The sequence below is a fragment of the Petaurus breviceps genome, unplaced genomic scaffold, assembly GCF_028583685.1.
Source record: "Petaurus breviceps papuanus isolate PSGF00001 unplaced genomic scaffold, PetGlider_PUasm1.0 90925, whole genome shotgun sequence".
NCBI classification, from domain to species: Eukaryota; Metazoa; Chordata; class Mammalia; order Diprotodontia; family Petauridae; genus Petaurus; species Petaurus breviceps.
Window position 1 is genome coordinate 11,182,834 of NW_027187380.1, and position 53,566 is coordinate 11,236,399.

At 40.0% G+C, this 53,566-nt stretch overlaps 1 protein-coding gene and 1 long non-coding RNA gene across 2 annotated transcripts; one reads left to right on the forward strand and one right to left on the reverse strand.

The window, feature by feature from the left end:
* Window positions 1-433: 433 nt before the first annotated feature.
* Window positions 434-24,008, reverse strand: LOC138152481 (uncharacterized). The gene is made up of 3 exons (XR_011166113.1): window positions 23,888-24,008; window positions 2,388-2,480; window positions 434-1,148 (listed from the first exon to the last, which is right to left on the reverse strand). It is a non-coding gene; the product is annotated as an uncharacterized lncRNA (long non-coding RNA).
* LOC138152480 (large ribosomal subunit protein eL39-like) lies at window positions 2,865-3,682 on the forward strand. The gene has a single exon (XM_069076309.1). It carries the CDS (start codon window positions 2,915-2,917, stop codon window positions 3,068-3,070), a length of 156 nt encoding a protein of 51 aa, XP_068932410.1. The 5' UTR covers window positions 2,865-2,914; the 3' UTR covers window positions 3,071-3,682.
* Window positions 24,009-53,566: the final 29,558 nt, after the last annotated feature.

Below are 53,566 nucleotides of genomic sequence, written 5' to 3' on the forward strand. Positions count from 1 at the left end.
CAAGTCCCTCCCTCTCTGGGATTCACAGGTTCTGTTTATTAAAAAAAGACTTGATATAATCAGGGCAAGGCTAAAAGTCACTTGAACTGAAACAACATGGTAAATAAATAACTGAAACAAGGTGCTAAATACTTCTTTGCTTGCCATTACATAATTCTCCTTTTTCATTTTTTCATATTAGTATTTTAGTTTTCCTCTTTTCAAAAAAAATCAAATTAATATTTTTAAAAAACAGTTAAATTTTTATTTAACAAATTAATGACTTTTTATACTGGATTTTGTTTACCTCTTCTTTGGCTTTTCAGAATTTCTCTTTCTGTGTTTATTTGCGGCTTTTAAATTTGGGGTGTCTGTGTGTGTGTGTGTGAGTGTGTGTGTGTGTGCTCATGTGCACATGTATTTGTGTAATGCCAATCAAAGGCAACTTCCAAAGTTCAGAATACCAGCATAGTAACTCTTCATTTATTCAGTGACAAATTAAGGCAAAACATACAGAGAAAATAAAAATACAGTGTAACTCAGTCATTTAGCGAGCTTTCAATTCAATCACAAAGTATCTCAATTCAATCACAAAGTATAGAGTCAAAGCACTACTCCACCCCAGGAAAGTACATTCATTTAGTCAATCACAAAGTCTTCTCTCCATTCAACTGGATATTAGTTTCCAATCATAAACAAAGTACATTCATTTGGTCAAGGCAGGGAGCACAAAAAGTCAAAAGTTTCCCATCCCTGGATCACAACTGAATTAGAATTACCATCAGTTAACTGCCAAGCACCTTCTCTAAAGGGGAAGTGGAGACCATAAAGGCCATCTACCCCTAAGCTAAAACAAGGTTAAGATATCATCATAGCATTTAATACCCAAAGAGAGGTCTTTTCTTCATCTTGACCTGAGGCAAGTTCTCAGCAATCTCTGTTCCTGGGGAGGCAAAGTTTAGCAAAGCCACAAGATACATTGCCAGTGTCCTCATTAGTTCATTCTCTGCCTACAGAACAATCCTAGGAACCCTGAAAACATTAGCAAGACCCTCTTCCAGGATTTCTGTAAACATACAACAAGAAAATCCTTCTTCAGGGCTTCTGAACCAACAGCAAGTTTCCAGAACCTCTGCAACAACAGCACTGTTCTTCACCAGCAGATGAATCTGGCAAAACAACATCAAAACAAACAGAAAAAATACCAGCACCACAGTCATGCCTCCTCAGTTCTCAGCAGCTCCAGGTGGCAGCTCTCAAAAGTCCTGTGGAGCTCCAGCTGGCCCTCAGCAGTCTCTCTCAGCAACTCTGGCCCCCCAGCAATTCTCCTTTCTCTCTGTCTACAAAATACTGCTCCCCAAAAATTCTTCTGGCCTCCTCTGCTTGGGCTTGTCTTTAAATCCAGCTCCTCCCAGTTCAGCCCTCTCTCTTCAAATCAACAAGTCCATCCCAGAAGTGAAATTCACAAACTCTGGGTTTCAACACTCAACCCCAAAACCAAGCCAATACAAGGGGATCTTTAAATTCCATTACCATTATAGTTTGCATGCCCAATTAATTGAGCTATTTTCTTTCTCTCTTTTGTTGATGAAAGTGTAAGAGATGCAAAATTTCTCCCAAGAAATGCTTTGGCTGCATTCCAAAAATTTCAATATACTATCTCATTGCTGTTTTTTTTTGGGGGGGGGGGAAGGGCAATTGGAGTTAAGTGACTTGCACAAAGTCACACAGCTAGTAAGTGTGTCAAGTGTCTGAGGCCGGATTTAAACTCAGATCCTCCTGACTCCAGGGCTGGTGCTCTATTCACTGTGCCCTCTAGCCACCCCAACATTGCTGTTTTTTTAATAGAATTATTTGTTGTTTCTTTGATTTGTTCTTTTGAACCATCAATTCTTTAAAATTAAATAATTTCATTTCCATTTAAATTCAGTTCCTTTCTTCAAATGCTCTTTATTGATTATAATTGTTTTTCTGATGTGGTCTTTAAAGGTGATATTTAACATTTACACTTTTCTGCATTTGTTTGCAAAATTTTTAATGTCTTAGTACACAGTCAAGTTTTGAAAATGTGCCACACATCTTTGAGAAATATGTACATTCCTTTTCATTCCCATTCTGTAATTGTCAGAGATCTATCACACCAAACTTATTCATGTATTTAAGTTACTTCTTTTTTGTCTTTTTGTTAGATTTCTCTTGTTCTGAAAGGGATATGTTGATGTCCCCAGTCATCATAGTTTTTTCAGTCTATTTCTCCCTGTAATTTTGCTAAGTTTTTCTTATGTTATGTCATTTGGTGCTCATATGTTAAGTATTGATATTGATTCATGTACATGATGCTTTTAAGTATGATATAATTTCCTTATTTATCTCTTTTAACCATTTCTATTTTTTTACTGTTGCCTTACCTGAGATTATACCTTTTATGTGGTAATCAGATTTGACTCTGGCCAAATGGTAACTTAGGTTCAAGATAGGAAGGGATGAGACACCATAATCATCTAAAAGTGAACAAAATGAGGTTTACTTAGCCATAACATGGAAAGGATACTCGAGAAGAATAAAAGTTTAGGTCAACGCAGCACCCCATTTTCTCCATACTGGAAAAACATGCAATCAGTAAGGTAGGATATACTGGCTTGCATGTCAGCCAGACATCTGGCAAGACTGCAGAGCATTTGAGTCCTCATGAACTAACCATTTTTAAGTTGTTAGGCAACCAGAAAATCATGTCAATTGTTTGAGCCTTAGTCCTATAAACCTATAAACTCTACCACATCTATTTGCCTTTTAAAGGAAAAAAAATAACCAAGCTTACATGGCAGGGGCCCCATGGTATTGTTCCTACCATATCCTGCTTTTAAAATTTTTCCTAAAGAGCCCTTTTTCACCCATCCAGCCATCATGGTGGAAGCTCTGCTGTCATCCCATCATCATGTCCTCTCATAAAATATTTAGAATCAAGAGGTTCCTGGCCAAGAAACAGAAGCAGAATTGTCCCATCCTTCAATGGATTCGAATGAAAACTGGTAACAAGATCAGGTACAATTCAAAAAGAAGACACTGGAGAAGGACCAAGCTCAGATTATAAAGAACGGCGAATGAACGGCCAGCGCAATGAAAGACATTCAGCACCAAGACCACCTCCCCCCCTTACCATGGCATCCTTCCATTCATCAATCCATCCACCCATCATTCATCCATCAATCACTCAGTCACCTCATTGTCCCCAATAAGAAGAAAATGCCACTGTTGCCCTCCATTTGGGAAACCCTCTGCCAAGATGCAGACATCAAAAAAAGGCCCCAACGAACCGTTAAAATTGTCTTGCCCTTAAATGTTTTCATAAATTTCATCCATGAGTTTGGGTATCGTGTGTTGTGATATAGTTTAAATTACTGTTATCTGCATCTCTGTAGCATTTGTATGTTTGAGGTTATGCTTAAAAGGCAGAGATCATAATGAAACAAGTTACCCCTGTCAAAAAGAACCAAGCTCTAGCCCTGCCTTGAACAAGCTGTCACAATAACCTCTCTGTGTTTTGTTTTGTGTTTTAAGGAGTTATAAGAGAGCACCTACCTCACAGGGTTGTTGTGGGGGATCTTAAGATTTTCAAGCCTTCAGTATAAGCCACCAGTGCTGCTAATCCGGAGCTGTCTCAGCCAGATTATGCGCAGCTGACTGTGTTAGATTATCAAACTCACAGTCAGAGGAGTAACCTGTTGACCCCCTGCTTATTTCATACAATAAGCCGTCTTTGTTCCTTGTTGGGAGGTGGTAAATTTAAGTGTTGGCAACTTCTCAGTTGTCAGTTATTTGTGTGTTTGGGAAAGCCCAACCTTTTGTTAGGAACTAGACCTAGTCCAGGTGAATGGCTTCACAGTTTTCTGAAGACGCAATTCTGCTAATAAAGGGCTTCTACAAAAAAAAAATTTCCTGAAGAGTAAAAATATTCTACTCTAGACTTTCTTTTCAATTCTATGTGAATATTTATGTATCTCTCTTATAAACACCATTGTAGGCATTTCCTTTCTAATCCCTTCTGCTTCCCTCTTTCATTTTATGGATATGAGTTCATCCCTTTCACCTTCTAGTTTAGGAATGTTAATGGTGTGTTTCTTTCCTTCATATGCTTATAGTGTTTTTTTTTCTCATTTTTCTCCCTGCCTTACTGTTTTCAAAGAAGAAAATGAAGAAAGAATTTGATTCGTGTTAGTAATCTGCAATTGAACCAATCTATTTATATTCCTCTTCTCTTCTTTTGATCGAGTTTAGACTCTGATATATGTTCTTAAATTTTTTGCCTTTTCAATTGTGCAAAGGTATTTATTTACCTTTTCAGATTTCTCTTGACTCCTGGGTTTGCATTTCAATATTTCTACTCAGTTCTGGTCTTTTCATCAGTAATTCTTGAAATAGACTAGAAAGAATTTTAAAAATTCATCTCCTTCCATGGGATTATACTCAATTTTGTAGGGTAAATTTTTTTGGTTGTAAGTCTTTATTTTTTGTCCTTTGAAATACCATGTTCTAAGTTTTGTTTTGCTTTTTACTTTATTACAATTGCAGAATAATTTTGCATGTTCATGCTGTTAATTGAACTCTTTTTTTTTCCTGGATGCTTTCAGAATTTTTAAAATTTGATTTGATTTGGGAGTTCTGGATTTTGACTAACATCTATGTATTTTTAGTTTGGGGTTTCTTTCAGAAAGTGACTAGTGGATTCTTTCCATTTCTACTTTATCTTTTGGTTCTAGTAATCTGGGCAATTTTCTTGAATCATTTCTTGAAATATGATGTGTAAGTTTTTTGTTTATTCATGGTTGTCCAGGAAAACAGTAATTCTAAGAATTATTTGACCTTAACTCATTTTGTGTCAATTGTTTTTGATAGTAGATACCTTCTTTTAATTTTGTTTTTTTTAAACTCTTTTTACTTTGTTGTGATATTTCTTATTATCTCAGTCTTTAAATTCTTTTTGGTTTATTTTATTTTTCAGAGTGTCTACTACTTAGATAAGATATCCCACCTTCTAATCTTAGTTATTTATTATCCTTCTAATTTTTTTTCCTCCAGAGTTCTTATCTGAATTCTAATTTCAAATTTTTACTTTTTGCTTTTTTCTTCATTTAGCTATTCTTATGGATCTTGTGACCAAGGCATTTTTTTTCCTTTGCAGCTCTGATTATACTTGTGTACTTAATCTTCTAATGTAGAACAATTTTTTAGATTTCACTTAATCCATTTATTTCTTGATTGTGTTTGGTGGGTTTTTTTTTCCTGTTTATATATATTTTCCCTTGCATGGCATTTTTATTTTTTAAAGTTCTGAGACTTGTGCAAGTTTCCATCCTCAGCTATGTTCTGGACATCTTATTGTACAATTCTTCACTGGGTTGAAGAGCTTACTTCTGTTTCTCTGTGGTTTTCTTGTGCTGTGGTATATGTGGGAGAGCTTAGTTCCCCTTTAATATTCACATCTCCATCTGGACCAGTGAGATTAGAGCATAGAAAAGTGAGTCAGACAAATGGGAGCAGCCTGTGAGTCAGGCAGCCCCTGGCTACTTCCCAGAGTGTTTGCTAGAGGGAGTAGGGCAGGAGTCAGAAATGGAAAGCCCTGCTTCACCTCCCCTTTCCTGTCTTTTATAACTTCCCTATAACTTAAAGAGTTAAGTTCCTTACCCCTTCCTGCTCCTCCCCACAAACTCACTGACTTCTTTTATTCATGCTGAAGATACCCAATTGCTTCAAGTAATCCTCATAAAATATGTCAAAGGCTCCCTACCATACTTTTCACCATTTTTTTCCAGCTCATCAATGTCCTTTTTACCTGAATAATGGGGAAATGGGGAAAAAAGACAAACTCATTAGAAGATTTCAGGATTGGTGAAAATGAATACTTCTGTTTTATAGGAAAAGGTTTGTAACATAATCTTGGTTCCCCAGGCACTAAAAGGGAATTTGTGGTTCCTCCAAATCTTGAATTTTTTGTCTTTAAATTTGTATATATGGGGGGGAAGCAGCTAGGTGGCGAAGTGAATAGAGCACTGGCCCTAGAGTCAGTTTCTGAGTTCAAATTTAACCTCAGACACTTGACACTTAACTAGCTGTGTGACCTTGGGCAAGTGACTTAACTGCAATTGCCTTGTTTTCTCCCCTCAAAAAAAAATTGTACATATCCTACAAACATACTAAACAGTACTGTAAAGAGGGAGATTTTTGTTGTCATTTCATTGCTTTTCAGTTGTGTCTAGCTTTTCATTACCCTGTTTGGGGTATGCATTCTTTCACATATAGTCAGACTTTCTTTAAAGCTCTTTGGATGTTTTCCTGCATTCTGAACATTCATAGGTCTTCTGTCCACATCATTCTTTAAAACAGACATCAAAGCTTGTTTGGGCCTGCTAAACTGGAGACTGCTAAAATACATGTGTACCTGGGAGTATCAGCATCTGCTATGGGCTAGAGGCAGCTAGGTGATCCAGTGGCTAGAGTGTTGGGCTATAGTCAGGAACACTTGAGTTCAAATGTGGCTCAGGCAATGTCTGTGTGACCTTTGGCAACCTTTGGTTCAGTTTCCTCAATTGTAAAATAGGAATAATAATAATAATAGCACCAACTCCCAGAGTTGTTGTGATGATAAAAATGAGGTAATACAGTAGGTGCTTAAATGCTAGCTATTGTTATTATGATGTGCTGTGAGGTATCAGTAGCCATCCCCTTGGATGTGGTAGTATCCAACTGTCCACCCAGCAATGGGTTTTTACCTACTTTGTCTCTGTTTGTGTGGAAGATAATTGACTAGAAACTTCTTTGAATAGAGAAGGGTCATTTCAGCTCTTTGCTAGTTAGTCTCACCACTTAGGACTGGGGGGAAGGGAACAGAAAGAGTGATTCTTGGAAGTCCTTCACAAAAAAATTTTTAAGAGTCCTTGATTAAAAATGCTATGATCTTAGATTTTTTAAAAAATGCTTCTTACTGAAGTACTACTTACATGCCTTCCAGTACTGAGTGTCCTTCTGACTTGTTCAACTCTTTCCATGTAAAACATAGCTTTTAACCAAAGCACAATCGTTTTGTATTTTTTTTGTGGCAGAGGATATCAGCTGAGCTAAAGTTTCTCACAGCTTAGTCACCAACAAAAATAGGTTAGGTAGGACTGTGGATGACTATGAAAAATGTACATTCACCAGAGGTCTGACAGAGAGTCAGATTGAGTCCATAACTTTGAAATGCATAGTCAAGATAGCAGAAGCTTTTTTCTCCTTGCCAAGGTCATAGCCAAATTCTTCCTCCAAGTTCAGTCCTTCAGATGTAGAATACATTCAATTCATCAAAAATACATTAAGAGTTTATAGTGCATGCTGCCCTGTTATTAAATGATTGTGTAAAGCACTTACTTAAGAACTCCTTATGTGCAAAGCACTATGCTAAGAATTGAGAATAAAAGATGGCTAGGTGGCACAGTGCTCTATTGAGCACCAGCCTGGAGTCAAGGGAACCTGAGTTCAAATCCAGCCTCAGACACTTAACACAAAACTATCACTTAACCCCATTTGCCCTACTTTTCCAAACCCTCCAAAAAGAAAAAAGCAAAAAAAGAATTGAGAATGAAAATAGTTTAGTAATGATAGTCCCTGCTCTCAAGGAACACACATTCTGAAACTGCTCTCTCTAATGTTATTAATTATCTCTTAATTGCCAAACCCAGTGACCTTTTTTCAGTCCCCATCCTTTCTGACCTCTCTGTAACTATTGACACTACCATTCACCCTCTCCTTCTGATATTTTCCACTCTCTAGTTTTTGGGACACCACTCTCTCATAGTTCTCCTCCTGCCTAACTGACCTTTCCTTCTCTGTCTACTCTAGGGGATCTTTAACACCTTGTGCCCACTTACAGCTGGGGTCACCCAAGGCACTATCCTGGGTTCTTTCTCTTCTTGCTCTTTACTATTTCACTTAGTGATTTCATCAGCTCCCAGGATTCTAATTATTTCTACACAGATGACTCTCAGATCTACTTGTTCAATCCTAACATCTCTTCTAATTTCCAGCCTCTCACATCACTAGGCTTTTAAACATCTTGGATTGGATGTCCCATAGACATCTCAAACTCAATATGTCCAATGGTCAAAGAAGCACCATCATCCTCCCATTCACCCAGGCCCGCAACTTTGGTGTCTTCCTTCTTCACTCTTCCTCACTCCAATTAGTGGTCAAGCCCTGTCATTTCCCCTTTGTAACATTTCTCCCTCCTCTTTTCTCTTCTGACACTGCCACCACCCTGATAAAGACCCTAATACCTTCACATCTGGTCCATTGCAATAGCCTGCTGATTGGTCTTCCAGCCTCAATCTCTCCTCACTTTAATCCATCTTCCACTCAGCTGCCAGATTGATCTTCTTAAAATACACATTTGACCATATCACCTCCCTCCATTCAATAAAATGTAGTGACTACTTATTACTTCCAGGATTAAATATGAAATCCTGTTTGATTTTTCAACATATCCTGGTCCCTTTCTACTGTTCTAGCCTTCTAATACCTTCTGACCCTCTACCTACTCTGCGATCCAGTGACACTAGCTAGCCTCCTTACTATTGTTCTTTGGATGAAACATTCCTTCTTCAGTCTTGAGGCACTTTTGCTGCCATGTCCCCAGACCTGAAGTTCTCTTCCTTCTCTTTTCTGCCTCCGGGCTTTCCTTGCTTCCTATAAGTCTCAGTTAATTTCATTGATTGATGATCTAATAAGGATAATAATTAATTAAGCACCTAATATGTGTCAGGCACTGTGCTAAGCACTTTACAGTTACATATCAATCAGTCCTCACAACAACTATTATTATCCCTGTTTTACAGGTGAGGAAAATAAGACAAACCTAGGTTAAAGGACTTGCCCAGAGTTACACTGCTAGTTCGTGTCTGAGTCAGTATTTGAATTTAGGACTTCTTGATTCCAGGCCTAGGGCTCTCTATTCATTGCAACACCTAGCATCCCACCTATACTTCTTCCACATATCTTTAAATTTTACAAATGACTGAACTGATCCATGTCACTAACTGGTAAATAAAAAGGATACGCTGGGTATTTCCATTAGGATTTGGATATTCATATGGAGTGGATTTCATAAATAGTTTAGGGTTTGTTTTTTATTATTATTCTAACCAAGTGCCTGATAGAATCTCATTTTCAACTTTTCTTTTCTTTTATTCCTTCCAATATAGTTAGAAAGTGATATTTAGACTGAGTCATAACTGTTTATAGAATGGCCATTTAAAGTGGAATCTTTTTACTAAATGGACCATATAAACCTTCCTTTTAATTCATTTAATAGACCCACAATCTCCTTAGTATGAGTAATCTCTCCATTTTTGTGGACTATAGCATATATACAACTTTTCATCCAGTCTGCTTCTTGTCTTATGTCCTTCCATAAACTCTTCATAGAAAATAAACCTAATTATTTTAAGACCCTTTTGGGGTATTAGTACATCACACGCTATCAGTCTATTGTCCTATGAACTTGATAAATGATGAGGCCACTTTGTTTTTTTGGTCATATTTTCATATATCATTAATGGTATTTTTATGACATTATTGGTAATATACTATGACCTATTTACACATACCATTTTTCTCTCTAGAGTTCCTTCATTAAGATAATTTAAAATAAAAGGACATTTTTACGTGATGTAAAAAAATTTGCTTTATATGATTAAAATAAATATTAAATGCATTTCAACCAGAAAAAGTCTCAGTTAAAGCCCTACTTTCTACAAGAAGACGGTCCCAGTCCCTCTGAGATTACTCCCAATTTATCCTGTATACATCTCATTTGTATGTCTCCCTCATTAGCTTGAGAGCTCCACAAAAGCAAGGATTTTTTTGGCCTTTCTTTGTATCCCCAGCACTTCCTATAATGCCTGGCACATGGCTGTCATTAATAAATAGTGGTTGACAGACTGACTGACATTCTGATGAGGTAGATAAGACATATGGGAAGTTCAGCTACAAGTCAGAAAGGTTCCATGGTCCTTAGGGCAGATCAGTAAAGCAGATGGTAATGCCTCTGATGTCATTTCCACTGATAAAACATCAGATTCTGATATTGAATTATATCAAGGACTTTGATAGAAAGAACTTTCTCTTTTGGGTCTTCAGTCACTGTGGCTATAGCACATGCAGGAGCAGTTTCCAGGCTGTGTCTTCCATCCAGGATCATGGATGAGGGCACCAGGAATACAAAGGCAAAAATTCAAAAGTCCCCAGTCTCAAGGATCTTACATTCTCTCTGTATGTATGTGTTTCTTTGATTTCTTCAATGTATCTACAATCTCATCAATGTGGGTATACTCTCTAGCAGTATGGATAAAAACCCATTATTATCTTATGTAACTCTTTTCCAAAACCCCTCCTAGACATTATTCAAAGGCAGGGACTTGCTTAAGCTCTCTCAATTTCCCCTCCAAACAATATAAATAATGCCTCAACATGAATTCTGCAGTGGCAGAACTAACAAAAGGACAGAGTGAAACAATGTTCCAACCCAAACCTCTTAGAAGATTGGCAGGAATGATCTGTTTCACTGAGGTGAGAGGGGAGTGAAATCCAGTGTAAGCTGACCCCAGGCAAACCAGCAGCAGGCCTTGGGGGAGGCAGCAGAGGCTTCCAGAGTTCTCAGTTTATAGACAGTCAGGGGGATGGACAATCGGTATGAAGGAGATTACCTTTACTGGTACTGGGAGCAGGACTCTGTTGCATTGCTCATCTGTGGTTCTTGGTCTCAATCCCAGAGTGGGGAGGAGCACTGGCAGGAATTGGGACCCTGGTCATAGTTCCAGGGCAGAAAAGAGTGCTTTTGGTTGCTCACAGACCAGAGTAAGGCCAGGAGAGCAGTGACCACACCTCACCTTAGATCATACCACCTTGGAAGAACTGAAAACTTACAGACTGACAGAACTAGCTTTGAAAATAGCAGCATGAAAAAACCTAAAGCTTGCTTGGGACAGTGCCTCCTGAACCATGGGAGCAAAGTCCAACTTTAACATAAAGCTAAAAATCAAGAAATAGGCTGAAAAAATGATAAAACAACGAAAAAAAAAACCACCTGACCACAGAAAGTTACTAAGGTGACAGGGAAGATCAAAACATAAACTCAGAAGAAAACAACGATGTCAAAACAGCATCAAAGCCTCAGAAGAAAATGTAAATTGGCTTCAGGCCCCAAAAAAAGAGTTCCTGGAAGAACTTAAAAAGGATCCTTAAAAATAAAATAAGAAATGTAGAAGAAAATTTGGGAAAAGGAATGAGATTAATTCCAGAAAATCATAAAAAGAATCAATAGCTTGGTAAAGGAGGCACAAAAAAATACTTAAGAAAATAACACATTAAAAAACAGAATAAGCCAAATGGTAAAAGAGGTACAAAAATCCCCTGAAGAGAAAAACTCCTTACAAAGCAAGATTGCCCAAAGAGAAGATGTACAAAAATTCAATGTAAAGAAGATCTCCTTAAAAAGTAGAAGTAGTCAAATGGAGAGGGGTACAAAAGCTCACTGAAGAAAATAATTCCTTAATTATTAGAAAAGAATTCCTTAAAAATGAGAAGTGGAAGCTAATGACTCCATGAGACATCAAGAAACAATAAAACAAAACCAAAATCCTCTGTAAATCCTCCACAGAGTGCAGGGGACAGAGGCAAACAATATTTTGGGTGCCATCCTCTTGATCTCTCAATAATACATGGGTATCAATTGAGCCTATAGGTAGTCTACTGCTCTCCCTAACTCTTACAGCATGACTGACCCACCTCCTTTTTCAGTCTTATAGCTCTGTGGTGCCACCATTTATGTCTTCTTGTATGCAATTCTTCACTGTTATATGCGGCAGCCCATTTACACAAAGGGAGTTTTGTCCAGAATATATTAGTGTGCACTATACACATACAGGGATCTATTGGAGAGATTCTCCATGTGAAACTTTTCTTGTTATAACCCTGAAGAAACATATTAGTAGCCTTATGTGCTAAAAGGATCCAAAAGAAATTTCACCTTGCTCAGGATTAACTCAGTCTTCCTACTTGGAACCCAGAGTATAAAGACCCTTTAGTGGGATAGGGGAAGGGAAAACACTCCTCCCCTCTCTGGACTCAACAACACAGGACTGTATTGTTATGCAAATATCAAGACAAAACTATTTTTGTCACTACATAAAGGGTGATAGATAGGGCAAATTCCAGTTGACCCCAGGTCCCTAATACCTATGAGCCCATGTATTCTAGGAGTTCTGTAGGGACCAGAGCGTAAGCTTGATTCCCTTTTCCCTTTTCCTTTCTTTGTTGTCTTTGGTTTGGAGAAGACCTTTGCAACACCAAAACAGGTAGTACTTGTGAGAATTTTGTAAAATAATGTCTCCTTATTAAAATTGCATAACCATGAATTTGGAAATGAGGGTAATCTCCAAAACTGTGAACTATATGATGTAGAACTACATATAGAACCTATATGGAGGCCTGAATTCTTGTGGAAGAATGTTATTTTCTGGATTTCTTTTTGTGTAAACATGAATTTCTCTGAAATTCTTTGGTATATGACAGCAGGGAAAATACTCACAAAGACAGTGTTTGAGCCTCCTCAAGTCACTAGAGAGTTGTCCAGATTTTGAAACTATGGACGTCTGACAAAAGCACTCCAGCTGATTTTCTAAGGACAACAAATGTTTAACTAGGAGGAGATTACAAAGGAAGTAGGACATTCTCCCCCACCCTCCTATTCAGTGGACATAGTTACAGAATTTAGTCATATAAGATGAGGTTTTAATTTGACAATAATATATGAAACTAATTGTAAAACTGAAGCCATGCCTTTATGAGATAAAAAACAATTCCCTTGACTGACTCAGAAAGGGCAAAATGACTGGGTGAAAATAAGAATGGAATAACTCTGAGAGCCATTAAGAGGCTGAGTTGTTAGCTCTATAGCCAGTTCTAAGGGGAGCCAGAAGTAGAGGATGAAACAGCCCTCAAGAAGGAATCACTTTTAATGAAGGAGGAGAGAGAAATAGTCTCCTCCCCACCATGTTGCTTTAAAGCAAAACTATTCAACTCATAGTTTCGTTCACCAGGGAGCAAAGACACATTCTCTAGATAGACAATGGATACAGTCAGCAACTCTAGTAAAGAAGCAGTTTTGAGTACTTCAATACAGTATCTCGGACAGCAGAGATACTATATCCAGGCGGGCTGCTTGTGGACTCAACAAATAAATAAAGGACTTATAGGGCTTGTAATACCAGTTATGAGTTGCCTATGAATCCTACATGTGTGCCTGACCACCACTGTATTTTCAGTTTGAACTCAGACTTTTCATGGATAATGTACACATATTTCTGAGAAAGTATGTCCTATTTTATGGGAATATTTTGTAACTATTTTGTTTACGATGCCATCTTGTTAAATGTCTTTGCTACAAGCTGCTTGTGCCTATTTGCTGACTATTGATATGAAACACATAGGTTGGGACTCAGCTATAATGTTAGTCATGCAGACCTATGAGTTTTTCCTAGTATCCAAAACAGCAGCCATTCTCTGGGGAACTAACCCTCAAATGTGAGTGTAAGTTGTAGGAGTATCCTAACGGATCATATTAGCTGTGTGACCTTAGATAAGCCACTCAAACTCTAGGTGCCCCAGGCAATCCTCTAAGACTATAATTTGCAGAAGAGTTGCCAATCTACCTTGGTGGTGGGAGTTCCCTTATTAGGAGCTCCATATACCTTGGACATCACAAGTCTAATCAACACTTATACAGACCTGAGATCCTGAGCTATTTCTGAAATGCCTCCTTAGTTCATAGATGTTCTTAGCCAGAGGGGAAAAAAGGAAGAGAGGACCGATAGACATGTGCCAAATAGCCTAATGAAGTTCCCAGAAGTCTTCCTTCTGGGAATCAGGAAGGGGAATTTGGTACCTCTGGAGTCCAGGGGCAAGAAAACTGAACTGCTTTTATCCTTTAAATAGCCAAAATAAATAGGCTATAGGGTTGGGTGTGTACGCAATTTTCCTAAGGCTTTTTTTTTTGTTTTTGCAATGTTTTCCACTTTCACATCACTCAAAAGCTAAAATGTGTCCTTGGGCTCTACCCAAAACAAACAGCTGGAATGGAAATAACCAGAAGTGCAGAAATGTGGCAGCAGCTCTCATCCTCTAGCAATTGGAGAATTATATAATGGTCTATGGATATGCTACAGTCACCTGACACTGGATTTCAGCCTGTTTTCTAGAATGTAATTAACTCTGTTTTCATCACAGACCTCAGAAACTCCCCCAAGCAGTTTCTGGGAATGCCTGTCAAAGGTGCCTTGCTGCCCTCTTATAGAAATTGTCTGGGATCTGCCTGTCCTATGCTCAGGGCTCTGACTTCAATAGATTTGATGTGATTATAGCTAAAAGGCTCCAGAAGTCCACTAACAAGGTGTTCGTGGGAAGTGGGGTGGGTTTCCACGTGTAGGGTCCTGGGAAGAGGGTGAGGGTAAGAACCAGTGAAAACAAGATGCAGCCACTGACAAGCATTTATTAGAGCTCTATGTCAAGCACTAGTACTAGGATATCTCTACATATATACCCTTCTCTCTTCTTATACAACCACAGCTTCACCCTTTCTTCCTCCCTCCCCATTTCAATTCATCCATCACTTGGCTAAAAAACTGATTTTTCAAAATGGTATATCTGGCTATGTCACCTCCCCCCTCCCCAAAACGCAGCTCAATAAGCTTCAACGACTCCCTATTATCTCCAGGATCAACTGTCTAAATCCTGTGTTTGGCATTTAAAGTCTTTCATAACCTGTGCCCTTCTTTCCAATCTCATTATACCTTACTCTTTTCCATGTGCTGTAGGATTCAGCTATATGTCCCTTGAACATATCATTCCATCTTTCAGCTCCCTCTTTACCCTTGGTATTGACTGTCCCCCATGCCTGGAATGATCTGTGACCTCACTTCTAATTAGTTTCCTGATTCCTTCAAGCATTAGCTCAAATCCTATCTTCTTCAGGAGACCTTTTCTGGCCTCCCCATCTGCCAATGCCTTCCTCTTTCAGATTACCTTTAAATACTGTACAGGTTCTCCCCAACTCACTGATGGGTTTGAGGTCTATCAGTTACCTTCAACCTGATTTTACCAGGGTGTAGTCGCTGCACATGCTAAACCTTCTTGGAGCCACAGGTAAGAGTTGAGTGCCAGGTAGACATCAAAGGTAGATGAGCAGCCCTGAAAAGGCCTTGGCAAGCCCTCACATGGAGGTGCTAGTCTTTCTTGAACACCTCACATACCAAGTATGTGAAGACTTCCCCTACTGGACCGGGCAGACAAGTACAATTTCTTCCAACAGCCACGAAGGCACCATGGAAGGTTTAGAGCGTGGTCAAACATAGAAGATGCCAAGGGTAGAGACTGTTTTTTGCTGCTACTGCTGCTATTGTTGTTTGCCTTTCTTTGTAGGCCCAAGACTTAGAATAGTGACTGGCACAATGTAAGCACTTAATAAATTACTTGTTGACTGACTGACTGACTTGGCATATAAAGACAGAAGGAAATAGTCCCTACCCTCAAGGAGCTTACAGTCTAGCTGGAGGAGACAACATGTACATATTTAGGCATATACAAAATAGATGCAAATAGATACAAGATAATGGGGGGGAAAGGATGTGCTAGCATCTGGTATCAGAAAAGACTTAATATTGAAGGTGATACTAGAGTTGAATTTTGAAGGAAACTAGGGAATCTAAGAGGCAAAAATTGGGAGCAAGCACAGTCTAGGCAAAGAGAGCACAATGCAAAGACACAGAGACAGAAGACAGAGTGGAATATGATGAAAAGGCGACTAGGTGTTGCAGTAGATAGAGTGCCAGACCTGGAGCAGGATGACCTGAGTTCAAATCCCATCTCAGATTCTTACCAGCTGTGTGACCTTGAACAAGTCACTTAACTCTGTTTGCCTCAGTTTCTTCATCTGTAAAACGAGCTGAAGCAGGAAATGGCAAACCACTTCAGTATCTTTGCCAAGAGAACTCCAAATGGGGCCATAAAGAGTCAGACAAGACTGAAAAATGATTCAACAACAACAACGAGGACATTTTGGATGGATTGTAGCTTATGTGAAAAGGAGTAATGTGAATCAAGGTTGGGAGGGTCAGTTGGGGCCAGGTCATAAAGGGTTTTGCATGACAAAGAGTTTATTTTCGATACTGGAGGCAAAAGGGAGCCACTGGAATTTATTGGGTAGGGAAATGACAGGATTAAACCTGTGCTTTAGGAATATCACTTTGATAGCTTCATGGAGCAGGAGCATCACATTCAAATAGAAACAGAAGCCATTCATCCATAGATGTCAGCTACATGTTGACTTAGTTTTAAAATATGATATTATCCATATTTTCTTGTGTTTTTATTTTGTTAAATGTTTCCCAATGACATTTTAATCTGGTTTTAACCTGAGGACAGGTTACTCACTTAAAAGTGTTACACGGACATGTTTGAGAGAGCATAGATTGGAGAAAGGAGAGATTCTGAGGCAAGAAACTTTATTAGGAGTCTACTGCTGTAGGCCAAGCAAGTAGGTGGGTGGCCATGGGAGTGGAGAGAAAGTGCCAGATGTGAGAGAGGTGGTGGCAGCAGAACTGGAAAAACTTAACAACCGATTGGATGTGTGAGATGAGGGAATCAAGAAGGACTGCAAGGTATCCAACCTGGGTGACTTAGAAGGATGAGTGATACCCTTGACAGTAATTGCAAAGTTCAAAAGAGATGTAGGTTTGGCATGAAAAGATAAAAAATAAATAAATTAATTAAATTGAAAGAAAAAAAGAACTAAATAAAAAAAAAAGAACTGGAACTTAGGAGAGAGACTGGGACTAGATATATGGAAATGAGAATGATCCACTTCAAGATGGTAATTGAATATACAAAACTGATGAGGTCACAGAGAGAGATAGAGATAGCACAGAGAGACAGGGGAGAGAGAGAGAAGAGAGCTAAGAAGAGATCTTTGGCACATACCTGCAGTTAGGATGCAGGATATGGAGAGGATCCAGGCAGCAAGCATTTATCTAGTCCTTACTATGTACCAAGCACTGAGGATACAAATACAAGCAAAAAGAACTGTTCCTGTCCTCAAGGAACTTATATTCTAATGGCGGAAAGACAATATGTAAAAGGGCATTGAAAAGGGAGGAAGGATAGGAGAAGGTACAGCAGGCAGTATGGTGCTGAAGTACAAAAGAGTCAGAAGCATAAATAGGAGGGGAATGAAGCATGACCACTCTGGACCCATCCAGAAAAAAGAGATAGTTACCAATGGGAAAAGAGGGCCAACATAATGGAAATATATTCCCCAGGTGAGAAGGTCCCAGGCTCTGAGTAAAGTTCCAAGGTGAGAAGCTTTGTTGAGAGTTGTAGTGGTGAAGTTGAGAGCCAGAAATACATCCAAGAAGGGAAAAACAGAGACCAAGAAGTGGGCAGACAGGTTAGAAGGAGAACCAAAAGAGAACAGTGTCATAAAAACTAAAAAAAGAAGGAAGGATCCAGAAAGAGATGACGGTCAACAATATCAAAGGTGGCAAAGAAGTCAAGAAGGGTGAGAATTGAGAAAAGACCATTGAATTTGGCAATTAAGAGTTAATTGAGGGGGGGCGGAGCCAAGATGGCGGGGTAGAAGCACGACCTTCCTGCGGCTCCAGCTTTCATCCTCCCCAATCCATGTAAAAAGGGGGCTCTAAACAAACTTTGGAGATGCAGAACCCACAAAATGACACAGAGAAGCTAACCTCCCGCTGAGGACAGCCCGGCAGGCCAGCAGGAATCGGCCAGCAGAACGCTCTGGGAGCTGAGCCCAGCACTACGCCGAGGCTTTAGCCCTAGGGCGGGTCTGACCAGCCACCAGCCAGAGGGACTCCAGATCAGCAGCAGCTGTGGCCGTTTCCAGATTTATCAATACATAGATGCGAAGGACAAGGTGAGAGGCCAGTGCAGTCTGGACTTTGGGACCCAGGAAGTGGGAGTGCATGGCTTTAACCCCTAGAGCGAGAAACCACTGAGACGCCAGCACAGCCTACCAGCACCACGTGGCGGCTTCAGCTCCTGGCCTGCAGAGTGTAGGGGGACCAAGCACCAGTCTGAGGGGTCATCGCTCTTGCTTTAACCTGCTTGGATCTGGATTGCAGTCTAGGGTGGAGGTCCTGGGGTGTGGGTCCAGCTTGCCAGAGCATGTGGAGACCTCAGAGAGGGCACCCATCTAATACCTCCGGCAGCTGAGAAAACCCCAGCATTTGGGACGAAAACTCCCCTGTCTGGTGGCAGAGTCCTACTGTGGCAAAAAGCCCAAAAGTCAAATCATTGAGTGGCAAAATGAGCAGGCAAAGGAAACAAAGCAGACAGAAGATTCCAACATTACGCTCCTATTTTGGGGATAAGAAGGAGCAAATCATGGAACAGGAGGAAAACAGTGAAGTCAGAACTCCTGCACCAAAGGAAAATACAAGCTGGTTACAGGCCATAGAGGACCTTAAGAAGCAGATAAGAAAAGTGGAGGAAAAATTGGGAAGAGAAATGGGAACAATGCAAGAAAATTATGAAATGAGAGTCAACAGCCTGACTGAAGAAAATAATACCTTAAAAAACAGACTGACTCAAATGGCAAAGGAGGCTCAAAAAGGCAATGAGGAGAAGAATGCCTTAAAAAGTCAAATTTGTCAGATGGAAAAAGAATCTCAAAAGCTCACTGAGGAGAATCATTGCTTCGGAATTAGATTGGAGCAAATGGAAGCTAATGACTTTATGAGAAATCAAGATGCCGTTAAACAGATCCAAACAAATGAAAGAATAGAAGGCAATGTGAAATATCTCATGGGAAAAACCACTGACCTGGAAAATAGATCCAGGAGAGATAATTTAAAAATTATTGGACTGCCTGAAAGCCATGACCAAAGTAAGAGCCTGGAAAGCATCCTCCAGGAAGTCCTCAAAGAAAACTGCCCTGATGTTTTAGAACGAGAGGGCAAAATAGAGGTTGAAAGAATCAACTGATCACCTCCTGAAAAAGATCCCAAAAAGAAAACTCCTAGGAATATTATAGCCAGGTTCCAGAATTCCCAGATTAAGGAGAGAACATTACAAGCAGCCAGGAAGAAACAATTTGAATATTGTGGAAACACAATCAGGATAACCCAGGATCTAGCAGCCTCTACACTGAGGGATCGAAGGGCCTGGAATGTGATATTCAGGAGGTCAAGGGAGCTGGGATTAAAACCAAGAGTCACCTACCCAGCAAAACTGAGTATCATGTTTCAGGGGAAAATATGGTCATTCATTGGAATAGAGGACTTTCAAGCATTCTTGCTGAAAAAACCAGAGTTGAATAGAAAATTTGACATTCAGATACAAGAAGCAAGAGAAGCATGAGAAGGTAAACAGGGAAAAGAAATCATAAGGAACTTATCAAAGTTGAACTATTTTTTTGTTTGAAGCAATCGGGGTTGAGTGGCTTGTTCGGGGTTGCATGGCCAGTTGTTGTTTCTGGGTGTGGTGCTGAGTCTCTGGGCCCAGATTTGATCCGGGTCGTCCCGGCACTGGAGCCGGTGCTCTTGCTCGCTGAGCCACCTGGCCAAAGTTGAACTATTAACATTCCTACATGGAAAAACAATAATTGTAACCTATGAAACTTTTCTCAGTAGTTGAAGGGATTAGAAATATATATATGTCTTTATATGAGGGTATGCGGGCATATGAATAAATATGTGAATGTGTATATATATACGTTTACAGGTATACATAGATAGAGGGCACGGGACCAATTTAACAGGAAGGGATGATACTTAAAAGGTGAAATTAAGAGGTGAGAGGAATATAATGGGAGGAGATGGGGAGAGACAGAGTGGGGCAAACTATTTCATACAGAAGAGGCAAGGGGAAATGGTTACAATGGAGGGGAAGAATAGGAAGGCAAAAGGGAATAGGTCAACCTTATTCCTATTGAATCTGGCTTGAGAAGGGAGGGAAATACACACTAAATAGGGGATCTCACCCTCCAGGAGAATAGGGGGGGAAGGGGATGTGAGGGGGGATGATAGAAGGGAGGGCAGGCTTGGGGGGAGGGAAGTTGGAAGCACCCACTTTTGAAAAGGGACAGGATCAAAGTAGAGAATAGAACAAGTGGGAGGTGGGATAGGAGGGAGGGAAAAATAGTCAGTCTTTTACAATACATCTACTATGTTATTGTTTTGCATTAACCACACATGTACAACCTATACTGAACTGCTTGTCCCCCCAGTGGGGGTGGGTGGCAGGGGGGGGAAGGGAATGAATCTGGAATTGAAAGTTTTAAAATCAAATATTCAAATATATATATATATATATATATGTGTGTGTGTGTGTGTGTGTGTGTGTGTGTGTGTGTGTGTGTATACTATTATTAATACCATCTTACATGTAATTAAGAAAAAAGATATACAGGCACTGAGGCATAGAGATCCACTGGAAAAGTTGAAACGGGTATGGGAGAAAATATGGGAGAGAGCAGATTGGAGGTGGGGATATCCTGTGGGACTGCTGTTTTGGGGGGATGGGTGGGGGAAAAACGGGGAGAAAATTTGTAACTCAAAATCTGGCGGAAACGAATGATGTAAATCAGCAGTTAATAAAGCATTTAAATTAGAAAAAAAAAAAGAGTTAATTGAGGACTTCAGATTACACGAACAATAAAATGGCATGCTAGACATTTTCTCCGATCCCTATGAGCTCTCAAAACTCTTCAAAAAGAGTTCATTGATAATCTTGGAAAGAGAAATTTCATCTAAGTGATGTGGTTTAAAGCTAGATTATAGAGTAAAAAGAGAGGAAGCAGAGCCATGTTGCAGTGGAAAAAGAAACCAAGAAGTCACCTCCACACAACAATTTATTTGGCAGTGTGTGTGTTTGCAAAACAAACTGGGTCTAAGGTTTTTGGTAGCCAAGGACCCCAAAGCTTGAATTCCATATAGTTAATATGAAATTCAGAGAGTGAAAAACAGAAGACTATAGGGATTGATACATCTGGTTTCTCATTGCTGGAGGGAATCAAGAGACACTGAGGTGAGAGGGAGAGGGGGGTACTTTTGTGACTTTCCTTAAGTTGATTGATCCATCTTGTGACTTCTCCAAAATCAGGTGACTTACAAGAAGCTAAAACTTAGTTTCACAAAATGGTGGATAAGAGCAAAATGGAAGCCACTAATGGTAATTTTTTTTTTTTTTTACATAACAGGGAGAGAGTGGAGGCAACTTTTTCTAGGTTCAGGTTCTTGCTCTGTCAATTAAAAGCACTGTGATTAAGGGCAAGGTACTTAACTCAGTTTCCTCAATTGTAAAATGGGAATAATACTAGAATTACCTACCTTATAGGGTTGTTTGGACAAAAGTTCTTTGTCAATCTTGAAGTGCTATAGGAATGTGAGCAACAGAGAGACCTCATATTACGGTTGAAAGAGTGGTATTAAAGTCAGAAGAGAAATGACCTGACACTCTTGACACTTCGTTATATGGAAAAAATAAATTAATCTCTCTGAACTGGGGCAGCTAGGTAGCGCAGTAAATAGAACACTGGCCCTGGAGTCAGGAGGACTGAGTTCAGATTTGACCTCAGACACTTGACACACTAGCTGGGTGACCTTGGGCAAGTCACTTAACCCCAATTGCTTTGCCTTACCCCCTCCAAAAAAAAATCTCTCTGAACTTCAGTTTCCTCATCTGAAAAATGGAAATAATACTTCCAAGGGGTTGTTGTAATACTCAAATGAGATGTATATAAAGCACACCTTAAAATGCAATTTCTAAAATTCTATAAGAAATATCAGCTATTAATTATTCCAATTATATTTATTCTTTTTAGTACAACTTAGAAGAATTGCTGTCAGACTTACATATTTGAGAAACTGAGTAGATTCTAACACTTTTGATTAAATGAGGATTACCAGATGACTGAATGAGGGGGGAAGGGGGTCAGGACTTTGAACCTCAGGGCATGATATCTGAGAAATCATTCCAATAATTTTATTTTATTTTTTATTTTTTTTTAAGCAATTGGGGTTAAGTAACTTGCTCAAGGTTACATGGCCAGTTATTTCTGGGTGTGGTGCTGAGTGTCTGAGCCCAGGATTCGATCTCCAGGTCATTCCGACACTGCAGCCGGTGCTCTTACTCGCTGAGCCACCTGGCTGCCCCTCACTCCATTAATTTTAGCAGCATCTTGGCTTGTCCTTCATAATCTATTTGACCACAGTCACATCTGTGCCAGAGTATAAAATTGGTACAGCATTCTTTTCAGAAAGAGTTCTGGCTTTGCTTTTGCAAGCTACAAGGTTGAGAAAGACAGATAGATGCCTCCTTCACTTGTTCATTGAAAGAAATAAGTTGATTTCCAAATACTGGCATTTTTTCCCTGTGAAAATGAATGTCTTCCTTAAGTCATTCCCCATCCCCATACCTTGTACCTTTTGTAGGCCTATCTTTCCCCACCCCCAATCACTAAGGGAGGGAGGGTCAGGCTCTCTTTTCCAGTTGGACTATTTCCATGGTTACACTGCCCTTTGCCCTGCTGCTATCCCCAGTCAATTGTTTTTGCCCCAGGTAAAAAATAAAAATTATAGTTACTGCTCTACCATATGCCAACATCCACAACTCTCTGAATTACTATTCAATTCTCAGAGAAAGAACTTTAAGCTTTTAGGGAAAAAAATCCCTCAACAAATGCAAAATGTGTTTAGCAAAGTGTACTCTGGGTTCCTTGTCTTTTTGCAGGCATGTTAGTGCAAAGATGATCTCAATAATGAATCTTCACAGCTCCATAAATAGCTCCTATTTGCAGCCATTATCAATGCAAAAGCTAGTCTGATTCTGGGAAAGCTGAGCCAGGGCTTCCAGTGTCTTATATGTGAGTAATTGTAGCAATAGCAGACCACAGAGTTCCTACATCTTCTCCTGTGTGCATGTCTTATTCAGCAGCATATTAATTTTGTGAGAAATCCCAAGGGCAGCAAGAGTGTGCAGTTCTAGGTCTTGTCCAGAAACTAGCACCTTGTTGGTTAATAAAATAATAATACAATAAAATTAAATAGTAACAAATTACTTTACTAAGTGTTATTGAAATAAAAAACATAATTAAAAAGAGAAGCACAAAACAGGCAACTTGACCCTAGGGGAAAGCATCTATATCCTTGAGGAATTAAAAGAAATTTGATGTGTGGAAGAAAAAATTCAGCAATAAAAGGTTCAGACCACTTGGTGTGACCATAATTTCTAGTCCTGGAGGAACGGTTGAAATTCTGATTTGTCTAAGAAAGGATAGTGGTCTCAGCCTCCATATCAGACTATCACATAATCAAGTCTCTTGAATTAATATTGGGTCAAATGTCTTCAAGGCCCTGTGCAGCGCAGTCAGAGATGCTATCCCTCAACAATATCTTCTTAAAGAGTCAGTACCAGAACTGGGTGTAGTATAGAGCTGTAACTAAGCCTGAGTGATTGAGACTTTGTCCTAGGGTGCAGAAATTTAAAGAATACTGATAAGTATCCTCCAGCAGCCTAGAAAGAACTTAGCACCTATAGCACCAGTACAATATTTACAGCACCCATGATAATGATAAAGACTGTGACTATAAGTATTACATGAAATTTGATTGTAAAATATATCAAAGTCTCCAGATAGAGGACAGAACTGAAGCATTTATTCAGACACCAGAAAACTGAATCCCAAAACCAGTAAACCAATTCCATGATAGTACCAAAGATATTCATAAGCCATAATAACACCAAGAGCCACAACATCCTTCAGCCTTCCCACAAACCAATACAAGATCAAGATCTACTCACAAACCTCTCTATCTCCTTGCCTCAATCTCCTCTCTCTCCCACAGTCTCCTTAGCTCTGACTACCAGCTTCCTGTGGGCTCTGCTTCCCTTCAGCAAACTCCTCCCACTACAGGCTCCATGTGACTACACTCAGCCTATTAGGGGGCAGAGTTTATCTTCACAGCAGAGAAGCTTCCTGTGGGCTCTGCTCCACCTTTTAGCGAATTCCCTCCATCAAAGGCTCCATGTGATTACATTCAGCCTATTAGGGGGCAGAGTTTACTTTCAAAGCAAGGGAGGTCTTCAAAGTGCCCCCTAGGTCTATTAAGGGGTGGGGGAAGATCTTCAAATTCCCATTCCCATTATAGCACCATACTTACGGTAGTAAGGATAATTAATTAAAATAGGAAGATATGGGATGGCAACTAGAGCTGCCCCTCAGGTAAAACACCTGGGAGTTTTATGACACTTGCCCAAGGTATATTTCATGCTATTTGCCTTAGATGCAAGAATTATTATGCAATCCCACCCAGGACGCATTGATGAAGCACCTCTAGTGTATTAAGGTGTTGTGGTAAGGGATAAGGATGCAAAGACAGAACCAAAAATAATTCCTTGCTTTCAAGAAACTCACACTGTCCTGGAAATGCTTGACACTCTGATAGAGTGATTTAGGGGAAGTCCCTGAGGGGAGTGACAGGGTAGGGGGAAAGTTTCTTGCTTGTCTAAATCAGTAGTGCATTAGTGGAGGCATTAAAAATTCACCCTTGGAGTTTACAAAATGATTGGGAGTCAGAAATACAAAGAGCATTTTGGGGCTCACCTGTAGGCGTCTCCTTAGAGAGACCAGAACTCTACTTTGGATGAGGTAATAGGCAGCAAGAACATATCAAATGTGTCTTTAAAGGAAATAGTCTTATTCTAGGACCCATTGCTTAGGAGCAGAGGAGGCTTTGTTTCCTGTTCTCTAGGCAGGCTACAAATTGAGGAAAGCCTTTCAGCTATAAAAGGCTCATTTTCTTTAAATAGCATCAAACATTCCTATCACCACAGTGTAATTATCCCAAAGGCTTTTTGGAAGTGAATCAGACCAACTTAGCAAGCAATGACAGATATTATTGACATTCAGTCCCTCACCACCACATTCTCTTTAAGACACAATGAAACAGTAGAACTCGTGACACACTGGCCTAAACCTTAGCTGGATCTCTTCTACAGAAAAGAATTCAGGCAGCTGCTAGAACTCCCATAAACCCCAGGACATGGCTTCCACCTCAAAGAGCACCGGGCAGACCTGATTTTAAGTCATAGTCTGGTTTTTAAAAAATATAACGTCAGCTTCTGTAAACGAAATCACAACTACCGACAATTCCCAAGATGACCAGTTGATGGTTGTTTAGCAAGGGAGGCTAAGATTTTGGATTTACTTTTTCTCTTTCTCTGTGTGACCTTGGAAAAATCACTCGTTTTCTTAGGGTCTGATTTTCCCCACTATGAAATGAAAGAGATGAATTAGGTGAATTCTAAAGTGCCTGCCAGCTCTAATGTCCTATGATTTTATTATTTCTCATACAGGCCAAATGAAATTCCAAAGGATTGACTTTTGATCAATTGTATTGTTTAGACTTTTAAAAATTGTATTGTTATCCTGGTTTGAAATTTGTGAGAATCCATATTGTATCAAGCATTCATGGAATGAGATTAGCATTAGCAAAGAGGAGGACAAATAGAAGGAAAAGGGTAGGAGAGGAAAGAAGACTTATTTTTTTGCATATTTTGGGGGGTAGGGAAAAGGCAATGGGGTTAAGTTACTTGACCAGGGTCACACAGCTAGTAAGTTTCTGAGGTCAGATATGAATTTAGGTCCTCCTGACTCCAAGGCCAGTACTCTATTCACTGCACTACCTAGCTGCTCCAAGACTTATTATTGTTATTAATGAAACACTTGAACTCTATTTTTGTGTAGAACTTCCTATGGGAGATTCTACAACTCCTCCACCTTGGCACTCAAAAACATTGCAGTTTGGCTCACCAGGGGGTCCCAAGTTTAGGGTCCAAAGAATATTCTGTGGGACTGTACTTCTAAAACTATAATTTTAAAGCCCCCTGAACTGGGGAGCTTACCTTTACTAGTCAGCCAGTAATAGCTAACAATGAACTCAAAGCAAAGATATCTACTAAGACAAAATAGTAAGAACAGTACCTATAAAACCCCATTAAGTTTGATTATACTATTCCACAAACTTATATCCTGATTTTGAAGCACACATGTAGAGAACATATGTATACAAAGCAAATCACATTTTTGATACTACTGGGCCCCTGATGTCCTGTCTTTTCTCCTAGAATACTTATGCTGTTAGCATCACTATCGGGCAGGTCATTCTTCTCAGCTCCTTGGGTCTGCTCTTCCCTGGAGGTCAGCTCTCAACTGCCAGGGCTAATTATCCCTTGAATCAATCCTTGGTACTCTTCTTGGCTGCCAGAGGCCATGCTCCTTAAATTCCTGCCCTCAATTCTCTGTGACTGTGTCTCCCTTCAGGTTGTGAGATCCCTGCTGGATCTTGTTCTGGGCAGGAAGCTCTGTTATACGGCACTACTGCTGATGGGAGGGAGGAAAAGGGAAAAAATCCCCTCCCAAACCCCCTGTCTGGTAGAGATACAGGAACCACAATTCACCAAGGTTGTCCCTACCTCAAACCTGACTACCTACCTTGACTGCCAGACTGTCTCCAGCACTTGGCAGGTTTAGTTTTTTTTACAAAACTCTAGGGGCTTGGCCAATTGTTAGCTAACGGAGCTCCCATTCCAATTCAAGCAGAGAATCTTTTCCCCACTTTGTAAAGGACAGCAGGACATAGGTACATAAGTCATTAACATATCAGTACCTTGTTACTATCTGTCCCTTATTTTTTGTGATTACAGAAGCTGGGGGGAGGGTCAGGGTGAGTGGGTGGGACCAGAAATTCCCCCCCTTCTCTTGATACTTTCTCCCCAAATATTGCTTGAAATATACAGTGGCATAGAAGTGAAGCTGAGTTCCTTTCCACACAGTCCTACTCCAACACATGACAGTATGGAGTGACCCTGGTTTCTTGAAATCAATGCCAGGGAATATGAAAGCAATGGTGGGTCCTAGAATGCTGTAAAAGCTTAATGACATATAGTATCAGATGTAGATTTTATATCTCACTTGGGAAAAAGAACTGATTTCAGGGACTTTCTTTTTGTTTTCTTATGTGTGATTTTCACAGATGCTTTTTGCCCCACTCTGGGTAATTGAACTGAAAAATATTGGCTGTTTGAACATCATTTAATTTTGCCACACTTAAATTTGCCTTTGATTTGTAGGCTATTGGAACTATAACATTTTTATTACGTTCTAAGAGATGGAGGTTGACTATAATATCTAGCATGTTTAGTTTAGGTATCTTAGTTACTCTTGGTTCATCTGGTTTGTGGACTTTTCACAGGCTAAGCATTACTTGGGGGATTTTCAATTTCTCAACTTATATAATTATGCTTAATACCCAAGACTCATACCACTGTAACTGAAGGTTCATCATCATAGAAATTATCAATTGATTATTTTTTTTTATGATTTCAGTCAACAAAATGCCTGCAAAAGTGACTTATTATTTAGGAAACTGGAGAAAACATGATTATTATATTACTTGGGTTACAAGACAATTGAAGATTTTCTGAGAAATTCTTTCTCTCCCATTTTCAGATGTGCTTTATTGTCAAGTGCATAGTTAGAATAGATTCTTGAATTATAATATCAAACTGCTGCTTTTTAAAATTAATTTCTAAATTTTAAATCAAAATTTAATTAATTACCATTGTATGGGAAAGGTGAGGATGAGGAGAAATATAGGGGGTAAGCATGGCACAAAAGCTTCATGCCTTTATATCACAAACACTTTCTTTGGGAAGAAAATTATCAGGTAATGGATATTAGGAGTACAATATGAGGACATAAAAATGAAATAGGTTATATTCTAACAGACTTGTTATTGATATAGGAGCTATTGCTGAGTTAGCTGATTGTATAGTCAACTCATTGACTAATCAAAGATAAGAACAGAATTAGTTTTTTTTTAAATCCAAGAAGGAAAAATAATATTGAGAAAAAGATATGGTATACAATTTAAACAATTTAACCCTAAACTATTTAAACAAGTAATTTACCATCAAAATTGGAAATGGACAACAATGTCACCTAAAATGGTTTTTTTTTCCCTGAAGTTTAATGAATGGAAATTAATTGCCACAAGGAGATCAAAGAGCTCAGGAAGGGCCTTACTCAGCAAGCATCTGACTTAACTTGCACCATGGTTAGAAGATAAACTTGTTCATAAAATCTTACAAAGAGGAATGATAGACTATTGGGAGCAATATCATCTCACAAAACAAAATGACGAAAGGATAAAATCAACTTCAATACAGCTTGTTATCTGTCCTCCACCATGATAGTGATAGTGACGGACTCAAAGTACAAAACAAGACATGACAGTTTCAGACGTGGCTAATTCATGCATTTGTTTTGTGTGCTTATGCTTACTTGTTACAAGGGTGCTGTTTTTAAATTTTTCAATGTGGGCAGTGGGGGGAGGAGGAGACTTGGAGGAAAGGGAGCTAATATTACCAAAATTAAAAAGAGAGGCATTGGAATATTTTTTAAATGCCCCCCCCCCCCAAAAGAGAGGGAAGTTCAGAAGGAAATAGAAAAGGAGGACATCTTTGAAAAGCTTATGTTGAATTTCTTATATACTTTAAAAAAAATCAAACTGTATCTAATAGTGGTTTATTCATTCACATATCTAACATTGACTTCCACCCAGGTGAGGTAGGTGCTGGGACACTGGGACAGCCCTGCACTAAGGGAAATGAAACACTTGATTGGCTGAGAGAATGCTGAGCACAACCTGACATATTTATGTTGTTGGATGTTGTTGGGGAATCCTTAAGAGGACTTGAAGAAGAGACAGGTAGAGAAAGAAAGGCAAGGCATGGATTTTTGCATGTCTAACAGGAAGCTCCAGGGCTGCACATTTGGGGAAGCCAGCCCCCATTCTGTCTCTTGACTTCCAGTGCTTGTAACCCAAGATACTGCTGGGAGCAGACTCCCTAGATGAGATTGTTCCCTCTCCTCCTTGGCTGAGTTAAAGTGTTTTATCTTGCTCACCAGTGAAAGGATTCCTTTACCATTGTATTTTCTTTGGTCTATTCTAATCTGTCTAACTTCTCTGACTTTTTCTGTAATTTTGCTTGGATAAATGAATTTGCTCATTATTTTCTATTCATGATTGTCTTTTGTTTGGCCAGCTTTGGTGAAAAGGAGCTAAGGTTGCACTATTAAGCTAACTAGCATCTTTCTTTTGAGAGTGATCATGGAAAGTGGTACATATCCTCCCCCAGGATTATATGTCTAGATATACAGAGATTGAGGTGTAGTGGACAGATATAATTCTAAGGCAATTCTAGTCTCACTTTGGAGATAGGTAAGAGAAAAAGCAAGCACCTATGACTATCCTCCTGCTACCCTAAAAGGAAGAAATCACAGTCATCCTTGAAAAGACATGGGCCAGCTTTCAGATCAGATCTTTATCAGTGTCATATGGGAGACAGCCATCTTTATCTGTTTACACAGCATACATATTTCTAGTACATATATAATCTTTCTATTCCTCTTTGTAGGGAAGGAAATATTCTCTTTTATTTGATATTTATTAAGTTCAAATAAAAATTCTTTTTAAAGGAAAGCTTTATAAGACATTCAACTGTCCAAAATCATCCCAAGGTCAGTTAAGGATAAAAATGGAAAGAGTACAAGAAACAACACAAAAAGAGAAAAGATTTGCAAAAATCCATATCACAAACTTTCTCTAACAAGGACTATTCTTGGACCCTAACATTGAAGTCTTTGTAGGTGTGCTTCTAGAGGAGATAGAAAGGGCACAAAAGAGAACAAAACAATGGTTGTTGTTCAGTCATTTTTCAGTCATGTCCAGTTCTTCCTGATCTCATTTGAAGTTTTCTTGCAGAGATACTGGAGTGGTTTGCTGTTTCCTTCTCCAGCTCATTTTATAGATGAGGAAACTGAGGCAAACAAGATTAAGTGATTTTCCCAGGACCACACAGTTAGTATCTGAGGCTGAGAAATATGAGTCTTCCTGCCTCCAAGCCCAGTACTCTATCCACTATACCACCTAGCTGCCTGAAAAAAGCAATGGTATTAGACCAAATACACAAAGAGAAGATGCATGCTGGAGGGAACACAATTGTGGGACTTTTTTTTTTTTTTTTTGCTTTTTGGAGGGCAGTTGGGGTTAAGTGACTTGCCCAAAGTCACACAGCTAGTAAGTGTGTCAAGTGTCTAAGGCCAAATTTGAACTCAGATCCTCCTGACTCCAGGGCCAGTGCTCTATTCACTGCACCACCTAACCACCCCCATTGAGAGACTTCTATATAAAATATCTAAAAGAGAGGAAAATACTAAAGGTATGGGAAAAAAGCATGGACGTTAATGGTGAAAAAAGGCAATGGAGATGACAGTAGTAACTACTGACCCATATGCTACTTCTCCCATCTACTCAAAATTTTTAGAAACATCACCTATGCATTTAACATGGATATATCCTCAATGAGGACATCAGTAGGGAACAAGCAAACTTTTGTAAGTGATATTCAACAGTTGACTCATAGATACAGAAAATTTGAGATTCAGTTGTACTTATTGTTTGTTGATTTAAAAAAAGCTCTTAATTTGGTATGACAAAACCCTAACTTCATAAATGTTTCTTTTACAAAAAGATATTTCTGATCTAAACCTCTCCCATTAAAATTTTTTAAACTTCCTTGAAATATATAACAACAGTACTAGCCATGTGACCTTGGGCAAGTCGCTTAACCCCAATTGCCCTACCTTCCCCCCTCCAAAAAGCAAAAAATTAAAAAAGTTAAAAAAAATTTTTTAAAGATATAACAATAGAAATAACCCTGTTCCATGACCCTCTGACCATAAACATTGGGTGAGACAGAACACAGGTAGATATAGGCTTACTGAAGTTATTCTGCACTATGATCCATCACAGAGTCCAATTTGAAGAGAGATTCTTCAAGGATGGTGAGGTTTTCCAGATGTTTTTGTTTGGGGATGACATTGTGCTGATTGTAATATATATCAAACACCAAACCACTAGAGGGACTTCCAGAAGAAATCTATAAGTATTCAAAGAAACTTTCCCTGACCATTCATGTAGAAAGACAAAGTAGATGAATGATGTCTGCAGCCCATATTTCAATGCACATTTGTATGAACAACCTATACAACTTGTTCATCGGTATATGTGTCTGAAGTAGATGGTATTATAGATGGATAATTAGTTGGGCCCAAATTGGAACAAGGAGAGTGGGCTTTTGTCTTCAGGAAGCTACAAAGTTCTTTAACTGACCCTAAGCTTCCTTTTTAATTACTGACATTCTATTAGTAGTGCTAAATGATAGTTAAACATACAATCCAATCTTCTCCAAAAAATTCAAAATAAATATCACACAGACAATACCATATTAGTAAGGAAGTCTGAAGAAAAACAAGAGTGAAAGATGTCATCCAACACTTGTATGGTAGGAGAAAGAGCATGGTCAGAGAGAGGGATAACAGAGAGCCAAAATACTACCCAGTACCCTTTCTAGCATGGGGCATGTTCTCTCTGTGGTAAATTTATGATAGGACATGGTTAAGAGTAAGTCAAGGAAATATTTTGTTGCTACTGTACTCACTATGTCATTTCAGTAGATGATTTTAATTGAATTGTGGTTTCACCAGAGACAAGGTAAACACAAACTGAGGTTCATTCACTATAGTGTTAGCAGTACTGACCTACCAAGAACCTTGAACCAAGGATAGTTGTTTCTTACAGGAGCCAACCTGTTAGTACAAGTTAGATGGCAGGTAGTATCGTAAACATACTTATAACTTTTTTGTGTTGTAAGCATTTTTAGTGGGAGAGGATATAAATTGTAGCTCTGTACTTCACTCTGTGTACATTGGGTACTTTTCTGTTACCTGCGTTTTCTATTACCTACATATTCCATATATTCTATTCCTTACATTCTGTTACTGTAGCAGCAAGCACCCCAGTGTCCCCAAGGTGCTTGCTCACACAGGTTCTTGGATCTGCTTTGTTAAAGGAAAGCAACTCAAAATGGGTTAACAAGCTTACTTTAATCAGTCAGACATATATCGTTTACCTTGTTCAGGGGAAAAAGGTCAGCACCCCAAACTTCAAAATATACAGACAGAATTATCAAGACATTAACAGATCAAGTAGACAGCTTTCCAAACTGTCCAACCATTACATCCATACCCAGTCAACATCTGGGTTTCCACATCTGGGTTTTTCAAAGCCAGGGGACTCTCAACAACGGCTTCCCAGAATTCAGATCAAATCACAGAACACTTCTCAAAGTGAGTCCCAAAACAAAGCTACACATCAGGGCTTATATAGCCTTCTCCTGGCTCAGAGAATGTAACAACCTTATTGACTCACTGGCCAATCAAGAAGTATCAACTGAAAAACAAGCTTCCCACCCCAGGCTCCAGGTGCACTTTAGCCTAAGGGCAGGGAAGATCTTTAAGTTTGCATTACCATTACAGTTACCTATTACCTATTTCCATTACCTACATTCTACTACCTAGGCATAAGCCCTACCTGAATTTTCTTTCAGAGATTTCCTAAGAAATAATCTTGGACTGAGACAATGGGTGAGACAGAGACTGAGAGAAGCCTTCCCCTACCTCTACCTCTTGAGAAACAGGAATTACCATCACCCCCTGCCCACTAGGCTGAATCTAGGTCTGTATGAGTCCAAAGCCAAAGCCATTTGTAGGAGGGGAATCCTTGAGTCCCATATCACAAGAAGATCTCAAGCTCAGTTGAATATATTATTTATGTGAATCATCACGGTGGACTTAAAAAAATCTTTCTGGGATGGCTAGGTGGCACAGTGAATAGAGCACTGGCCCTGGAGTCAGGAGGACCTGAGTTCAAATCTGACCTCAGACACTTGACACACTTACTAGCCTTGTGACTTTGGGCAGGTCACTTAACCCCAATTGCCCTTCAAAAAGCAAAAACAAAAAAAGAAAAAAAAATCCAACATGGAGAAATCCATAAGGCTAATTCTTTCTCTCTTTTTTTAAGTTAACATTTATAAAGCGCTTATTATGCACCAAGCATGGTACTAAGTGCCTCATTTGATTCTTATAACAACCCTGGGAGGTTGGTGCTATTATTAGCCTCAATTTATAGGTGAAGAAAATGAGGCAAACAGGTTATGTGACTTGAAATGTCTAAGGCTGGTCTTCTTGATTGCAGGTCCACTGCTCTGTGCACTGTGGCGCCACCTAGCTGCCATAGCTGTACTGCTGAGGATGTTGGCTAAGAGCAAGACAAGAGGAGAAAATGCATATATATATATATATATGTATGTATGTATGTATGTATGTATGTATGTATTCGCTTACTCCGCAAACTCCAATGATTCTATATTGCCTTTAACATTAAATATAAACTTTTAAAAGGGGCATTAGAGATGTTGACAGTTGTAGGCAGCAAAACTCCTCAGGAACCTCTTCCAAACAGATCTAGAAAATGTTCCAGGACAATGTTTAATGTGATTGTACATGTATAACCTGTATTAGATTGCTTACTGTCTCAGAGAGGGGTGGGATGGAAAAAAAAAACTTGGAACTCAAAATCTTATAAAAGTGAATGTTGAAAAAAAATTTTCCACCAATTTAATTCAATAAATATCAACCAAACGCTTAAAAAAAAAAAGAATGAAAATGTTCCAGATCACATCCTGATGGGGAAATCCAAGGGGGGGGAAGTTACAGTGAGTCATTTGTCTAGCCCACATTCACTAGGCCTGTGAACTCTGGGAATGCAGTCAGGTCAGAAACATGTTCCATACAAGTGCTTCAGGGCCCAGAAAGAGAAACAGCATCAGGGGCTGAGGAGGTCCCAGATCCATAGGAGGGCAGCACCAGACCCATACTGGGGCACCGTGACAGGTGCTAACTGGCAGCTTTATTGACTGCTGCCCAGTTCCAGGTTACAGATCTAAGGTAGATTGAGAAGATGTGTCTGCATATGGAGTTGGTGTTCCCAAATAGGGAGGTCTTGGGAGATATACCAAAAAAGAGAAAGTTCAGAAGCCAGCAGCAGCAGTGATGTGTGGTTCATACCCCGGGCACAAAACTGTGTATCATTTTTAGCACCTAGCCCAGCCTGAAGCGGAATAACCAGAGCAGGATCTCAGACCAAAGGAGAACCCACAATTCTACAACTCTGAGCCAAAAGAACTTTCCATCTATCTGATAGGGGCTGAGTCCAGTAGCAGTTGCTCAGGCCCAAACCCAGGTCAGAAATTTGCAGAGCTCAGACATCAGACTTTGTTCTGGACTAGACTACTTTGGGAGTACTAAAAGGTTGCAGGTCCCCAGTCAGTTCCTGAGATCCTGGAATAACACAACACTCAATACCCCCAAGAAAATAGCAATAGGAACAGGCTAGACCTTCCCTCCAGAAGTGCTTCAGAGCCCAGCATTAACATCAAATCCAAAGTCAGGAAGTAGGCTGGAAGAATGAGCAAACAAAAAAGAATCCTATCACAAAGATCTCTTATGGCATCAGGGAAGCACAAGATACAAACCCAGAAGAAAATAATGGTTACAAAAAAAGCTATAAGCAACACCTCAGAGAAAAACACAGCTTGGAGGCAAATTCAGCTAAAATTCTTGGAAGAGATGAAACGAATTGGGTTTGTTTTTAAGAGCTTAAAAATGTTTTTATAAATGAAATAAGAACACTTAATGAGAAAAAATGAGAGTTTTGGAAGAAAGAGTTAGAAGGGGAATTAACAGGTTGATGCAAGAGGTACAACATCTTGTCCAAGCAACAAACTACCTGAAAATTCAGATTAATTAAATAGAAGCCAATGACTCCATAAAGCCACAAGAAATATTAAAATAATGTCAAAAGACTAAAAAAAAGGAGAAAAAGAAAATGTTATCTTATGTCAAAAACAACTTATCTGGAAAACAAATCAAAGAGAAAAATTTTAAGAATCATTAGACTAACTGAATATCATGACCAAAAAGAGAACATAGATATCCTATTTCAAGAAATCTTTGAAGAAAACTACCCAGATCTCTTAGAACCAGAGGGCAAAATGAAAATGGAAAAAAATCTACCTGTTACCTCCTGGAAGAAACACCAAAATGAAAACTCTCAGTAGTATTGTAGCCAAAATCTATGGTTTCCAGGCCAAAGCAAAAAATAGAACAAACAGCTAGAAAGAAAGAACTCAAGTACTAAGGAGCCACAGTCAGCAACATATCTGATGTAGCAGCTACCACTATAAAGGAGTAGAAAACTTAGAATACAATATTCTAGAAGGTAAAGAATATGCCAAGAATAATTTACCTAGCAAAATTGAATATAATAGGGGTGACTAGGTGGCACAGTGAATAGAGTACCAGCCCTGGAGTCAGGAGGATCTGAGTTCAAATCCAGCCTTAAACACTTAACATTTACTAGCCTTATGACGTTGGGCAAGTCACTTAACCCCAATTGCCCTGCCTTCCCCCTTCCAAAAAAAAGCAAAACAAAAAAACTGAGTATAATGCTGGGGGGGAGGGCAGGGAGAGATGGAGTTTTAAAGAAATGGAGAACTTCTAAGCATTCCTAACAAAAAGATCAGAAGTGCAAAGAAATTTAGAAACTCAAACAAAAGAATGAAGAGGAAAGGTATGGCTAGGTGGTGCAATGAATATAGCGCTTGGCCCTGGAGATTTGCCCTTCAAAAAGCAAAAAAAAAAAAGAATGAAGAGAAAAATAAAAGATAATCACAGATAAACAATGATGAAGGATTAAAGAGGATAAACTGCTTACGTTAAAATATGGAGAGATGACAACTATCCCCCCTCTGAATTCTATCATCATTAAGGACAAGGTCTGAGAATAGTTCTGTTATGTCTTGATGACCTTAAAAGAATGGAAAGAGAGGGAAAGAGGAATACTCAGCAAAAGTGTGTGTGTATGGTAGGTAGGGGGCAGGATTGGGTGCAACGAAGGAAGGAAGGTTAGGAAAAATTATTTCACATAATTAGGGTTTTACACACAAGTAGACATCTATACAAACAAGGAGGTGAAAGTAGGGGAAGTGGCTGACACTTGAACTTCACTCTTGTCTGAACTGGCCAAAAGAAGGAAGAATTACACATTCACAGAATTGGGAACTTTGTGTGTACATTTCAATCTACAGGGAAATAGAGAAAGAGGAGGAGGAGGAGGGGGAATCAGAGGGAGGGTAGATTAAGGAAGGGGTTAGTCCTAAGTAAAACAAACTTTAAGGATGTTAAAAAATATTTATAGCTCATTTTGAGGCATCAAAGAATAGGAATCTGAGGGGATTCCTATAAATTAGGGAACAGATGAACAAGTTATGGCATAACTCTTATCAACATAATGACCAACCAGAATTCCAGAGGACTAATGATGAAACATGCCATCCCCTTTCTGATTCAGTATGCAGAATGAGACAAATGTTTTCTAGCACATGGCCATTGTGGAAATTTGTTTTGATTGACTATACATGTTTATCACGGGTTGTGTGTGTATGGTGTGTGTGTGTTCTAAATTGGGTTTGTATGGGAGGGAGGGTAGATTTTGATTGATTAAAACAAATTAAAAAATTTAAAAAACCCAACAGCTATAAATTCTTCTAGGGGCCACTAGGTGGCGCAGTGAATAGAGCATTGGCCCGAAATCAGGAGGACTTGAGTTCAAATTCCTTCTCAGATGCTTGACACACACTTACTAGCTATGTGACCTTGGGTAAATCACTTAACCCCAATTGCCTTACCTTCCCCTCTCCAAAAAAAAATATTCTATTTGACTTTTAAAATTCTTCCCAAGTTGGCCCCATCCTAACTTTCCAACTTTGTTATACATCAATTTCCTTCCTGTACTGACCTTCTCGCTGTTTTTCAGATATCACACCATCTTTCATCTCTCTGCCTTTGCACTTGCTAGAATATACTCATTTCTCACTTCAACCTCTTATAATCCCTTGTTACCTTTGAAATTCGGCTAACACCTCACCTTTTACGTGACATCTTTATCGATCTCCTTATATGCTCTTCCTCCAAATTACATTATATACATTTTGCAGATATCTTATATGTGTAGTCTTTCCTGGCTAGATTATAAATTCATGGAGGGCAGGGACTCTTTTTTTTTTTTTTTAAAGCAATTGGGGTTAAGTAACTTGCTCAAGGTTACACGGCCAGTTATTATTTCTGGGTGTGGTGCATGAGTATCTGAGCCCGGATTTGATCCAGGTCATCCCGACACTGGAACCGGTGCTCTTACTCGCTGAGCCACCTGGCCGCCCCTAAGCAATTGGGGTTAAGTAACTTGCTCAAGGTTACACGGCCAGGTGTTTCTGGGTGGGTGCTAAGTGTCTGAGCCCGGGATTCGATCTCCAGGTGTTCTCAACACTGGAGCCGGTGCTCTTACTTGCTGTGCTACCTGACCACCCCTGCAGGGACTCTTTTAATGACAAAAATGATAGTTGTCACTTCCCACTTCTGATAAAGTTCCTGACCCCTCTTTGAAGCTGATGGTCAAGGAGTGGCTAAGTGGTGCAGTGAATAGAGCACTGGCCTTGGAGTCAGGAGGACCTGAGTTCAAATTCAGCCTCAGACACTTAACACTTACTAGCTGGGTGACCTTGGACAAGTCACTTAACCCCAATTGTACTGCCTTCTTCCCTGCAAGAGGGAAAAAAAAAGATGATCAAGAATTCCTGTTATGTTATATCATATTATATTATACCATGTCATGTTACATTATATTATATTGTACTGTATATGACATTATATTGTTTTATTTTATTGGGCCCTATCAGCAAGCGGGAAGGAGGATTTTGCTTTTTATTTTAGTAAACCTCTGGGATTCACCATTAAATAGCTGAAACTAACCTGGCACAGAGCACTGAACAGGCTGAGATCCTGGTTGGTTACAGATTGTCAAGAATTACCTGAGGCCAAATCTGCTTGCAGAAAAGCAAGCCATCTCTGTTACCCTGAAATGCCAAGCAGAGTCCCCCAGCCTAGAGACTACCTGCAACCAAATGAGTTAATTCAAACTCCTTACCATCTAAAGAGCTCATTGTGAATTTTATAGCAATTGTTAGGGGGTCAAGCTCTTTTAGATGTGCCAGCAGCATTCCTCCACCAGTCTCCTTGCTGTGTTAGGATTAGGGTCACTCCTAGGGTTTTTAGTTCTGTTTGCCCAGTTTTTGCTCCTCTCCCCAGCATGGTTTCTGGTATCCTGTAGGGAGAATGGATCTAAACATCCAAGTTAATGTTATTTTTAGAAACAAAGATCATGCAAACCCAGCTTGCTGCATGGACTGTTCAGGGAATGAAATCAGGGGGAAAAAGAGCATATTTTTATTGAGTCCAATCCAGGGTATCATTGAATAAAAGTACAGTTCCTAAATCTTTGCCTGACCTCTTCTCTCCATATTGCCAGACTGACCTTGGCTTGAATATAGGGATGGTAATCCCCTAATACATCTTCCCTTTGTCTGATCCTTCCCTATTTGTGCAATGATTAACTTGATTTCTGAATTTGCTCCATCCTCTGTTCTCTAGATCATCAGACAACTGAGATTGTATTTCCATAATTCATGCTGAGCTTACAGACCAGCTAGCAAACAGGGTCATTTTTTAAAATGTGAACATTGGAAATTGGCTATATACAGGGTACATTTAAAATGTCACCTTGTAGCCAGTTGTACTAAATTTACTTCTGCAAAGAGAACTGCTGCAGCAGCAGGATCTACCCCATGCAAGGTGAGGCTAGTTTGGGTTTTTTTTTTTTCACCTTTGGCAACACTGTCTAAAGTGTAGGACCTAGTACCAGGAAGACGTAATTCGAATTCTACCTCTGACACTTACTAGCTGTGTGATCCCAGGCAAGCAATTTAGCATCTCTGCAACTCAGTTTCTTTAAATGTATGAACAGCTAAGTGAAGCAGCAGACTTGGACTGAGGAAGATCTGAGCTTGTCTCTCCTCAGATACTACTTGCTAGGTGAACCTCTCAACTTCAGTTTTCTCATCCAAAAAAAAAAATGAGAGAGCTGGGTTCAATGGCTTTGACAACCCTTTCCAGCAATAGATGTATGCTTCTATGATTCATCATCATCATCATCATCATGGTTGGTGGTGATGTAGTTTAGTCAACTCTAATATAGGAGGTGGGGGCATCTAGGCGGTACTGCAGTGGATAGAAAGCCAGGCCTAAAGTCAGGAAGACTCATGTTCCTGCGTTCAAATCTGGACTCAGACACTTATTAATTGTGTGATCCTAGGCAAGTCACTTAACCCTGTTTGCCTCAGTTTCCTCATCTGACATGATGAAAAAATTTTAACAACAATGTAGGAACTGAGTGTCTCTGTAAACCTAGAGGGTCCTGAGTCTTTGATTGTGTCTCATTGATTAGGATTGAATCAAATTTCTATAGATCAGAGCTATTCCTTTGGGCTGATCTACAAGTAAAACAATCTGGATAATAAATCTCACCCTTACACATTAGAAAAGGGGATCAATTGCAAAGTCAGCCTTTTCTCTTTTCAGAAGACAGACCCCAGAGTTGCAGAGCTCAGAACAGAACTAGATCCCCCAGAGGATGGGATAGGGTACACGTCCATGGTCTCCCCCACAACAATTAGGAGGAATTGCTAAGGATGCCTTGTGGCTTGTTATATACACTCTCATCCTCATGACCCAAGAGTACAGTTCTCTTGAAGCCCAATTTTGAAATCCAATTGTTTTAGAATGAGGAGAGGGAATTCTGAGCAGCACCAGTTCTAACAACCCTTCTCTAGCAACCCCAAGTTTAAGAGTTTAGGGATCCAACCTTCTGAAGGGGGAGGTTTCTTAATAGTATTAACTCTTTAAAAGAAGAGAGTCACACATTTGAACCTGCAACTGGAGGAACTTCAAGGAACTAAACGATACTATAGAGAAGGCAAGAGGCAAGAGATTTGGCCTTCAACTCTTACTGCGAGTTTATTCAGACAGTGTAGATAAAATGGGAAGGGAATGGTGGTGCTGGTGATGGGGCTGCTCTAACCATCCCAGCATTGTTTTCCTTTCAGGGAAGTCCCAGCCCCACATAAGGCTCAAGGCCTATTTGCATCCTTTGGGTGATGTTGGGGGCAAGAAAGGTTGCTTTTCTAGGAATGATCAATTGACTTCCCTTCCAAGGGGAATATAAACCATAGGATAGTGCTATGAGGAAAATGTGTAATTTAATGGAGAAGGAGAATCGTACTGATTGCTTACAGGTTTCTGTGAATCTTTAATGTATATTCCACATTTTCTATGAAGGCAAATAAAGGCTCTTCTGTACAGAGTTTACATCCTGTACCCTGTTATCCTGGGTACTTGTACAGGATCTGGGAATCCTTTTATCCACATTTGTAGAAGGCCTTGACAAGCACTATATTCACTTGATAGTCAGAGATTTCCCAGAAGCTGACAAGTTAAAGAGATATCTGTTTGTCCTCATGATTAGATCTGGTCCTTATGGCCCCCAAACCCAAAAGTCACCAGTTACAATGATTTTACAAAGCAAATATTAGACTTGCTACTCTTGTTCTCAGACTATTGGAAATTCAAACCAGGAAGCCACAACAAACATAAAATTATAAAACCTAGAACACAAGGGAAGTATAATGCAGTAGAAAAAGTTCCAGACTGGGAATCAGGAGACTCGAGTTCAAATTCTGATCTCTGCCAAAAACTAGATTTATAATCTTGAGCGAGTTGCTTTCATTCCTATGGCCTCCATTTCCTTGGCAGTAAAATGAGGAAGCTATTATGTGCTTCCTAAGTTCTAACATTTAATGAGTAACAAAAAACTGCCTGTGTTTGAGTGGACTTTCTCTCTATAGGTGGACTTCTCTCTCTATAGTGTTTACCTATAGAAAATGTCAATCAGGTAATTTAGAAGTACTTAAATTTAAGTAGTTTGTATTTTGTTTGAGAGAAAAAGAAAAAAGGGAGAGAAAAATAGAGAGAATATAGTCACATGATTTAACCATTAAGAACAAGGAATGCTTTTAACAAATATATTAAATTATATTTCAATACCATATTTTTACTAAATTAGAGAGAAGAAAGAAAAAGTTAGAAAAAAGAGGGAAGTGGAGAGACACAGAACAGAAGAAAGAGAGCAGTAAGAGACAGATAGACAAAGACAAAAGGGGGAAAAGAAGGATGGATAAACTAATAATCACAGAGGGGGAAGAGTGAGACACACAGAGCAATAGAGAGATAGAAGAAGGGAGGAAGAGAGACCAGAGTCCTAGACTAGAAGGAAGAAGATATGACTATTAGTCCTCTGTGACTTACAAGCCATGACACCTTCAGCAAATGACTTATGCAATCTTGCCTTCATTTTCCTTTTCTGCAAAATGACTGTCTTATTTGACCATCATATTATCTCCTTTCTAACACTAACATTCTGGGATGTTATTGTGTGTGCTATAATACAGGGCCCTCGGGACTCTATGCATCGGTGGATTTCACTGTCTCTATTAAGGCATTCACAATGCCAAACAGAAATGCTGCAACTAAATTTAACCTGCTCTGAGGACCTGATTACCCTTCCAGCTGCACTGAGAAATAACGGAACGGTGCATCTGCAGAGCCTTCATGTCACCTTGGAATGTTCTCCTCTGCACTGCTGCTTGTGTGGAGTTGGGAGAAGGGGGATCTTTGAGGGAAATGATTTGGGGGAGCAGTAATAATAGCTCCCATTTATATAAGATTTTTAGGTTCTAAGAAAGTATTTTTAAATTTTAGTATTCAGCTATATATGTAATTCATGCATAGAGTCCTAGGTCGACTGGGTTGAATTTGTTTTTGTTTTGTTTTGTTTTGTTTTGTTTTTACGAATCATATCCTTGGTTTATTCCTCTACCCCAAATTCTGGAAGTCTCAGAATTTAAGTCATTTTGTTCCAACCCAGGTTTTCCCCTGAAAACATCAAATCCTTGACTGATATTACAGTTTATTTCCAGGCAAGTTCTTGAATTAACCATACATATCAGATATAGGACAGTCTTTATTTTACCCCCTCATTAAGAAAGCGCAAAAAAAAAAATCTACAAAAGACTGACAGGAGCCCAATAAACATGCAAAATATTCCTTTCTTCCAGGGATCTAGCATTACCCTGTGACCGAAAATCCCCTGGAAGAGAAATGGATTTGGGGTTGCCAAAGAGGCCACCCTTTTCCCATCAGACTTGTACCATCTGAATAATTTACGGGTGTTGAAGCCTTAACTCAATACTTTGCTTTAGCAACTTAATCAAGACAGTCTTTATTACTTGCAGATGTAAGGGAGGAAGCATTTAAAACACAGACTTCTGAAGAAGGGAAATCCTACCTCAGAATTAGAGCAAGGCTGGATTTTTATAATCTTTGAGAAGATTTTTAAAAATCAAATGAAGGCAGCATAAAGTTAGCTGGGAGAGAGAGGTACAAAATTAGAGGACTGATGAGGGTATATGATGCTGGGTCAGTCAGTGAGGCTTGGCTGCTAAGTGGGGATATAACAGCCCATGGAGCTGCTCCCCAAACTTGCACTCATAATCTCAGGTTGGGTCAGGGTGATGAAAATTCTTGAGTTCTTTAAGTAATTCTATGAGTGGTTACTCCTAACAATACGGCTTCTGAGCCTTAATTGGTGTGTTTACCATTGATAGTCATCTGATAACTGATATGGAGCAAAATGAGCAGAACCAGGAAAACGATTTATATAATAACAAAAATATAAAAAGAAAAACAACTATGAAAGACTTGAGAACTTAGACTTCAGAACTCTAATCAATGCAATGAATGAACCATGATTCTAGCGTACCAATGATGGAGTATGCTACCAACCTCCTAGCATAGAGGTGATGTTCTCAAGATTCAGAATAAGGCCTAAGTTTCTGGACATGGCCAATGCAGGAATTTGCTTTGCTTAATAATACATACTTGTCAAAAGAGTTTTGGTTTAGGAGGGGCAGCTAGGTGACGCAGTGAATAGAGCACTGGCCCAAAGTCGAGAGGACTTGAGTTCTAATGTGAACTCAGATACTTAATATTTACTAGCTGTGTGACCTTAAGCAAGTCACTTAACCCCAACTGCCCTGCCTTCTCTCCTAAAAAAAGAGTTTTGATTTTATATACTTAAAAGGAAAATCAAACTCAATCAATCAAAACCAAGCTAATGGTGATTCTCAGCTTCATATAAGATCTTCTATTATGTCATTTTTCAGTTGTGCCAGACTCTTTGTGACACCATTTGGGATTTTCTAGGCAAAGATAATATAGTGGTTTACTGTTTCCTCCTCCAGCTCATTTTACAGATGAGGAAAGTGTGGCAAATAGGATTAAGTGACTTGCCCAGGGTCACAGTTATTAAGTATCTCAGGCCAGATTTGAACTCAAGTTTTTCTGATTTCAGGCCTGGTGCTCTATCCTTTGCACCACCTAGCTACCCCTTCTTCTATTCTATTATATATAAATAAATACTCATTTTGTTTGGTGTTTGTTTAATTCAAAAATTCAAAAATTTGAATTTAAAAATAAACTACTAATCAGCTTGTAGACTTGACTTTTTTAGCAAAGGCATTTACTAAGATGATATAGTAAGAACAGTTGGTATAAAATATTCCCTTCATGGGAAAAGTAGGTTAAAACTTATAGTATAGAATTTACAGTCTGATAGTGAGGCACAGATATAGTGAATATGTGTGGCAACTTCTGGTATTGGAAGTCCCTTCTCCCTTCATAGAGTTTTTTTTTTCTTTTTGGAGGGGGGGAAGGCAGGGCGATTGAAGTTAAGTGACTTGCCCAAGGTCACACAGCTAATAGGTGTTAAGTGTCTGAGGCCAGATTTGAACTCAGGTCCTCTTGACTCCAGGGCCCCTGCTCCATTCACTGCACCACCTAGATGACCCTCATAGAGTTCTTTCACAGCTCTCCCAGGATGTATCTCTCTTCTGGATGGACCCTTGAATATACTTCTTTTGTGAGTTTATAGTTAACACTTCTCTCTGCCATGAGGGATAATGACCCCTAAAATTCCTCCTTCCTCTAGCAACTCTCTTTCTTCTTCCTTACCTGTCCTTAGTTTGTCTCTTCCTTTGTTGTCAGCCACTATCTTAAAGACCTCCCAGGACCTTTGGACCATCTGGAACACATAAGGTCATTAATGCTGTGCATGACACCACCCCCAATGGATCCATGAGTAGGAATTTTAGCCTAGGGTAAATTCCCTGTCATACATGACCCCATTCTTCCCTGTCCCTTTCCCCACCCATCTCCACCTTTCCCCAATCATCCCATCTCCACAGAGGTGGGAGGCTTCCGGGACAGGGAGACTTGGTGCTGGTGGGAATTTCAAGGTGTGTACTGACCAATCACTGTACTTGCCCTTTGCAAGTTTCTGCTTGCGTAATACCTAGCCGTTGGCCTCGTGGTAAAAGCCAACACACTGTCCGTGCAGACTCACTGTTCAATTTGGGCCAGTCCAGAGGAAAATAAAATACACTTCCAAATTTTACTCTCGGGGGTGGAGGGGTCTTGTCTCGCTCCTTTTGACACAACAATTACCAGTCCTGGATTTATCTACCGTGGGATATTCATTTGCAACGGTCAAGAAAGAACAAATGTCAAAGTAGCAGAGGTATGCCCATAGTTTCATAGAGGCTAGACAGGAAAGTAGGCTGCTACACCCACCCAACTCTCAGAACCACTTCAAAATAGTCCACATACTTCCATAGTCCATAACTGAAAAGAGAGAGAACTACAAAAGTCCAGTATCTAGCTTTTATAAAAAGCCATGAATTCTTCCAGTTCAAGAAGCTATTACAGGACTCTTCATCATCACACATTGCAAACCCTTGTTCATGGTAGGAAGTCTCTCCACCCCTCCCCCTAAGCTCTTTACTAAAATTTATAGGGTAATGGGACCTGGACCCCTAAAAGGAAAAGACCTAGTCTTTGATAGCAACCCAGTTCCAGAATTGTCCCATACCTTTCAATAGTCCAGATCACTAATGCCTCTGCCCAAGGCATCTGGCTCATCCCAGTCCACCTAGATCACTTAATTAGCTTTCTTGATAGCCCTTTCACTATTGCACCTGGCCCACCCCACTCCTAAATCCCCTCCAGATCCTTTCACTGTCACATTTATGCATCAGTCTCACCCCCATTAAGTTGCAGATTCCCTAAGAATCTCTCTCTTACTGTTGGCTTTACAATAAACCTTGACAGTTAGACTGGAAGACAGTTTGAGAGGGAAAATTAATTCCAGGTGGACACCCTCATCTGCAAAATGAGCTGGAGTAAACAGGAAACCATTACATTATCTTTGCCTAGAAAATCCCAAATGGTGTCACAAAGAATCTGGCATAGAAGATCATATATGAAGTTAAGAATTACCATTAATATAGAGCTTGATTTTCCTTTTAAGTATATAAAACCAAAACTCTTTTTTTTAGGGGTGAAGGTAGGGCAATTAGGGTTAAGTGACTTGCTCAAGGTCACACAGCTAGTAAATATGCCCTGTACCCTGTCATTTTGGGGTTCCCAGAAACCCCAACTTGCAACAGAAATAAGTCAGGGAACATTTGCAGATAATCCAGGAAATGGCCCTGAAAGACTAGCTCACTCATAACATGAAGGTTTTGAAATTTATTAAAAAGGTAAAATATGAGTATTACAGTAAGTTGAGTAAATGTTGTTCCATTTTTCTGCTTACAGATGGCAAGGTTTCTCAAAAGAAATAAATTTTCCTTGTCCCATAGGCTTTTTCAATAATGTCAAACTCTCTATAATTTTAGCATTCTTATTCCATAGAGGATTAGCAAAGGATTAGCATTTTGATTTTTTAGAGTCACCAAAGGGCAAATTAAGGCAATGATATTTGTCATTGTTCTCCTTCTTTCTTGAAGAGGACCAAAAACACTGGAAGGCGATAGCTTGACTTGTGATGACTTGTGTGTGAATTGAATTTAAATGAAGCAAAGCTGTATTGTCTTCTGCCTTACTCCCTCTGCCAGTCATCAAAGTCTAGTGGCAAGAGAAAGTCAATATTCCATTACATTCATATGACACAATTTATGCCCACTGATGGGCACCTTTCCCTCTTTTATAGTTCTTTTTGTTTCATTCAAATCCACATCCCTCCACCACCACCCCTTAAGGATTAGGAAAGTTTTTTAGTTTGAAGTTATCCCCTCTCTGGTATTATTCTCCTTCACTCCCTCTTCCCACTCTGAGAAAGACTGGAGGAAAAATACACTATTGTTTTACAAATTTCTACTATGCATTTTCGACTCTTTTATCCATTTCTAGTAAGAATGAGGTTTATCTGATGCCACTCTCCCAACTTCTTTCTCTTTTCTTCTAACACTGCAATTATGAGAAATAGCAAGTTCCACACATTTATTCCTCCTTTCTTTACTAGGGTTTTTTTTTTCCTTTACCCTCCTCTTTTCCCTCTTAAAACTTTCAGAACAGAATCAGATCTTCCACCCCTAGACCTTCCTCAATAGCCTTTGAAGACGTTAAGGTTCTAAAAGGACACATTTCTTCTCCCACTGTTAGAGGGCTGGCACGACATTATCATTCAGTCCTTTCCCAGTTCAAATAAGTTTTTCTTTCTAGGTTTCTCTGTACTCTTGTGTTTGTATTTTATCTTTTTTCATTTTTCAAATGCTTTATTAACTTCTGATTTACATAATTAATTTCCACCAGATTCTGAGTTACACACTTTCTCCTCGTTGTTCCCCTACCCACCACCCCAAAATAGCAATCTCACGGTTATCCCCTCCTCCAAACTGCTCTCTCCCATATTTTCTCCCATACCCACTTCGACTTTTCCAGTAGGGCATGGTGGATGTCTATGCCCCAGTGCCTGTATATCTTATTTCCCAATTACATGTAAAATAGTAAATAGTATATATATATATAATTTTACACATTTGATTTTAAAACTTTGAATTCCAGATTCATTCCCTTCCTCCCTTGTCACCCACCCTTACTGGGAAGATAAGCAGTTTGGTATAGGTTGTACATGTGTAGCTAATGCAAAACATTCACATAGAAGATACATTATGAAAGACTGACTATATTTCCCTCCATCCTATCCCACCTCCCACTTGTTCTGTTCTCTACTTTGATCCCATCCCTTTTCAAAAGTGAGTGTTTCCAACTTCCCTCCCCCCAGCCTGCCCTCCCTTCAATCATCCCCCCTCTCATCCCCTTAACCACATTCTCCTGCAGGATGAGATACCCTATTTAGTGTCATTCCCTCCCTGAGCCAAATTTAGTGAGTATAAGGTTGACCCATTCCCTTATGCCTTCCTATTCTTCCCCTCCATTGTAATCATTTTCCTTTTGCCTCTTCTATATGAGACAGTTTACCTCATTCTCTCTCTATCTGCTCTCATTATATTTCTCTCACCTCTTAATTTCACCTTTTAAGTATCATCCCTTCCTATTAACTTGGTCCTGTGCCCTCTGTCTATGTATACCTGTAAACATATATACACACATTCACATATGTATTCATATGCCCATATATCCTCCGATATAGACATATATATATATATTCCCTTCAACTATTTTCATACTGAGAAAAAGTTTCATCAGTTACAATTATCATTTTTCCATGTAGGAATGTTAATAGTTCAACTTTGATGAGTGGCTTATGATTTCTTTTCCCTGTTTGCCTTGTCATGCTTCTCTTACTTCTTGTATCTGAATGTCAAATTTTCTATTCAACTCTGTTTTTTTTTTTTCAGCAAGAATGCTTGAAAATCCTCTAGTCCACTGAATGATCATATTTTCCCCTGAAACATGATACTCAGTATTTCTGGGTAGGTGATTCTTGGTTTTAATCCCAGCTCCTTTGCCCTCCAGAATATAATATTCCAAGCCCTTCGATCCCTCAGTGTAGAAGCTGCCAGATCATGTGTTATCCTGATTGTGTTTCCATAATATTCAAATTGTTTCTTCCTGGCTGCTTGTAATATTCTCTCCTTGATCTGGGAATTCTGGAACCTGGCTATAATGTTCCTAGGAGTTTTCTTTTTCGGATCTTTTTCAGGAGGTGATCGGTGGATTCTTTCAACCTCTATTTTGCCTTCTGGTTCTAAAACATCAGGGCAATTTTCCTCAAGAATTTCTTGGAGGATGATTTCTAGGTTCTTTCTTTGATCATGGCTTTCAGGTAGTCCAATAATTTTTAAATTATCTCTCCTGGATCTATTTTCCAGGTCAGTGGTTTTTCCCATGAGGTATTTCACATTGTCTTCTATTCTTTCATTTGTTTGGATCTGTTTATCATCTTGATTTCTCCTCAAGTCATTAGCTTCCCTTTGCTCCATTCTAAATCTGAGGGAATGATTCTCCTCATTGAGCTTTTGAGCTTCTTTTTCCATCTGGCAAATTTGACTTTTTAAGGCATTCCTCTCCTCATTGCCTTTTTGAGCCTCTTTTGCCAATTGAGTTAGTCTGTTTTTTAAGGTGTGATTTTCCTCAGTCAGTCTGTTGACTCTCATTTCATAATTTTCTTGCATCATTTCTCATTTCTGTTCCCAATTTTTTCTCCACTTCTCTTATCTGCTTCTTAAGGTCTTTTATGGTCTGTAACCAGCTCATATTTTCCTCTGAAGCTTTTGGTGCAGGAGTTCTGACTTCACTGTCTCCCTCCTGTTCCATGCTTTGCTCCTTTTTGTCCCCAAAATAGGAGTCTAATGTTGGATTTTTCTGTTTGTTTTGCTTCCTTTGTCTGGTCATATCTCCCCTCAGTCACTTGACCCCTGGGCTTTTTGCCACAGTAGGACTCTGCCACCAGACAGGGGAGCTTTCATCCCAAATGCTGGGGTTTTCTCAGCTGCCAGAGGTATTAGTTGGGTTTCCTCTCTGAGGCCTCCACACACTCTGGCAAGCTGGTCACACACCCCAGGACCTCCAACCCAGACCACAATCCAGATCCAAGCAGGTTAAAGCAAGAGCAATTACCCCTCAGACTGGTGCCTGGTCCCCCTACACTCTGCAGGCCAGGAGCTGAAGCTGCAATGTGGCACTGGCTGAGCCAAGGCAACTCAGTGGCTTCTCGCCCTGGGGGGCAAAAGCACATTCACTCCCGACTACTGGTCCCAAAGTTTATACTGCATTGACCTCTCACTTTGTCCTTTGCATCTATGTGTTGATAAATCTGGAAATGGCCACAGCTGCTGGTGATCTGGAGTCCCTCTGGCCAGTGGTTGGTCAGGCCCACCCTGGGGCGAAAACCTTGGCTCATGTGTGGCTGGGCTTGGCTCCCAGAGCGCTGCGCTGGCCGATTCCTGCCAGCCTGCCAGGCTGTCCTCAGTGGGAGGTTAGCTTCTGTGTGTCATTTTGTGGGTTCAGTAGCTCCAAAGTTTGTTCAGAGTTCCCTTTTACATGGATTGGGGAAGGTGAAAGCCGGAGCTGCATGGAGGACCTGCTTCTACTCCGCCATCTTGTGTGTTTGTATTTTAAAATTACTGCTAAACTTTTATTCAGAATAGAACTAGCCTCATTCAGTGAGATTCATTCTATTAAAAGGAGAAGATCGAAGGATTCCAGCTCATTCAATTGTGTGGCAGAGATGCTTCACTTAGGACAAAGCAACAAGAGGACACTGCAAGAAGAAGTACATAGAGCTCTGCAGTTCCTAAGGTCAGAATAGCCTTGGCCACAGGTGTTTCCTACATGTTTGCCTCACTCCCATTATATTCTTAAGTTTGTTTTTACTCTTCCTACTGAAGCTGTGTATATTTGTGGGAGAGTATACCCCAGGCTTACATGAGAGAAGTTTTTTAGCCACTGTTATTATACCATCTTAGTCAATGCCTTTATTTTGAATTAATTGTGTCTTCTAGATTGCTATTAAAACTAAGTTCACCAGTGGGGGCTTATGAGAAATAATTTTAGGACAGGGTATCTACAGAATACTCTTTGAAGGTAAGAGTAACCACCTCCCTAGGGACCCAACCTAAAAACCCCTGAGTGCTGAGTTGGGGAAGTAGAAAAGAGGTTGCTACAAGCAAAGGAATCAAAACTAAATGCTATGAAATCATAACGGATAAATTGGATGCTTGTTGAGCATGACTCCACTCTTCCCTCCCCCAACTGATATGTGAGCAGGAATTTCAGCCTAGGATAAAATCCCCGTTGAGTGTTTTCCCATTGTCCCCTGTCCCCTGCCCCCCACCAGATATTTCTCCATTCTTCCCGGTCCCCTACCCCCCCCTCCCACCAGATATTCCCCATCCCTTACCCCCTGCCCCCCACCAACGGATCTTCCCCATCTTTGCCCATTCTAAGTTCCCTGTCCCTCAGCCTAGGGTAAACTTTGTGCACATGGGAAATTCAAAAATACACTGTCAAATCACTGATTGTAGTCTCGGCTTATGTAATCTGACTATTGGAATCGCTTTAAAGATCAGCACATTGTCTGTGCCAACTCACTGTCTGATCTGGGTATGTGACCCAGGCAGTCCCACTGTAATAAAGTCCACTTCCAATTTTACTCTCAGGGATCTTTTGTCTAGCTCCTTTTGGCTCAACAAAAATTGGAGGCCCCAGCAAGATCTGCGGTGTTCCGTGGCACCGCAAAGATCCCTGAATAAGAACAGCTCTCGGCCTTGGGAGGTAGGCATCTGCTCACCCCAATCCCTAGGGGGATAGCCCCTTAGGACGACGTTCCAGGGTCCCAGGTCTCGAGGAGGGAAAGATTGCACCTGCCTCCTGACTTTGACTTGCCCCTCATTCAGCCTTTTCTTGGATCCAGAACCTCCAGTTCTGGGGTGATTGAAATTTTATCCTGTTTTCTGGTGGGGGGAGGGCTAGACGTAGCTAGAGTGCAAGGAGCATCTCCTCCCTGGGCAAAGCTCAAGACGTTGTCCCTCTTGCCCATAAGTGGTCCCAGCTGGTTTGGTTAATGTCTATTTGTCTGTCTTTTTATGTGTCCTATCCATTCTGTGTTCACAAAGTTTTGTCTTGAGCTCATTTGCTTAAAGCCTCCCTGTTTTTATTCTGCAAAGCAGGTATTCGAGTGGCTATCAGACAAGCACCTACTGTTGGGGGCCAGGAAGTAATGGTATATGGGCTAGTGCCTGCTTGCTTGATGTATGACCTTAAAAGGTAATGAAAAGAGCTGTAGAAGATGATTGGCTATATGTACCTATAAGTTGCCCTGATGCGGAAGTTCAGGGCAGTCGCGATGTAGCTGAGCCTGAATAAACAACTCCTGAAAACCTCGGGTGCTCTGTCTGGTAATTCCTCCTAGGAGGCCGGTGACGACCGAAGACTTACTATGGGTAAGTGAGAGGACGGGATATCAATAGCCCCCCACAACTGGCGCCCAACGTGGGGCTTGGGTAGGGTCCGAGAAGACCGTCTGGGCTGTAACTAGCTCTCCAGACAGCCTCATTGGTAAAGAGTACCTTTGAGAAGATGGGAGGGGCAGGAAGTGTCCCCGCAATTTTACCTGAGGAGAAAGGAGTTATCGCCGCGCATCTTTAAGACTCAGGTTGGGACATCCTTAGCAGGCTCCTCTAGTGAGGAGTCGGAGGAGGAATCGACTAGCCGACCTCCTCAATATCCGTGGGAGGAGTTGAGAGAAGCGGAGAGGGGGTTAGAAAGCGGGGAAGATGGCGACAGCGAAGGAGCTGGCTCCGAGCGCTGTTCGCTGGGAACTAGAACCCGGAAAGGAGGAGTCAGTGGCGCAGCAAAAATTAGAAAAGAGGAAGTGCATGACTTCGACGCCTACAGGGCGTCGCCCAAAAAAAAAAAGGGGGAAGTCCCTGCATGGGAGGCGGCCGCCTGGGCTGCCCAATGGGCGGAAGGAAGCCGTCCTCCTCCCTTCAACCTTGCCGGAGGCCTGATCACTTTTAAGAAGCAGATAGATAACACCTTAAGTCCCACCTAATTACTCTTTCTGGTTTAGGTGATTAAATTGTGGGTTCGAGTCCCACTTAATTACCTGTTGGGTGATTAAATTGTGGGTTCGAGTCCCACTTAATTACTCTGGTCTGAGCAATTAAATTGTGGGTTCGAGTCCCACTTAGTTGCTTGTTTAGAATGAGTGGTACATGTTTTGAGTGATTGGTATTGTGCACAGAACTGTTACGTGTCGTATCTTGTGTTTCTGCTGTGTTCTGTCCCTTCTGTGTCTTTGTTTGTCCTATCCAGTCATCAGGTCCATTATGGGCCAAGGGTCATCCACAGCCGGCCCGTGTACTCCTTTGAAATGCCTTTTGGACAACTTCACAGACTTCCAGAAACGGGCCTCTGGATATGGGGAGTCTGTGACCAAATTTAATTTAGAAAAGTTCTGTACCATTGGCTGCAACTGCAGGACATTCCTTTGAAATGCTGTATCTCTTTCCCTCCTTCTTTCCCCTGCTGCTGAGTGCAGGCTGGAAAGGGAGAGAAAGAGAGCAAAATATTGTCTTGTTTAGGTTATATGATGGTAAATGCAAGTGAAAGAGTATAGGAGAAATGTTAGGTTGGAATTAGAAAGAAATAAAGTATGTATATGGTTTTAAAGGGGCTTTAATCAAAGTCCAACAGAAGGATGAGTAGACAGTAGTAAAAGCAAGAAAGTTTAAGCATGTAGCAAAGAAAGGAACATGGGTAGGAAGTTAAGATAGGTATAAGTTAGTTGCTATTGAAAAGTGTGAACAGAAGTTTTAAGATCTTTAAAAGTTTGAAAATCTCCTCTTCATTCCACTCTGGCCAAGTGGAGTGAGGAGAGGGTGATGGGAGGGGGAGGGAATCTTTTCCCTCAGAACAAAGAGGCAGGTAGATTAACATTTAACTATTTCCTGCCTCACTTAAAAGAGAAAAGTTTTGTGTAACAGAATGCAACTAAAAGGCAACTGAATGCATTCTGGTCATCTTTGAAAAGTGTCACTCCTAATTTGATGCTAAAGAAAAGTTGGAATTCATTTTACTATTTGGCATTTAGGCAAATTGGAATATTTTCCAAGATTTGATACATAAGGTGAGGTTTTTGGGTTCTCTAGAACTGGGATAAGGGAGTAGGCGCCACTCCCTCTCCCCTTGCTAGGGAAGTCAAAGCTATCACTTTCAAAGAAGTTTCTAAGGAGTGGACACAAAATTTATTGGAGTAAAAGTTGGAACAGCTAAAAACATTGGGGGGGAGGCATAGCAGCTATATTGAGGGCCCCTGGGGCATGCAGATGACCCTCTTTCCTTTCAAATCCCGGGGACCACAACCAAGCTCTGCAACTGTGGGGAGAGGAGAAAAGCCTCTGCACTTGGTAAGCCTAATTTTCTATCAATAATTTTGGTATGTGATGAATCGGAAATGCAATTAATGTCATTATGTCATTGTTTTATTATGGTATCTCTAAATTGTAAAATCTAAATTGTAAAGTCCTCTTATACTGTAAAAATTGAGTGACAAATCAGTTTTCAATCTGAGTTTTGTTGAAACTAAAAGATGGAGAAAAAGTTGTGTAAAACTAGCTATGTTACTTTATCAGTTCTGCTAAC

Coding starts and splice junctions, on each gene's coding strand:
- LOC138152480 (XM_069076309.1), top strand. CDS start 2,915: ATGTCCTCTCATAAAATATTTAGAATCAAGAGGTTCCTGGCCAAGAAA.